A 62,102-nucleotide genomic window follows, 5' to 3' on the forward strand; every position below is an offset into this window, starting at 1 on the left:
CAGATGGGTAGAGCTAGACAGCCTTAAGGGTCATTGAATCTAGCCTTTATTTTATACACATGAGGAAACTGGCTTAGCAAGTCAGGCAACTAGTCCAAGACCATATTGCTATGTGGAGCTGAATAGAATTTTTCGTTTTCTTAACTTCACAAAGTTCAAAGGTCCTTCCCAGTGTTCTCTGACATTTGTTTTAGAAGCTCTTACCCACATAACACCTGTAGTGTTAGAGTTCTTCTTGAGAACATTCTGGAATATGTAATGGTGGGGTATAGGAGTGACAGGAATATGTATTGAGCCTTTTCCCACACAGATCTGGAATTTAAATTTAAGGCATTGATCTTAAGGTGGGCAACTATATAAAATAATTGTTTTATCTGTGGGACCAGTAAGGTGATTTCCCCATCTCGTTATGAGGGTACCATAAGCATAATGTTTTTCTGTTTAATTTTCCTTGTGCATTTCATAGCTGGAATGAATCATTAAGTTGTAGTCTTTGTGGCAAGGATCCATGTCTTCGGTGATTTTGGTACTTCTCCCCAGTGTAGGGTAGATAGTACATTCTCACATATCTCTCATATCTAGTGGTCATCTGAAAGTTGAGCAATAGATAAGAAACATTTGCATAATGAGAGCATTGTTCACTCTTGTTACTGGTAGATATTTCAGAGGAAGTAATCAGAAAGAATTTCCCAACATTGCCTTATCAGTCTTTTCCACCTGGATGATTATAGAAAGCAGAAACCTTGGAGACGGAAGAGGCTGGGGAAATGTTTTTATCAGAACACAGCAGCACTGTCTTTTCTCCCCTACCAGCGTGGCATAAAGGAAGGATCTAGTTGGCTCAGTTTTTCTAAGGAAAACAATATTCCTTTGTGATTGGATATGTTCCAGGAAAATAAAAATAAACTCAAGTCATTTAATGAAGAGTTACATCTTTTTTATTTTTTAAGATTGGCACCTGAGCCAACATCTGTTGCCAATCTTCTTTTTTATTTTTTTTCTTCTCCCCAAAGCCCCCCCAGTACACAGTTATATATTCTAGTTGTGAGTGCCTCTGGTTGTGCTATGTGGCACACCACCTCAGTGTGGCTTGATGAGTGGTGCCATGTCCATGCCCAGGGTCTGAACTGGGGAAACCCCGGGCCGCGGTAGCAGAGCGTGTGAACTCAACCACTCAACCATGGAGCTGACACCGTGAAGAGTTATATCTTAACGTGTATTCAGTTTAGCCCTTTGATAGATATTGCAATCAGCAGCCCTTAGAATGTGCCAAATTTCTAGCCCTTGTGTTGGAGATTAACATTTCAGAGAATAGACTTGGCAGCATACCTTAGTGGAAATAAGGGCTAGAGAGGGTGAAATACGTTTGTTTTAGTTTGTGGTAAAAAATAGACCACCCATGTGTGTAATGGTGCAGCACAACAGAACTTTATTACTTGTTTATCCAAGAGTTTTAGATGGATGTTCTTGGCTGGCAGGTGGGTTTCCTCTACAAAGTGAATTGGGGACCTAGGCTCCTTCCATCTAGTGGCTCTGCCACCCCCCAGGGCAACGCTGCATCCAGCTGGTGAGAGGGAGAGGGGCATGGTGGGGTGTACCCTCTTTTTTTAAAGTGTTAGCTTGGAAATGGAACACAGCATTTCTGCTTGTATTTCATTAACTAAACTCAGTCACATGGCCACATCTAATTGGTAGGGATGATGGGAAATATAAACTAGTCGTATAACCAGGAAGAAGAGGTAATAGATACTTTTCAGGATTTTCCTTCTCTCCTTCTCTCACTCTTCCCTCCCGCCTTTCCTCCCTCTCTCCCTTTCTCTCTTTATTTCTCTTTCTTCCTTTTTACTTTGTATTTTGAGTTAATTTTAGACTTTAGACTTTAGCGTTGCAAACATATTCCCTGAACACCTTTCTTCCAGCTTCTCCTTATATTAACATAGGACAATTTTCAAAACCTGGCCCAATACTATTAACTAGACTACAGACCTTATTCACATTTCACTAGCTTTTCCCATAATGTCATTTTTTTCTGTTCCAGGATCCAATCTACTTAGTTGTCATGTTTTGTTAGTCTCTTCCAATCTCTGACAGTCCCTGTCTTTCCTTGCCTTTTATAACCTTATCACTTTTGAGGAGTCCATAATTACTGGTCAGTAATTTTGTAAAATGTGACTCGGGTTTGTTTGAGGTTTTCTGATGATTAGATTGAAGTTGTGCAGTCTTGGGAAGGTTACCATAGACTGGAGGTGATCTCCCCTTCTTGGTGCATCGTATTGGAGGGTATGTGACGTCAGTATGTATTACGGGTGATGCTAACCGTGATCCCGTGGCTAGGGTGGTATTTGCCAGGATTCTCCACTATAAGGTACTGTTTCCCCTTTGTAATTGTCAAATATTTGGGAGAGGTACTTTAAGAATATGTAGATATTCTGTTTTCAGCTTAACCTTTCAACCAGTAATTTTAGCACCCCTCAGGGGCGCCTGCCTGCAGCAGTTATCACTGTGGTGTTCTAATGGCGACTTCCTGTTTCCCCCAGTAAAAAACAGATTTTTGATGGTTATCTGATGGCTACATAAGTATTAAGGATTCCTGCCCTCCTTCCAGTGCCTTCTATTTTGGAGATTAAAGTGACCATGGATTAAATGATGTTAAATGGTGAGAGGGTGGATTAGAAGAAGATGAAGGGGTTAAGGGCTATCCTGCCACAGTCTTACAGAACTTAGATATGGTCCCACTAGGAAGCTCCCTGGAATGGCAGTAAGAAAACCTGCATTTCAGTTACAATTTTGTTACCTTAATGTAAGTGGATCCTTTTACTTGAATTTTCTTATTTCTAAAATAAGGACAATTCTATAAACCATTCAAGGTCATGGGTGAGAATGTAGTACTCTGAATTACTAGAAGAGTTAAAAGGTGGTTTATAAATTCAGGGTATCTTTATTCCATATTAAAATGTAGGTGTTATTAAAGTAGCAAGTCTGCTTGTGCTTATTAGAAAGGATCAAGCCTAACGTCTATTGGACATTCACTATGTGCAGGCCCTGTGCCGAGTGCTTTGTGTATTTTCACTTTAGTCATCTTACACCTTTACGAGGGCAGCATTATCAGCCCCACTGTATAGATGAAGAAGTTGAGGCACAAGGGAGTTAAATAACGTGGCCCAGTCACACAGCTAATGAGGGTAGAGTTAGGATTCAAACCATGGTGGGCTGGCTCTGGAGTTTGCACTCCTAACCACTCTACTATCAATATGTGCCCTGGCTACAGCCACTGGCAGGGCTGAGAATCGTCAAGTACACACTGGTGTGGCCGCACCTACCGCTTCTGCTCTGACTGCTCGGTGCCTGTGCCCCATGGCTGCTTAAATATTTGGGGCATAAATCTGGCCCGTGATGATTAAAATTGTTGATATTTCCTAATTGTGTTTGAACTGAGCAAGTATTGTATTTGACAGCGTGAACGAACCCCAGGAAATACTTTCAGGTGTCTGTATTTATGATTGGAGGCTCAAACACTGAAATGAACAGAAGTATTGGTCATGTATTTGTTAATTATTCTTCCCAATTTTGAGGCATTAACACTTGTTTGTCTTTGGCCACAACATAAAAGTAGTATGGTTCTTGTTTAAAAGTGACTAGATGTGTGATTAGGTGTGTTACAAAGAAATGTAAACAGGTCGTCAATGTTCTTCTGTGAGTCTGAAACCTGCTTGGTGATTTGGCTGCTATTTGTGGAATCTGGTTCAGTTTACAGTTCTGCCTGTTTTCTTCCCAGCCTGCCAAGCATTTCTGGTCTAATAGAAACTACTCTATTTCTGAGGGTTATGTGAATGGATAGCGTATCCACTATTGGGGGACTCTGGACTGTAGCCCCGAATTACATTCACATGCCTTAAAATGATTTTGATAATATTCCTGCGTTCAGCTGTTCTGCCTCAACTCACCCTGAACTATTTATATGTATATCAAAGACCAGAGATTCTCCTGCAGCAAATAGAAGTCATAGGAAAAGCTCTGGCTGAAAGCAGGGGAGCTGGACCTCTGTTTTGGCTCTGCCGGTGACTTACTGTGTTACTTTGGGAGCAATACTTAGCCTCTCTGGCCCTCTGTTTTCTTACCTGCAAAGTCCAATAGGACCTGCTCCAGCTGCAGCATTCTTGATTCTGTGCTAAAGCGAGTTCTGGTATAGTTTGGTTGATGATTTGCTTGTCTTACCATTTAAATAATTGCTATTTGTGGTTCTTAGATAATGCTGGTGACAGAGGCCTGTGTTTTCAGACTTCCTAGAAAGAAGAATAGCAAAACATGAAATTATGTAAAACTTCCTTTGAAGTTTCATATGGTACCGTTTGCTGATAAGACCAAAGAAAAGTGGCATGCTGTCTTTCATCGAGTCTTAGAGACCACTCATTGTAAAACATATCCCATTTTCAGAGATACTAAAATGTAGAATTCATTCCAGCTAACAAATGCGCAAGGAAAACAGGAAAATTGTGTTTTATGGTACCTTGATAACAACATGAGGAAATCACCGTATTAGCCCCACAGATAAGCAATTATTTTTGAATACTTTATTACTTCAAAATCAGTGCCGTACATTTAAATCTCAGGTCTTTGTGGGAAAAGGCTCAATTGGTATGATGCACTGGTACTTCTTAGATTTGATGAGGTGTGGCGGGAAGGTCGCAACTTTCTATCACCTGAGCATAGGTTAACCTGCAGCCTTGTCGGAGCCTAAGCTGCCTGTCCCAGAGAGGGTCTAGGTTTTTACCACAGAGTCTGTTCCAGAGCTGCTTATAGACAAGCCACAGTTGGGAAATAGAATGTAATCGACTACGTGTGCCTACCTAGTAAAGCCACGATGGGACTCGAGTCTCAGCTCAAAGTGATAATTTCAGAGAAGCCTTGCCTTTTCTTCCCATCTCAGAGACAAACTCCTGTATCCTCTCAGGACCTTGTACATACTTCTCTCATAACACAGCACATTTTTTGGGTGGGGAGAGATGAGCCCTGAGCTAACATCTGCTGCCAATCCTCCTCTTTTTGCCGAGGAAGAGGGGCCCTGACCTAACATCGGGACCCATCTTCCTCCGTTTTATGTGTGGGACACCTGCCACAGCGTGGCTTGATAAGTGGTACATAGATGTGCGCCTGGGATCTGAACTGACAAACTCTGGGCCCCCAAAGCAGAGCACATGAACTTAACCACTACACCACTGGGCCGGCCCCACACAGCACATTTTTTTGGGTAATTATTTGCTTCTTTTCTGCTTTCCCTACTAGACTACAAGCTAATCAAAGGTCTCTTAATGCTGTACAGGAGTGGCATCCGGCCTGGAATCCACTAGGCAATCAACCATTGAAGGAATAAGGGTAGGAAGGTAGGAAGGGAAGAAGGATGGAGGACTGCTTTGTGGATTGTGATAGTTTTTAGATCACTCAGGCCACCACTCATCACCGGGAAAGATGATGCAAAATGAATTTTAATTGAAGGTCTAACTTTCAGGTAACAAAATTATTAATAAACCTTGGAGAAAAATGAGTCACATTATTTAGAGGCAGGGCTGATTTGGGTGAAAAAAGATTGTATTAGACTAAGCACCCACTGTTAAACTCTGTAGAGAACCAATGTGACGAAAGAATCTTTTGATAAAGAGTGCTTTGCTCCAACACTAAAATTAGCTGTGTGATTTTGGGCAATTACTGCACCTCTCTGTGCCTCAGTTTCCTAATCTACAAAATGGGAATAATCATAGTACCCGATAGGCTCACTGTCAAAATTAAACCCATAATCTATGTAAAGCACTTAGCACAGAGCCTGGCACACAGTGCAAGAAGGAAATAACTGATAGCTATTGTTGTTATCACCTGTGTATGTGTCATCAGTGTGCAGAGTTGAGGACCAACGCAAGTGTTTTATTGATCTGTAATTTGGGAATTCCTTCCAGGGGTTTTTCAAAAACCAAGATTATAGTTAAAGAGACAGCTTCCTCATTTCATTTCCTTAACCTCCAGCTCTATATAAGTACTCCCTTACTTAAGAACTGTCATTCTTCTCTCAAGGGTCTCCCCATTTGCCAAAGCTACATTCCCCTTCTTTTTCTTTTTCAGTGAATTGCTTGCTCCTCTTGCCAATGGACAACTCAGCATTTGAAATGCACGGAGATGCAACGCAGGGTGTTTTGTCTGTGGGGAAGATGAACACTGTCTCTGGAATGGTAAGCTGGGGTTTACATCTTGGGATTCGTTCCCCCAACACCTTTGTGCAGAGCTGAGGAAGAATTCCTCTTTAGACCAGCTCTCCTCAAGTGACCCTCTTCAGAAAGTTAGCATCTCCTGCTCTGAATATTTCCCCATTTGCCTCCTCTCTTGTAAACTCTTAATTCACACCTCCTTTAGCTCTTTAATGGCCCAACTCTCTGTGAGTTGTTGCTTGTTAATGGTATTAATGAGTTATTTATTGTTCAATATAATGCCCTCATACAATGTTAAACTGAAGATGTTGATAAGTGATTATGCTGTACAAAATATACCATTTAAGAATGTTAAAGTAGTAAGACTGTCTATGCTAGTTATGAGTGGTCAACGATATGCGTCTCAGAGGGAAAGCCAGGAACTCAGAGGGCAGTGGAACAGGAGACCTTGACGTCAGTGCTCACGAATGTCATTTTAGTGGTCAGAGGAATGAGGGTAAATTGATCCGAAGGTTGGGGCATGTATTCTCTTGGAAGCTTTCAATAATGTGGATTGTGACTCACAGAAGTAGTCCTGTTGTTCTGATATTTGTAGCATATATTTGTGATGTGAAACTGGGAAATATTAACAGAAATATGTGGAAATACTGTGCTCAGAGTTAGTAGTTAGATTAGTCGCTCACTTAGGTAATAGAGGGAAGGAGGGGGATTTAATGAAGCTGTTTCCATGAAGGAGGGAGGGAGAGAAAGACTGAGACCTGTCAGGCCGGTTGTTTATTCGTATGTACTTGTTTCCATGCACGGACTTGTACATGTAATGCATATGCACATTCTGGAACTAAAAAGTTCTTAGAAAATACACTTTATAGCCTCTTTAATTTTTAGGTGAAGAAACTGGTAAATAAGGGCTAATTGAATTGAGATGCATTTTATGTATAAACTTAACTGGCTACTTAATTTTGTAGTAATTTATTCTGTGCCCCAGCTCCTCATATTTTAATTTTTATCCTTATTTATTTGGATGTCAGAAAGGTATATGGTGGGGTGCGTGTGTGTTTATTTACACTCATATTTACATATGCATTATTTTACTGAGTGTATTTATCCCACAAGTGCATTTTTTTTTAAATAAAGGGGAAAATAAACCTAATTAAGAAAGAAGGCAATATTTCTTCTTCTTCTTCATCTTTTTTTTTTTTTGGTGAGGAAGATTGTCCCTGAGCTAACATCTGTGCCAATCTTCCTCTATTTTGTATGTGGGATGCCTCCACAGTACGGCTTGATGGGCAGTGTGTAGGTCCATGCCCAGGATTCAAACCCCTGAACTCTGGGGTCACCGAAGTGGAGCGCGTGAACTTAACCACTACGCCACCAGGCCAGCCCCAGGAGGCAATATTTCTAATGCATTAAGAGTAGGGAATAATGGCTTCCTAATTTCTCCTAGGAAAAGAAGAGGCAGTGGTCATTGATGAGTGTTTTCCTGGTGTGTCTCTTGGCCTGCACCATTACCACAGCAGTAGGAGTCCTGATTCTCTCCTTGGTCTATATTAACAACTCTCAGCCCCGTTCAGAAGTTCCTTTAGAACCTGAAGCCTGGCCTCTGCAAGCAACAACAATTCCCATTGTGCAAAAGGCTGTTGATCCAAAATTCCAGTTTCTTAATCATCTACCTAAATCCAAGGTATGACAAACATATTAGGAAAAAGAATCATCTATTCTAAATGGCAATTTCAAGACCAAATTTCCATTGCATGTTTACTAAGCTTTGATCTCTCTTCATTGGAAGGACCAGCTGTGGGCCATCTGGATGAAGGGAAGTGAGGGATAGAGAAGAGGGAAAGTTGGGTTGTTGTTGGCCCCAGACAGAAACTTCCTTTAGTAGATAGTTCTATACCTAGCTGGAGGAGAGACTTGAAGGTGGACAAATGGAAAGCCCTCTATTCTCTGGCCAAGACAGGTATATTTTTTATGTCTAACAGGAACTAGACTGATAATACTACAGGTGGCACTGTTGTCATTCTCGGAGTCTTGTAGACCCAGTCTTCCTTTCTTTTTACTGGACTCCAATGTATACCTCACTACTCTTGCCTTCCTCTTAACTCTGTAGGCCATGGTGGCCTCACGTTCCTCAGGAGGTGGCCTCCATTCTCATGGTTGCCTGCTTGTGACTTTTCAGGTGTTTGAGTTCCCTGGTGGTGCAATTCAGTGGGCCCGGTACAGGAGCAATGTCAAAGACTATCTCAGCCTTGAAGAAGAGGCCTTTGGCAGCAGTTTGAACAGTCAGCGATCACAGATGACTCTGGGGACCCTGAGAATAAAAAGCAATGGCCTCCGGGCCCCTCACTGGCACTTCAACGCTAACGAACATGGCTATCTTGTGCAGGTATAACCAATTTGCCCTCAGTCTGCACTTAAGCGTTTACGCTGGGTGTTGTCAGGCTGTTATTTTAGATATTGCAAAACCTACTTAACTAAGTGATAGACAACATCCAGGCTGTGGCTATGTATTCAATTCGATTAGTTAGCAGTGCCTCGAAGCATTAACCTGTTTGTTTTAATTATTCTTGGCATCGCTTTGAACTTCTTTCTTCAGTACGAAATCATTTTTCATACACGGTTGTTAAAATAAGATCACTCTTCCATCCTTTGAACCGAGGCTAAAACTGGCAGCTCTGATCTGATGATCAAAGAGATGGCAGCTTTCCTCTAAGGGAAAAGGCAGCGATCCGAATAACAACCAGTTTGCTCATGTTCAGCCTGGTGTTCCTAAGATCAGGCCGATGCGATGCTCTTTTGTGGTTCAGATTTTTCAGAATTTTCTGGAAGTCAGGTGAAAGAGAGAGAGAGAGCTGGAGGTGAAATGAGTGTACTTCATTGAATTTCAAGTAATTCGTTAATTCTAAAAAGTATTTGTTGGTTGCCTTCTGTATTAGACACTGGGGAAGCAGTAGTGGCTAAGCTTTCATAGAGCTTTCTGGTTTGGTCTTACCCTGGTGAGAGGTGAGGTCTTATCCTTATCTTGTTAAAGATCAGTCAATTTTAGGTGACATATTTTCAGTTGTTGTTAATAAAACTCCTTTTTTATACTGGACAACTCATTTATTTTAGAATTTACAATAGGAAGACAGATTAGCGTTTCTCTATATGAGACCAAACCCTTCTTATTTCTCATGAGAGAACAGAGGCTCAGAAAGATTAAGTGATTTTTCTAAAGATTAACTGTAGTTGTTGGGTGGACTGAGACAAAGTCCATGTTTTCTGACTTCTTTTCTACGTATTCAAAATATGTAAAAGAGAATAATCTCCAACACATCAGTTTTCATGGCCCTGGCTGAATAATGGCAAAGTGGTAGGAGGAAGGAAAGGCAATTAAGTGGACTTTCTTGGAGAGGGGCTTCTAAAAACAAGCTGTAAGCTAGAGAAATTAGTCTGGAACGTGTCGTGTTCTAGTAGATGACAGGCCTGGGGTCCAGCTCAGCCTCGGGAGGTTGTTCTGTAAGTCCAGAGAGAGTTTATAGTCTGAGCTTCTAAATGTGTGCTTGGATATTCTCTAGATCCCAGGAAAATGTCAGGACAGCTCACTCTCACAATGAGGGTAAGGAACCAAGCAGTAGGATGTGAAGGAAGTTCCTCCAGTGCACACTCAGCCGTGGAGATTGCTTTTGTGTCTGAGTGTCTTCATGAAAGCCTTGGAAAGAGTGGCCCTGAGAGGCCAGGGCAGCTGGGATGGCCAGTGTGCATGGCCCTGCAGTGAGTGTCCCACTGGGCACTGTGCTGTCTCTGCTCTGTGTCTGGAGTAGTTGGTGCCCTGGTGTGAAGAGACACACATCCCTGCTGTTCCCTGCATGTGAGCTGCAGAGAGCTCTTTAGAGGCTCCCCTTTCCCCTGCAGCTTTACTACCTGTCTGGATCCAAGTGTAGTTCTCAAAGACTTCTTTTTCATCTGCCTTTGCTGATGCTCCACCGTGTGACCATGAGTTTCTGGTAAAACAGAAGTAATGATACCTTCTCTACCTTCCTCACAGGATACTACTAAGGAAGAGATGAGAGAATGAGGGAAAGGATACAGTTCTGTCTAAGCAGAATCAAAGGATGGGGCAGGATGGGTTAAAAGCGTAGATTTCCCCCAGGTCCCTGGCGACCACCATTCTACTCTCTGCTTCTAGATAATTTGACCAGATAATGTGACTAGGCAATTTGACTAGATAATTAAGTTTTAGAGATCTTCTGTGTAACATTGTGCCTATAATTAACAATACTTTATTGTACACTTAAAAATTTGTTAAGAGGGTAGATATATTAAGTGTTCTTACCACAATTTAAAATAATATGTAGACTTTGGAGCGTGACTGCTTAGGTCCAAATCCCCACTTTGCCACTGATTAGCTGAGTAACCTTGGGGAAATGATATATTCTCTCTGGATTCAGTTTCTCCTCTGTAAAATGAGAAAAATAATAGTACTTGCTTCCTAGGGTTGATGCAAGGAATAATTGAGTTAAATCAAGTAAAGTGTTTAGAAGCATTCCTAGACACAAAGTAAAAGCACTAATTTATTCAAATTATATGCAGACTTTTTCTTATCTAGAAAATACTTATGCATCTGTGTGCATACACACACAAAGATGCACAAAGATGCACGTTTCTGCAACCACCTGTGAACACACACATGTGCCTGCAGTCTTTTCAAACTCTGGAGCATGAACTTAGAACTCTAAATTCTCAGTGCAGTAATATTGCCCCCAAGGGGGCAAAAACTGGTTCTTGAGGGGCAACAAACTCTTACTCTTTTAATGTATAAAGCATACATATACATAAGGACATAAGCAGTATGTGTATACAGATCTATAGTACATCTGTAGTGTTAAAATTTCATAAGGTAGAGATTAGAAAAAAAGTCTACAATGCTACTTTAGAAGGAGCTAATGAGAAAAGGATGAGAAGCATTGCTCTAAGGTGATGGCGGATGTGCTTTTCTGTTGATGTTTAGGGATCAGCGTGGATTGGAGTGGTTGATGATGGTGGTGTGGTTACCACGTACAATGTCACAGCTGGCCAAGTGATCTTCTTCCCTAAAAATACACTGCACTGGATAAAGAATGTGGGAAATGAAGACTGCTTTTTCTTACTCTTCTTTTCCACACACGATGAACTTCAGACCCTGGATGTTGATGATGTATTTTTTTCTACACCTGAGGACATTGCTTCCAGGTCACTTAAGGTCTGTACCACTGCTGAAAACAAATCCCGCCATGAGGGTATGCGCTACATAGGCACAAAGAGAGCATGTGTGTTTGTGTTTCTAGGGCAGCAGTCAACAGGGTGACAGTTGGGTAATGGACTCAAGAACATTTCTTGTGTTTCTACTAAAGACTTAAAACTTGTTGAAATGGAATTGCTTTTTATTTCCCTTTATGAAGGACTTCTATGGGAAACTGTAATGAATTGGTAGAAAGCTTCTGATATAGTTCATAAAAATTACTATAATTTACATCTCTGAAAAGCCATAAGCTCATCTAGGGAGAAGTTTGCTACAGGTAATGTAATTGTGTTTTCCCAATCTAATGCAGACAGTCCCACAGTTTTCCTGCAGGATAGCTACCTTTGATCTCTCTAAATAGTTATGGTATCGCTGGAGGGACTGCTGATCATTCTGGGTCTCTAGAGTCAGATGTGGATGCTGACAGTGCAAATGGGTGATCAGAAGAATTGGTGATGGCCCACGAGTGGCAACTGGAAGGGGTTCTGTGGCATATTTAGCAATCTATCTAGTATGGTTTTGAGATTTGTCTTGCAGCTGATCCTGGTTTAATGTTATAGAGAGGAGTTTATATTGACCATAAAAGACTAACACATTTAAAATGAAAATGCATTGAAAACGTCAAGGATTTTCATAATTATCACAAGTCTTAGGCTAACCAAGTTCAGCTTTTTTTTTTTTAGGAAGATTAGCCCTGAGCTAACTGCCGCCAATCCTCCTCTTTTTTCTGAGAAAGACTGGCCCTGAGCTAACATCCGTGCCCATCTTCCTCTACTTTATATGTGGGACGCCTACCACAGCATGGCGTGCCACGTGGTGCCATGTCTGCACCCGGGATCCAAACCGGTGAAGCTCGGGACGCTGAAGCGGAATGTGCGCACTTAACCACTGCGCCACGGGGCCGACGCCAGCTTTTTTTGTTTATTGAGGTCATAATAGTTTGTAACATTGTGAAATTTCAGTTGTACATTATTATTTGTCAGTACCATATAAATGTTCCCCTTGACCCCTTGTGCCCACCACCCAATCCTTTTCCCCTTTGGTAACCACTAAACTGTTCTCTTTGTCCATGTGTTAGTTTATCTTCCACATATAAGTGAAATCATACACTGTTTGTCTTTCTCTGTCTGGCTTATTTCGCTTAACATAATACCCTCAAGGTCCATCCATGTTGTTGTGAATGGAATGATTTTGTCTTTTTTTTATGGCTGAGTAGTACTTCATTGTAGATATATACCACATTTTCTTTATCCAGTCATCAGTCGATGGGCACTTGGGTTACTTCCATGTCTTGGCTATAGTGAATAATGCTGCAGTGAACATAGGGGTGCATAAGTCTCTTTGAATTGTTGATTTCAAGTTCTTTGGATAGATACCCAGTAGTGGGATAGCCGAGTCATATGGTATTTCTATTTTTTATCTTTTGAAAAATCTCCATACTGTTTTCCATAGTGGCTGCACCAGTTTGCATTCCCACCAGCAGTGTATGAGGGTTCCCTTTTCTCCACATCCTCTCCAACATTTGCTATTTTTTGTCTTGGTGATTACTGCCATTCCAACAGGTGTAAGGTGATATCTTAGTGTAGTTTTGATTTGCATTTCCCTGATGATTAGCGATGTTGAACATATTTTCATGTGCCTATTGGTTATCTGTATATCTTCTTTGGAAAAATGTCTGTTCATATCCTCTGCTCATTTTTTGATCGGGTTGTTTGTTTTTTTGTTGTTCAGTTGTGTGAGTTCTTTATGTATTTTGGAGATTAACCCCTTATCGGATAAATGATTTGTAAATATCTTCTCCCATTGGTGGGTTGTCTTTTTGTTTTGTTCCTAGTTTCCTTTGCCTTCCAGAAGCTCTTTAGTCTGATGAAGTCCCACTTGTTGATTTTTTCTTTTGTTTCCCACATCCAAGTAGACATGGTAATCAAAAAGATCCTTCTAAGAAGGTCAGCTCTTTTGACTGGGCCGCTGAAAACCACGCTGGTGCCGATGCTACCCTGTCCTCAGCTACCCACCCTTCTATTGCTAAAATTTGTAGAATGTTTCACAAATATCTTAGATGGTTTCTTATGTCTTTCAGCCTGAAGGTGGAATTAATTTCATTAGAACATTCCATAAGCAAGAAGAGGATCAGGCCGTCAACCTTCCTCCCCACCTGGCAGAACTGGTTATGAATGCTAGTTATGCACAGTCTCCAGACAGCCTTGTGTGGAGATACTTTTATGACCTTAAAGGTGCAGTATGTTATTTTGTGGAGCCTTTTTATTTAAGTATTTATATATGTGATTATGTAGGTATATTGGATTGAGAGAGAATGTGTTTTTTTTACGGTGAGTCACAGTCAAGAGAAGTTTGAAAAAACACATTTCTCAATAGAGTGGGAAATATGAGAAAAGCCCTGGAAGCAAAAGAGAATGTGGGAAAATATTTGAAAGTATGAGGGGTGTGTGCTGGGGCTGGGGGTGCTGCAGGAGAAGAGCAGAGGTCCAATCATGCAGGTTGTGGAAGCTGTGCTAGTGGGTTTCCACTTTAGCTTGATGGAAAAGGGAAGAAGTTAAGATGTCTTATATAGGAGAGTGACACAATTAGGTTTTTAGTTTATTATTTATTTTTTTGTTTGAGGTATAATTGATGTATTAGTTTCAAGTATACAATATAATGATTCAATATTTGTATATATTGCAAAGTGATCATCACAAGTCTAGTTAACATCTTCACCATACACAGTTACACAATTTTTTTTTCTTGTGATGAAAACTGGTAAAATCTGCTCTCTTAGCAACTTTGAAATATGCATACAGTATTATTAACTATAGTCACCATGCTGTACATTACATCCCCATGTCTTATTTATTTTATAACTAGAAGTTTGTACCTTTTGATCCCCTTCACCCATTTTACCCACCCCCTGCCTCTGGGGGAACCAATCTGTTCTCTGTATCTATGAGCTTGGTGTGTCTTTTTTTTGATGCTGTATGTAACTGAGGTCACATGGTATTTGTCTTTCTGTGTCTGACTTATTTCACTTAGCATAATGCCCTCAATGTCCATCCATGTTGTAACAAATGGCAAGATTTCATTCTTTTTTATGGCCAAATAATATTCCATTATATGTATATATACCAACATTTTCTTTATCCATTCTTCCACCAATGGACACTTAGGTTGTTTCCATATCTTGGCTATTGTAAATAATGCTGCAATGAATGTGGGGTTGCAGATATCTTTCCAAGTTAGTGTTAGCTTTGTTTTTTGAAGTGATGACCCAATCCATCTGAATCGTGGAGAATAGACTGAAAGAGGCCAGATGAGAGGCAGGAAGATGAGTTGGGGGCTCTTACAGTCCCTCAAGTAGGGGATGATGGTGGCCTGCACTATGACAGTTGTGAAGGGAAAGGATTGTTCAAAGGGAAGAGAATTTAAAGAGGTAGGACCGACAGGACTTAGTTGCCTGACTTAAGGGATGAGATTGGTTTTTAGGATGAGTCTCAAGTTTTCTAGCCAGATCCCCTGAGTTGAACAGTCTGTCTCAAAGAGGTCGCTCTCTATTAGAAATTTCAGGAGATCTTGGAAGGTAGGATAGTATCTGACACTATCAGGTCAATATCTGGGGGCACCTAGGATCTGGTGTTAGCAATTCCCACCATGGAAACTTTCTGTGACTATAGAAGAGCTACGTACTTTACTGGGACTACATTTGGCTCTCTTTTTGTGGTACCATTTTGAAGTATTTTTATCTTATTTTGTTTTTTAAACTTTCATCTGACTCAGGTTCAAAAGAATATCGATTTCCAGGAGGAATAATACAACGAGCGCAATATTGGAGAAATGGAAGTGAACTAAGCAACAATGAAAAAATTTTTAGTGAATTCCTGAATCAGGTAATTGAGAAAAATGTTTTGATGATCATTAAGATGCATGAAATATGAAATTTAGATTGGATTCAGTCTTCTTTTGAACAAAAGGAAAAGGAAAGATCTAATCAAGCACAGTTTATTTGATCAATGTAAACTTAATTGAAGTTTCAGTGTGGATTTGGGAATTTAACTTGTTGGCATGGATAGTAACATGAGAGAAAAGACTGAATTCTTGTGAGATTTCTCTTTTCATTTGTTTTAAATGCTTAAATGACTATATTGCATCATGAGTAAGAGCACAGCTTTGGCGTCAAATTGCCAGATTCAAATCCCAGTTCTGCCTCTTAGTTGTGTGACTGTAGGTAAATCAACCAACGTAGATTTTAATTTTATCACCTTTAAAATAAGGAGGATAATACTACCAACCTTATAAGATTGTTATAAGGAATAAGTGATATAATAAGTGTAAAAGACAAAAAAATTGCATGTTTTTAGTGAGGGTTGCATAAGTATTAGTTATTATGATTATATGAATTGTTAAGTTGCTGAGTAGGATGTTGGCTAAATAACTGGATTTCATTTTTCTTTTTCTTTTTCAAGCATCAAAATGCACTCACTTTGAGTACACTCAGAATTTATAACAACGGATTACGACAGCCACACTTTCATTTTAATGCAAATGAAATGGGATATGTAATAAGTGGATGTGCAAAGGTAATTTCTTTGTGAACAGTTTTTTGACCTTTCCTTTTTAGTACAGAAAGAAGCAAATGGGAAGTATTTCTGTGTTTTGGTCAGTTGTTAGTAATGTAAAAGGACTCGATACTCAGGGCTTTCTGGGCACAGTTTCCACAGAGGGTACCACGCAGGCCCTGCTAGATTGCTTCCAAGTGTGATCTGAGTGTGAGAAGAGGCTAAGAACATTTCAGAAGTGATAAAGAAGTTATCGTTTGTGGTGGAGGGTCTGGAACACCTGCTTAGGTTTTCAGTTTTGCCTTTCCAGTAATGCAAGGGTTGAATGTGCTGCCCTCGGGGAACAGGAAATCACTGTTTGCCTCTCAGTGTACTGTGAGTGGAGGTGGCTGGGGAGGTGTGGAGCATCAGGAGGGGGCCCATATATCCCCATGTATCCAGGATCCTCCTGACGTATACTTGTCGTGTTGGTGAAATTATTAACAGCGCCCTCTTTGCTCTTCAGGGAGTCCTGGTTTGGTTGATCGATGATGTGGTAACCAAAAGAAAAGCCAAACTGAGTACCATGTTACTGCAGTGATTTGACCATAGTTCTTTTGGACTTTCTAGGGCTCTCTGGGGAAATCTACAATGGTATAATGGTAAAATGGGCTTCTCTACCTTGTAGCCGTCTCAATCTTGACAGAAGGAACCAAACCAGACTGAAATTCACTTCTTATGTCATCCATAGCAAAAGTTTTGTTTTATGTTTTTAGAGGTGAAGGCTTCAATAAATTGGAAAAGGGCATTGTAATCTTCCACAAATTATATTTCAAGGATCAGGTTTTATTTTCGGTGTGCTCGTGTGCTTGCATCTGCGTACACATTTAGTCTCTAACCCTTTTAAGGAAGATTGTTAGGATGCTGCTCTCCCAGAAGGCTGAATTTCCCCAAGCAAATAAAAAGGAGGGCATGGGGGTTGTAAAACACTAAAATTTAAATCCTCTGCCTAATTAGGGAGTGTAATTTATAAGCTTTAGTTAGAAAATGGTGACTGATGCTCTGTTTGCGTCATGTTCTGCAGTATTAGACTCACTAATGCGTTTCGAGGAACATTCACTTAAAGAGAGTATCTGTTGGTTTGTGTGGGGCTGTGTCTCAGACTCAGGAGATTTTGTGGGAAGGACGGCCTCTGTCTTCTGCTGTTTACCCGCAGAAGTCCCTGTATAACCACGTGCTTTTATTCATCTGTTCTTCACTATTACTACTTATCCTTGATGAATATTTGATTTTATTTGCTTAACTTCAAAATACTTTTTTTCCCTCCTTAGGTGGGCATTATTAATACTCAGGGTACCATAGAGTTTGACATTCACATTGGAGATGTGGTATTTTTCCCCACTGGAACCCAGCATTACATTAAGAGCACATGTGATGAGGATTTACTTTTCATTCTTGCCTTCAGCACTGGAGACCAGGTGAGAATAAGCCAGCTTAAGAGAGATGCTGAGTGCCAATGATGTGCAGAATACTCTGCTATGCAATGTGTCTGGACGTCGGGGGGCCTCAGTAAATGTGTGCTGAGTGAATGAATAAATGAATGAACTGGCTGAACCAGTGTGTGAAAAGAAGGAGAATCACATAATCTTTTCATTTGGTTATAAAGGGATCGAATATGTTACATTTCTTCTTAATTCCCCCAGTTCTGAACCAACTGAGAAAAAAGACCAAGAATAGTATATAGAGATCCATGAAATCATTTTCATTACTAATAAAGCAGATATTAGAGAATGTGATTAGTATCTGTGGGCAGGTGGGTTTCCTATATTGATCCCCAGAATTGGGTAGGACTCCCTGTGTTGAGGCAGGCCCTTGTACACTTAATGGCATAAAGAAATAGAGCATGCACTTTGAAGACTTGCCATTTCCTAAACAGAGAGTGAGGAAAGTGAAGTGAGCATGCCTAGTTTGTTCTTCAGAATTCACTCTGGGGGCCTAGGAGTGGGGTAGGAGAAATGGAATCTCTTCTATATGGAAAGAAACTTTAGGAGTAGAGAAGTAGAATTCCTTTCTTTCACTCAGCCAGGGTTCCTTAATTCGGAGCAATAATGGGATTGAGGAATAGAGATACACAGTGGAATTTAGATTTTTAAAAATCCTTAGGACTAGGTTCCCTTCTGCGACTGTGTGAGAATTATATTCTAACAGTCTGACTGGGAACCCTGGAGCAAGTCAAGGAACAGACAGACATTTCTCGTGCCTGTGGTTCTACCTTCAAGGAGACCCAACAAGATCTCCAGGGGAGAGCACAGCATGAATTCGGCAGTATCAGCAACAGGACCTATGCCCAGAGGTGGGTTCAGTCCTGCTCGGTGATGCTCATTTCCCAAGATAACACCTACTTTCTTTGCGGGAGAGTGGAAAATTCCAGCATCTGCTTCCCTGGTTCTCCAAATCTTTCTGGGGGTACCTGGGATGAGGTTTGTGGAGAGCTTTGTGAGAAAGAGGTGGAGTCGAAAGCTAGCTGTAGACTTAGTTGGGGGTGGGGGAAGAAAGATTCCAGGGTTCCCCACTTTTGGGTCTCAAAAATAGGTGGATCTCATTGCTACTGCCACCCCCTTGGTCATGATTCTCTATAGCTCTTATAAAAACAAGTCAGAAAACAAAATCAAATCAAATATAAATAGGAAAAGAAGGAAAAAAACCTCATATTATAAATAGAAAGTTAGAGTTTAAAAAGTTAAGAATAAGAAAAGAACTTTAAAAGTGAGTAGAGTAAAAATGTTACTTAAGTGTAAAAATAGTCCAAAGGTAAAAAGTTAAGAATTAAAATAAATATGGGAGATAAAATAAATAAGATATAATGTGACATGAAAGGCTAATACCAACAAAATTAAAAAATTTGAAAGGATAAAAATGACAATTGAAAACCACATTAAATATAAGCCCAAAATTAAAGAATATAAATCTTTAAAAAAGAGAATAGAAATAGAGAGTTTTTTAATGAAAAGAAACAATTTAAGGGAGTGATTCATAATAGGAAAGAAAGAAATGAGTCAGAATTTGGGTAGGAGGAATTTTTTGACCTCTTCCCCCACCTTCTGGAATATCTGATCTGCACCTTGAGGAAGGATAGTCCCCTGCTACCCCATCCTAGTGGGTAATGGAAATGTTTCTGGTGGCGATGTGTTTTGCATAAGGAGTATGAAGGGAAAGAGGAGGGAGGGAGAAGGGAGAGAGAGGTGGGGGGTTGGGGGAGGTTACCCAGAGAGAAACAGAAAATGAGAGACAGAGACACAGAGAGAGACATACATGCCCAGAGACACACAGAGATAGGTACAAAGAGAGACACTCAGAGAGAAAAAGACATGCACAGAAATAGAGACAGAGAGCGAGAGAGAGAGATCTACAGAGTATACAAACAGAGAGAGAGAAACAACACAGAGACACACAAACAGAAGGAGACAGGCAGATGTACACACAAAGTGTATGGGACAGAGACCCACAGAGAGACAGACACACAGAAGGAGAGACACACAGACACATACATACCCACCCCTGGACAGACCTATACACAGAGGGGCACGGAAAGACAGACACATACACGTACACACACACGGAGACAGACGGACATAGAGACAAACACATACAGACAAGAAAGAGAGATTCGGAGACGGATAAGCACAGAGACACAGACATAGACACTGATAGACACAAAGAAACAGTGAGAGAGACACAGAGACACACACACAGGTGTACACATGCAAAAATTAAGAGAGGCTGACTGAGAAAGAGAGGTAGTGTCAGAGAGAGAAGGAGAGAGAGACAGAGGGAGAGAAAGACAGTGATAGAGAAAGGGGACAAGGACAAACAGTGAGTCAGACCCAGCTGACTAGACAACCAGGCCAGACAGGCAGAGATTATCGAACCAGCGGAGAGAGGCCAGTCTCTGGCTGTGGAGCACAAGGACCACTAACTTGGCAGCAATGTTTGGCCCACCCTGTGCCTCTGGGCATGGCACTCTCAGAAGCCCTTCTGTCACTAGTCCCTGCTCACAGGAAGAGAGAGGGTTCTGCTCCCTCCTCAAAAAGAACTACCTCCTGGTATGATAGAGGTCCCTTTTGAGGAAAACTTCGGATGCCTCAGCACCTCTGGTTATCAATCAGATTTGCCTTATTTTCAGAGTTGGAAAAGTGAGGTCCCCACAGCAAGGGAAGACTGGCACACAACATGACATTTGCAGGAATTCATTTCTGTGTAAAGTTGCACAGCCAAGTGCCCCGCAGTCTTTCAGGTGCCTTGATGGCTATTAGATCTTTGCAGGAACTGGGTGGTTTGGTGCTGATACATCTTCTTTTGGTTTCCACTGTCAGTTGCAAACCCTTGACATGGATGATTATCTGCAAGCCACGGCAGACCATATCCTGGCCCAGCTTTTCTTCAAGAAGCAAAGTGAATTTAAGAAGATCCCCAAATTCAAGGAGGACCAGGCAATCAACCTGCCTTAGATTCGTTGATGAGTTCATGTCTATTCTTCCTTCTTCATTTGTTACTGGTTTTGAAGGAGGATCACTTGGCTAATGAGCCTGGAGCTCTCCCCAGAGTGGAAGTGAGAAAGCAGGTGCAAAGCAGCTCCATGGGCTTATTTAGCTGATAGTAATTATGGGCAGTTCATGCTAAGGGAACATTTCAGTTTATAGTCATGCATCGCTCGACAATGGAGATACGTTCTGAGAAATGTCTTTAGGAGATTTCATCATTGTGTGAACATCATAGAGTGTACTTACACGAACCTAGATGGTATAGCCTGCTACACACCTAGGCTATATGGTACTAATATTATGGAATCACTGTCATATATGTGGTCCATCGTTGACCAAAATGTCATTATGCGGCGCATGACTGTATTCTGTGTAGATTAGTAGATTTATGGAGGAAACTCAATGACTTAATATATTTGTATGGATTTTAGTATATGTGTATATATTTGTTTATTTTCCTTTTCTTACTTCAAATTTATTATTTCAAATGAAAATCCATTCTTCTTATGTGCATCAGTAAAACTTAGCACCATGCATGTACTTTTGTTATTCATCGCTGTGAGAGGAAGTGAGGTGGTCAGCCTCTGAATGTACATATTGAGGCACTGGAACCCCGTTACATCAAACCTTGTCTGGAGAGTTTAGTTTGGAACCCTAGCCTGGCAATTCCCAACCCTTTCATTGGCATGGAGATAATTTTTATAGTGCCAAAATTTTCAAGGACTTACTTTTACGAGTAGTTTTATACTTATTGCGTATTAGCTGAGAATATACTTAATGATATAGTAACTATGAATTCAATACCGTCTTTGAATGTATTTGGATTTCATTAATCACATCAATTATTTACACTTGAGGAATAGTCATCCCTATATTTGAGAAATGTATGGTTTATTTAGTCTATTGGCAAGGCTCGTTGTGTATGTGAATTCGAGGACAGCGTATCATTGCTTGGAAGCTAATCAGGGACTCGTGGTGCCCAAATTGGGAGTCACTGTCTTAAAAGAAAGAATTTTGTATTTATTTAAGTAGAAAAGAATTTGTTCACATTGAATCTGTGCCTGATTTTTGTTTGCAGTTTATTTTAACAGATGTTTGGTACACCTGCCTTATGCTTGAGTACCAGCATCAGTTCGGGGGTATCCTGTATAAAATTCTAAAGTCAGTATGGCTGGGTTTTAATACTTTCATCCACCACACCATCCCTTTTCAATTATTCCCCTGACACCTAATGGGATTTTTAGATGTCTTAGGATGTTTGTTCTTAGGCTACAAAGAATCTGTATGTTCTCTCTCTCACTTGCTCTCTGTCTGTCTGGATAGCTAGCCCTGTTGAATACAAGTGCAGAATACAGTGAGAATCAGTAATGGCGCACTTTTAGCATGGGGAAGTACCCACTCACATAATGTACATCGTCAGATTATAAAAGGCCTGTTATCCCTTGGAACCAACTTACTGTGTATTTCCTTATTGCCCTTTTCTGGGAGAGCCAGCCAGGATCAGAGCTTGGTAGCCATGGAGTGTTGTGGTGGCGGTGGCGTTTCGAAGAGATTTTATAGGGAATCTATAAACCAGGGGATGGTGTTCCAGAGGAGCATGGTTAAGAAGATGCAGGGAACAGCACAGGACGATGGGTATATGGAAGAAGGATGTCCAGATAAGGGAAGATAGTCGTAAAAGGTAAATGGCAATGAGTATAGACAGATTTTGTTTTAATTTTGGAATTTTTTGTATAATATAGACCAGTTCATAATCCATTTTCTTGTATCAGGAAGTATTGTATCAGATTACTATGTGATCATTTAATGAAGATTTTGTGAATTTTTGTATATTACTTTGTCATTGTAATTTTAGATGAACTCTCTTCTTATGGTTTTGTATATTTGAAGTGTTATTGGATTCCCTTGGGTATCCTTGAAATACATCATCACCTAAAGAAAATATGTTATGATACTGGAACTTTCTGGGTTCCTTGATAATAATATACTTGAAGCCTGACTTAGGTTTTCAATCTACTATGTATTTAAAGAATAAAAATCTTAAAAATAAAAATAAACTCATGCAGATGATTCAGTTGGAATATTGTTGGTATGTTACTTTATGGGGGGATATGTTCTTAATTTTCACTTGATTGTTCTAATTTCTATCCTTTTTCCCTCCTTGGGATGCTGATTTTTAGTTTTAAGACCATTTTATTCTTTAGGGTAACTTTATCCATTAGCACTCAAGTACTTTTAGGCTTTTTGGTGTAGCTACTTTATTCATTACCAAATCAATAGATTGAAGAGTGAATTGCTCAATCAGACTGATTATTTGGCATCATTCAGGCAAAAGCCAGACATTTGATTGAAAACCTCCTTTAAAGCTGAATTCACTGTAACCATTTTATGCACTCAGTCTATAATGCAGCCACATTTAATTCATTTGAAATAGTATGAATTGTACATAAAATGTTCTTAAGTGTCAAGAAAAATCTTTGAAAAGAATGTTCTCTTTAACAGCAGTTTTGAAGAACTGAATGGAATGAATTACTCTGAATAGAGGAACTGCAGGTTAGGTAAACACCACTAAATGTTCCTTATTTCTTCTGAACAGTGGAAGGTGGTTATAGCTCGTTCCTTTGTTCATACGCTAATCCTTTCCTATTGAAGAGTAATCAGGCTGCTTTTCATCACCCAAATCATTTAGGAAAAGGAAAACAGTTACTGTTACTATATAACTTGATTCCCAAAGACTGTAATTTCTCAACAGTTGAAAATGATTCAACAGTATAATATTATTGCTTTAAAAAACTAAAAAAAGAAAGCAAAAAAAAAAAAGCCACGGCAATTTTGTTCTATAATTAGAAGTTACAAGTGGTGTCTCCTTCACACTCTGCACTCACCATAGCTCTATGAAACTGGTGTGTTCACTTTGGATCACTGTTCCGTTGAAAACAATAGGAAGATACTGGCGAGCCCAGAAAAGAATAGTGATGGCTGACAAGATGGGAAGATGTTTTCTTCATTGTGCTTAAGTTGGAATTGTTTGGAAAAAAGAGGTTAAGGGATGACTTAGAATCATGAAATTATAGAGCTGATAAAGACCACAAACCATTTGGTCTTGTAGCAGAGGAAGAACTATTCCTCCACCCTCTAGATCCTTCCAGCTGGTCTAAGAATTAAACTGGCATGAGATGGAATAACAGGAGAAAATCAAAGTTTAAGAACATGTATGTGTGAGAGAAACTCAGGAAATCTGAGTAACTCACCAAAATGGTGGAGGCTGCCACCTTAAATATCATCTTCGGCTAAAGACAAAGGTTGATGTTGGGGTTAGTGGTTTGGGACCTCAAAGGGGAGGAAGGCAATTTACATGGAGGAGGAAAAGCAAATGTTTGGTAAACAAGTGTTGACCATGCCTTGCAAAGACAATGAGAGAAGGAGAGACCTTTGCTTAAAAAGCCCTTGTTAGTTTCCTCCCTGTCTATCACATCCAGTTTATATTATACTATAGTTATTTTATGGTATTAACTCCTTCCTGGAACAGGCCTTCTATCTTAAGTTCTTTTAGGCAGTCAGGGGGAAGGTCAAAGTTTCTTTCAGAGTCTTTTGTTCTTAAAAATAATCAAGCCAAAGAGACACATTTTAGAGTGGCAAATTCTGATCCCCCCCAGTCTCATCACTTTAATTTACAGAAATGGAAACTGAGACCTGAGAAGGGTACTCTGCCCAGAATGTAAGTAAGATATTCAAGACCAAAGTCTAGCACTTTTGGGATGCCCCCTGTCATTAGCGTGTTTTTGATTACTGTCTTCAAGTGTTTGAAGGAGTTTTCCACATGAAGTAGATGTCTCTACTAAAAAATGCACCATCTTCAAGTGGGAGGGGTGGCTTCTATTACCTGCAAACATAGCACCCCTGTGCCAGCACTGCTTCTCCTTTGCTGTGCCTCCCACACTCCAGATGCCCAGGTCTCTGCTGCTTCTGCCAAGAGGTGATCAGAGACTCCTGAGATCACCCAGGTCACAGTTCCTATCTCGCCAAGTACTCCTTGCTTGTGCTTTATTTTCATTAAAATTTTTTCTACTGTGATAAAATAAACACAACATAAAATTTACCATTTTAATCATTTTTAAGTGCACAGTTCATTGGCATTAAGTACCTTCACATTGTTGTGCAATCATCACCATCATCCATTTCCAGATCATTTTCCATCATCCCAAGCAGAAACTCTGTACCCATTTAACAGGAACTCCTCATTCCCCTCTCCCCACAGCTCCCGGTGACCTCTATGCTACTTTCCGCCTCCATGATTATGTCTGTTCTAGGTGCCTCATATAAGTGGAATCATACAGTATTACTCAATGCTTATTTTTATGAGGTCTCTGCTCATTTTTAAAAATTGTGCCTTTACTATGTGCTCAGCATTGTGCTAGGATATACAAGAAACATAAGATGTGGAGAATTTGTAATTTAAATGTTTCTCATTCAGTTCTGTATTTCTCTTCCCTCCTCATTCCTTCCCTGGATGAACTCAGCTCTTATTATGAGTGTTCAAAAAAATGTTTATTCATTCAGATAATGTTAGGGAGTCCATAGTAACAGATATTAAAAATCTAAAGAGGGGCCGGCCTGGTGACATAGTGGTTAAGTTCACATGCTGCAGCTTCAATGGTCCAGGGTTCGCCGCCTCGGATCCCGGGTGTGGACATGGCACCACTTGTCAAACCATGCTGTGGCAGGCGTCCCATATATAAAGTAGAGGAAGGTGAGCACAGATGTTAGCTCAGGGCTAATCTTCCTCAAAAAAGAAAAAAAAAGTATAAAAAGAAATGCAAAGAAGTGAGTCTACATATGCCCTCATGTTTCCAGAGAAGGCAACACACAACTCTTTTGGTGACTCCCATTCCAGTGTCTTAACAGTCCTTGGTCCTCAAGTTTTTCATAACTCTCATAAAATGTCTTTTCCAGTACTTTTTTGGGAGTGGGGCTTCATTCTAGTCCCTGAACATCCAGATAAGAGTGTTTGGATTCTGTTTTTTTGAATATTAACAAGAAACCTCAAATGGCCTCCACAGATGTCTTTCATGTCTTATCTTGGTTCAGTAATGCCCAACTTCATCCTGATGATAATAAATTTATCATTTTGTTATTTTAGCCTGACATATTCAGATTCTTCTTTGGTTCAGTGTGAAGTAGCTAATGCTGAAAGGAAGTGAGCTGTCAAGTGTGGGCTAAATGGGATGTGGTACCATGCCAGCTATAACGAGGGGCATCCTGGTCTCAGGGAATCTCAGACAAGGCACTACCACACATCCAAAAAGCCCACTTGAAATGTCAGATCGACGAAAAGATTTTTCTTAAAGTTTGGCACCTGAGCAAACATCTGTTGCCAATGGTCTTTTTATTTTTTCTTCTTCTTCTCCCCAAAGCACCCCAGTACGTAGCTGTGTATTCTAGTTATAGGTCCTTCTGGCCCTGCTATGGGGACCCCGCCTCAGCACGGCTTGATGTGCTGTGCTAGATCCACACCCAGGATCCGAACCAGTGAAACCCCGGGCTGCTGAAGCAGAGCATGCGAACTTAACCACTTGGCCCAGGGTTGGCCCCCCATGAAAAGATATTAAAACTTTATTTATTTATTTAAAGTCTTCAAGTCTTTCTGAGGTATGAAAAAATGAAAAATTCTTACATTTTTAACCAAGAAACGACAACAGAAAAGTCAGTCAAGCAAAGTCTGTTCCATCTCTCACTTGCTGCATACAATTTCCCATAGAAAAAAATCCCAGGATAGCCTAGTGCTGCTTAAGCATGTCCACGACACAATTCATGTATCTTCTCAAAGTTTGTATATAACGTAAGGTTCCATCAACTTTAAATTTTCCTTTTTTCTGGGTTAGCAAGGTTATCTCAATTCTTTCTAGTTCCAGAAATCTACCTTTCTTTTTTTTTTTTATTGAGGTGATAATGGCTTATAACATTATATAAATTTCAGGTGTACATCATTGTATTTCGACTTCTGTATAGACTACCTTATGTTCACCACCAAAAGTCTAGTTTCTGCCCATCACCATACAAATGTCCCCCTTTACCCCTATTGCCCTCCCCCCACCCCCTTTTCCCCACCAGTCTGCTCTCTGTATCTCTGTGTTTGTTTGTTGTTTTTTACTCTTCTCCATGACTGAGATCGTATGGTATTTGTCTTTCTCTGCCTGACTTATTTCACTTAGCATAATACCCTCAAGGTCCATCCATGTGTCTCAAATGGCAAGATTTCATATTTTTTATGGCTGAGTAATATTCTGTTGCATATATATATATATACACACACTGTATTTTCTTTATCCATTCATCTGTCCATGGGCATCTCAGTTGTCCAAGTCTTGACTATTGTGAATAATGCTGCAGTGAACATAGGGGTGCATATATCTTTTCAAATTAGTGTTTTTGTGTTCTTTGGATAAATGCCCAGAAGTGGAATAGCTGGATTATATGGTAGTTCTATTTTTAATTTTTTGAGGACTCTCCATACTGTTTTCCATAGTGGCTGCACCAATTTACATTCCTACCAGCAGTGTATGAGAGTTCCCTTTACTCTGCATCCTCTCCAACACTTGATTTTTTTGTCTTTTTGATAACAGCCTTTCTGATGGGCATGAAGTGATATCTCATTGTGGTTTTGATTTGCATTTCCCTAATAATTATTGATGTTGGCCATCTTTATATCTTCTTTGGAAAAATGTCTGTTCAGATCCTCTGCCCATTTTTTAATTGAGTTGTTTGTTTTTTTGTTGTTGTGTTGTACGAGTTCTTTATATATTTTAGATATTAACCCCCTTATCAGGTATATGATTTGCAAATATCTTCTCCCAACTGGTAGGTTGTCTTTTTGTTTTGTTTGATGGTTTCCTTTGTCACGCAGAAGACTTTTATTTTGATGTAGTCCCATTTGTTTATTTTTTCTTTTGTTTCACTTGGCTTGAGGAGACATTTCCAAAAAGTTATTGCTAAGACTGATGTCGAAGAGTGCCCTGCCTATGTTTTCTTCTAGAAGTTTCATGGTTTCAGGTCCTACATTCAAGTCTTTAATCCATTTTGAGTTAGTTTTTGTGTATGGTGTAAGATAATGGTCTACTTTCATTCTTTTGCATGTGGCTGTCCAGTTTTCCCAACACCATTTCCTTTCTTCATTGTATGTTTTTGGCTCCTTTCTCAAAGATTAGCTGTCCATAAATGTGTGGGTTTATTTCTGGGCTTTCAATTCTGTTCCACTGATTTGTGCATCTGTTTTTCCACCAGTCCTATGCCGTTTTGGTTATTATAGCTTTGTACTATACTTTGAAATCAGGGAGTGTGATGCCTCCAGCTTTGTTCTTTTTTCTCAGGATTGCTTGTCTATTCAGGGTCTCTTGTTGTTCATGTGAATTTTAGGATTCTTTGTTCTATTTCCGTGAAAAGTTTCATTGGGACTTTGATAGGTATTTCATTGAATCTGTAGATTGCTTTAGGTAATATGGACTTTTTTTTAGTGAGAAAGGTTGGTCCCTAAGCTACCATCTATTGCCAATATTCCTCTTTTTGCTTGAGGAAAATTGTCACTGAGCTAACATCCATGGCGATCTTCCTCAGTTTATATGTGGGATGCTGCCACAGCATGGCTTGATGAGCAGTCTGTAGGTCTAAAGTCCAGGATCTGAACCTGAGAACCCCGGGCTATGGAAGCCAAGCGTGCAAACTTAACCACTACACCACTGGGCCGGACCCAATATGGACATTTTAACTATGTTAATTCTTCCAATTCATGAGGATGGAATATCTTTCCATTTCTTTGTGTCTTCTTCAATTCTTTCAAGAATGTCTTATAGTTTTCAGTATACAGGTCTTTCATCTCCTTTGTTAAATTGAATCCTAGTTATTTTATTCTTTTTGTTGCAATTGTAAATGGGATTATATTCTTGATTTCTATTTCTGTTATTTCATTGTTAATGTATAGAAATGCAACTGATTTTTTATGTTGATTTAAAAATTTAAATCATCCCTCAGAAAAAATTTGCAAAACAATTAGTAACCACTTTTTTTCTTTTTGGTACCTGCTTTCAGGGCATTGGGCAATTAAGAGGCAGTTTTTAATTTGTTTCTGTTTTGGGATTAAGGATGCAGTGTGCTGTAGGTGTCAGTAGTGTCAAGAAAAAATTAAATGAAAAATAGAACAATTACTAGTATTCCTGAGTATTAGCACTGCCCACACAATTCTTGTCTTTGGAGGTGATTTTTTTCTCTGTTCATAAGGAGTGATAGATAGTAAAATCCGAGAATAAAAAATTCCTCTCGGCCAGGATAGATTGTCCTTTCAAATACACTTTCTCCTGTCTTGTAAAATAAGCCATTGGAGATGGGTTTGCCAGTTTATAGCACTGAGTACCCGCCCGGCCTGGGTGCAGGAAGGAGTTTCTAAATATACAGACAGCTACAGGACAGAGCAGCAGGAACACACAAAAGAAAGAGAAAACTATGAGTTTAGTTTTTGTTTTAAAATTTCGTGACTTCATCAAAGGCTGGAGCAGAACTCTGGAACTTTCTTCCAATGAGATATCTTGAGTTTTCTCCACAAAATATTTGCTTTTTGATGGGATACTTTTCTCGTCAGTCATGGTCTACTTCAGCCCACATTTTCGGCTACCACTCCTTAGGTTTGTAACTTTTAACTTCTTATTTAAGTACAGGATACATGGAGAAAAGTGTACACATCGTAAGTTTACAGCTTGATGCATTTCTGCAAACTGAACCTGCCCATCCAACCAGCACCTTGATCAAGAAACTTCACAGCACCTCCACGTCCTCCTGTGGGGCCAGGTTCAGTCACCACCCCCAATATGATAAAATGGCTTGTGCCTGTTTTTCAACTTCATGTAAATTGAATCATACTTTATGTGCTTTTTGGTACCTGATTTCTTTTGCTCAGGATTTTGTTTGTGAAACTCATTCAGGTTGTGGCTCCTCCTTAATTTTTATGCTTCTTAGTTATTTTTTCCTTTCTCCTCAGATAAACAAACACTTGGCTTTTATGTGTCACCTCCTTGATTCAGTTTTGACAGCCCTGACACGTACATAGAATGACTCTAAGTCAGGTCCTCATGGTGGCCTTGATGGCTGAGGCTGTCGCTGCTCTTTTTTCTCTAGACAGTTATGTGGGAAGAACTGAGAGCTAAGGGGAGAGAGAAGAAAAAGTCAAGGCTGGGGCTCTCTGCCCAACAGCATCTTTTCCTTTAACACTCTCCTCCTCGCTCCAACCCCTGCCATCTCAGACTATCATGCGGAGCTTGGTAGCTGCTGGCTACATCAGGCAGGTTAAGTTCTGCGGTGATGCTTTCCCAAACAGGAGTCATTGTCCTTTCTAATTAGGGCGGGAGAAGTGGAGGGAGATGGTCCAAGAATCGATTACCAGCTTTCACAAAGGGAAGATTTGTGCGCCTGCTAATTTCTTCATGATTTTTTTTCCTCTTTTTGTACTCTTGAGAAATGAGTTAATACTTTATAAAATATATAAATGCACATATTTTATATATATGTAAATATATAAAAACTTTAACATCTTTTTCGAGAGAGAGAGATTTAAACTACATAAGCATAAGCACAAGCTCAGATGAAACAACCCAAGGGCTGTGATTTATTCAAGTTTGGGCAATTGATTTTATAAAGATTTTTTTTCCAGGTCTCTCTGTGGAATGAAATTTATGGTAGTATCTATAAATTTGTAGGTCATCTTTTTACTAAGTACTAGTCAAATTCATTCATTTTCATGCACTAGTCAGAAGTAAAGCCAATAGCTGTCTGAATTTGTCAACTTCAAATACTATTGCAGTATCAAGGAAATCAATAGGATGTCTCATCACTCTTCCAACTTATTCTTCTGGCCTCAAAGGTAGAAAATATTCACTGGAATGAAGTCAACTTAGATTTTTATGTTACAATGAAAGTGGTTATAAAACAAGGTATTTACCAGAGAATTGTGCATTTCTTTTCTGACACTTCTTTACATATTGCAATTGGCATGTGCAGCAATAGGAGAAATTTAGGAGGAAGTGGGAGGAAGCATAGTAATGGCTGTTGTGATTTTAGATGCTAAGGGAGACACAGGCCCTCCTGTAACTCTGCAGTGAATGCAGAAAGGGGAGTCAGGGTGGTGGAATATGAGGCAGGGGGTGGTGAATTTTTTTGTCAAGCCCCCTCTTACATTCCTTGACACTGACTGCCTGTTTGGAAAAGCCATTCTAGAGGCAAAAACTCATTTGGAGAGGCCCCTTCAATTCTCTTCTTCTTGGCACATGAGGACCATTTCAACTTGCAGCATGAAATATTGAAAATTCTGTATATGCAGGCACTAAACATTCCCCAAACCAAACACATAAAGGTCAAATGGAATAGAAGACTCACTTTTTGAGGCCTGAAGAGTGGAATATGGGTGGAAAATTTGAATTTAAGTATTTTGAGACAGACGCTGGTAAGGGCAGCTTGATCTGAATGATGAACTGGATGCAGGGCTGGGGCCCCAACTGTCAATCATGCATCCACAATAGGCATGTAGGAAATTAATATGAACTTGAATTAGTATATGAAGCTTTTCCCAAAAGTGTCTTCATTTAAAGGGGAGAAAAATCCCATCCATTAAGTGTCACATGCCAGATTACTCTGTCATGTGCTATGGCGTCTCTGTATCAGTCTGGAAGGCCACATGGCTTGTTACTCTGTTTTAGAGACTCCCTAGTTACAGTGACTCCAGTTCCTTCACCAAAGGCCCCCTCTGTGCTGCTGTACTCCCTGCCCTCCAGGTCTTCACATTGCTTGGTCTCACCTACCTCTATATGCAGAAAGGCTGTAAGAGAAAAAGGGACCCTCAGAGCTGGGAAGGGACCATATAAATCAGCTAGTCCGGGAAGTTCAAGCTGTGCTCCTCCAGGGCCCTAAGCAGCCTCCAGGGAGTTGGGACTTGGAGAAGGGCTGAGCCGAACTGGGGATGCTAATGCCCCTTCCAGCCTTCACCTTGCCCCGCTTCAAACAAAGCAGAAGAGAGTTTGAAACTCAGTGACCTAGTCCAATCCCTTTCCTTCCCAGAAAAGGAAATCGGGGCCTGAAGAGTTCATTTCCTAGATACAAACACATGTGAGTGGCAGTGATAAAACTGCTCTAGAAATTGATGGTGTCTAGGAACCCGAGCCCCAGCTCTCACTTATGGAGAGGGGAGCTAAAGGGCGATGTAACTCTGTGAAGCTTTGGCTTCATTGAGAGATTTTAACCTTCCAAAGGATGTGCTTGCCACCTTCTTTTGATTCTCTGCGTTTTTGGAACACAGCTTTGGAGAACTGTACATGCTGTTGCAGGAAAAAATTCAGTGGGAACTTTCAGCTAGTGCTTCTCATGGCAATGTGAGGCCAAAACGGGGTACTATGGTGAAGACGGTTTCTCTACTTTAGGCTCGTCTTTGGTCCATAGTTAGTTCCATCCCACCCTGTAGAGAAGACCATGATGAAATGATAATCCATGTCCCATAGTTCCTGGATGACCAGTTCTTAACTTGCGATGGTGCCGAGATCCTTGCTTTCACTCCTCCACCTGCCTAAACTCACCTCTCCTTTAGACCTGTCCCAAACTCTAGACTCTTATATGCAGTTGTCTACTTGATATTTCCACTTGCTTATCTGATAAACAGCTCAAATTCAACATGAATAAAAGTGAATTTCTGATTTTCTCTCCTAAATGCAACTCCACCTGAACATTTTTTATCTTGGTTGATAGCAACTCTATCCTTCTAATTATTCAGGCCAAAGCACTCAGAGTCATTCTTGTTTCCTCTCTGTCTCACATCTTCCAGTCACTCAGTCAGCAAGTCCTGGATCTGATCAGTTCTTACTGCCTCCCCTGCTACCACCTTGGTCTGAGCCACTGTCATGTCTCTCCTGTCTTGCTTCAGGAGCATCCTAATCTGGCTTTCTCTCTGTCTTTGCATCCCACTTTCAATCTATTCTTAACAAAGTAGTAAGAGTGATCTTTTTTTATAAGCAATTCAGATTATATCATCCTATCTTCAAAACACTCCAGTGGCTCCCCATTTCACTCAGAGAGAAGGGAAAAGATCTACCCCTCTCCATTCCTCATCCTCCTCCAAATCCCATGCTTCTAAGCCACACCCTCCAAGCCACACCCTCCAAGCCACACCCTTCCAAGCCACGCCCTTCCAAGCCAGGCCCCATACCTCTCTAAGCGCTTCCTCTTCCACGGTCATCCCATCCAAACCTCCCCCGCATCACTTCTCTGACCTCTCCTCTACTACTCTTGCTCTTGCTCACCCTACTCCAGTCACATCACCTCTGGGCTGAGCCTCAAACTCCATTGGCATGCTTCTGATTAGGGCATTTGACTGGTGGTTGCCTCTGCACGGATCACTCCACCCAGATTTCTAACCCCCTCACTCCTTCAGGATTTTGCTCAAATGTCACTTTCTCAATCATCCTAGCTAAAATAGAAAAATACCTGCCACCCTCCACGTGTCTCTCCTCATCCATTCTTGCGTGTGGATATGCATAGTAATGTTTCTGGATATAGAATAGCTGGGGAACGCTCGGAACTCTTGCAAGACCCCATGCCTGAATCATGTGTCTGCAAACCCCGTTGATGCCTTCGTCCTGGCACAACGCCTAGAGTTCTCGTAAAGGACAGGAACCAACAGGAGGTGGGCAGGGCTCCGGCCTCCTTCCTCAAAAAGCCTCGGAACATGAAAGGCACTGCATGAGTGGGCACTGTCAAGCTGGCCTGGCAGGCATACAGAACTTACTCCCCACCCTGAGACCTGGTTCTGAGTAGGAGCTGCGCCCGCAGTGCGCACCTGTCCCTCCGGGGACTCCCGGGGTCCGCTTGTGACCCAGATCCATGGGGAGGCCGGAGACATGGCATCCTGCCCAGCTCCCTTAGCCGAGGCTCCAGCAGTGTGGCTGCCAGTGCTCCAAGCCTTGAAGGGGCTGAAAATGGTGGAAAAGGACCAAGATGAGGGCCGCCAACTGACACCTCAGGGACAGAGAGGTCTGGACAGGATCGCCGGACAGGTAGCAGCTGCCCAACAAGACGCATTAGAACTAACGATGCTGAGTTAATAAATCGCCTCATTCGATCAAAAAAAAAAAAAAAAAAAAAAAAAGAACGGCTGTGTTCAAGGTATACAGACTTAAACTTTGCCAGCTATTGCCGAACTACCATCCAGAAGATTCTGCTAATTTACATTCTCACCAACAGACTGTAAATTCCTTGCTCCAGACTCTTGATATTAATGCATTATCATTAAAAAAAAATTCTTTGCTACTTCCATAAGCCAAGAATTATGTATTATTATTGTTTTAGTTGACATATCTTTGATTACTACTGAGGGTGAACATCTTTTTACATTTTTATTGCTAATTTGTGATTTTTACTTCTATGAATTGTCCTTTGTCTATTTTTTAAAAAATTGTCAAATTGCAGAGGCTTTTGTGATTTAACCATTCTCAGCATTGCACATTGCACCCAGCTTACTTTTTATTCTTTTTATGGTGTTTTTCTGGTCACGTGAACGTTTTAAATGTTTAGATAGTCCACTATGTCAACTTTTCTTTTCTTGGATTTAATTTTGTTGTCTCGCTTAGAAACGTGTCCCTCACCCCTCCTGATGTGAATATTGATTCCTATTTTCTTCTAATTTTCCTATGATTGTATCATTACATAGAAATATTTATGTAATATGGACTTTATTTAGGTTTAATATGTCTGATAGGTTGCAAAAATGGCTATAATTTCACTTATATGGTGACGAGCAAGAAATAATGTACAACTGAAATTTCACAATGATGTAAACTATTATGAACTCAATTAAAAAAGAAGGCTATATTCTCCACTCTTCTCAGTATGCACCCCTCTCTGAAATATGATGTTGCAGCTCTGCCATGAGGAGGTGGATTCTCTTTCCCTGCCTCTTAAGTCTGGGTTCGCTTTGTGACTTGCTTTGACCAATAAAATGGAGTGGGAGTGACAATGTGCCAGTTCCAAGACTAGACCTTAAGAGACTTCAAGATTCTGCTTACACTCTTGGAACCCTGCAGGGCCACCACGTGAACAAGCTTGCTGGGTGAGGAGATGCATGTGGCCTTTTTGCTCTCCATCACTCGAGCTGACAGCAAGCCAACTTCCAGAGACGTGGATGAGGTTGACTTAGACCAGCTGGTCCCCAGCCAAGATGTCAGGTGGGCGTTAGTTAGCTGACAACAGCAGATGCATGAATGAGCCCAGCCGAGACCAGAAGAGCTGCTCTGCTGTGTTCAGCCCAACTGCTGACCCACAGAAGAATGAATGAAATACATAGTTGTTTTAAGTTCCTAACGTTGGAGCTTGCCTGGCCGTATAGCAAAAGGTAGCTGATGTATGAAGTAGGGAATCCCATTTTATTTATCGGAGGGTTAGCATGTGGTCTAACATCAGTACTGAATAGTTCATCCTTTCTCTACTGATTTTAAATGTCACTTTTATTCCAAATATATTGTCTTGGTTCTACCTCTGGGTTCTCCATCATGTTCTGTTGGTTTGTCTGTCTTTTGTGGAACAGACCTGCTCAATGATGTGTTTCAGTATCTGGAAGGAGAGGGCTCACTTTGTTACTCTTCTCCTCCAATTCTTAGCTATTCTTGTATTTTTATTCTTCCAGATGAACTTGGTGTTATTTTTCCATATTCCAGAAAAATATATGTTGAACTTTTGATTAGGGTGATATTAAACATATAATTTGAAAAGTGCTGACAGTTAAAAAATATTGAGCTGTCTTATCTAGAAATTCAGTATTTTGAATCATTTATTGTCATATTTTATATATTTCAGAAGAATTTTATAGTTTTCCTTATGTAGCTTTCTCACATTTCTTATTAAATTGATGCTTGTGGATTTTATATTAAAAATGGGATGTTTTTTGTTATATTTTATAATGGACCATTTTTGATATTTAGGAAAACTGTCGATCCTGATATATTAATTTTATAACTGACCACTGTATTGAACTATTTTTAGAAAAATGTTTAAAGTCAGTTTTTCAGCTATACAAATCATATCATTGCAAATACTGATAACTTTTCCTCCTTCCCAATATTTTTTTTTCTCTATTTTTTTGTTGCATCTTATTGCTTTGGTTAGCATTTTCAGAGTAAAGTTAAAGAATAGTGGTGACAGGGCCACCCTTTTCTGAGTCTTGTCTGTATTTTTTTTTAAATAAGACAGTAACTCTTAGAGCAGGGTCCACGTCTTGTTCTTTTATTCTTTCTCCCTTGATTCTTAGCACAGTACCTTGCTTATACCTGGCAATAAATATTTAGTAACTTTAGCATCAAACACTGATTGTGGACCTTCTTTGTGACAGGCGTTTTTCTAGAAACTGGGCGTGCAGTGATTAAGGTGAGGTTCCCCAGCTTCCAATCCAATCATATTATTCGGGCTTTGGAGCTGGAAAGAACTAAGGCCTAACCCTGGCTTTGTCTCTTACCACTTGTGGACTTTGGAAAATTTACACATTTCTAAATTTTGGTTTTATCCCCCTGAAAATCTGAAACTTAATAGTAACCCTCTCATGAGTGTCTTGGGAGGATTGGCTATACATATGTACAAAAGCACATTGAAGGAGTTCTGAGTAAATGAACAGACAGAGGAAATACAGGGAGAGCAGGTATGGTGGAGAGAAACGGTGGGCTCCCCTTTGGACATGCTGAGTTGAAAGTGCTCATGGAACTCTAAATGGAGCTATATGTTGGGTAGTTGAGTATACAGGTCTGGAATTTGGAGAGATTTAAATTTATGAATGTGCCACTTAGATCTTTAATGTTTCAAGGCCCAGAAAATCACTCTGGTCACTATAAAATGGTGTTTTTTGGGGTTGGGTGGGCAGGAGAAGAAATACATATGAAGCTAAACTGAAGATGGAAAGCCACCAGAATGGAGGCGGCTCAAGGGTGAGAGAATTATCAGGAGAGTAAGTGCACTGAGCGGTCAAGTGAGCTGGGGATGAAAGAGTGCACTGGTGTGAGCATTCAGGTCACCCTCTCAGGGGCAGCTCCACTGGCCAGGTGGGAGTCGAACCCAGATTGCAGTGCAAGTGGGAGGTGAGAAAGGAGAGAGCAGCTCTGCGGGGATGATGGAGGTAAGTGTCATGCTGTCCACTGGCTTGGCAGGTGGATCATAGATCAAGCCCAAGCAGTATCCATTGCTGGGGTTCAGGTGTGTCTCGGGGAAAGTCTTCTGTGAGTGGCTATATCTGAAGCCTATTTCTTTCAGAGGCTGAGACACCCCTTTGACAGGCAGCTAACAGAGTATAACTCCCAACAAGAGAGGGGGTCTCCCCACTTGGTGATGGAATGCAACATGGCTTCGGCACAGAGGATTCTGGAGAATGCAGAGCACCTGTGGCTTTTCAAGGGTTCCAGAACATCAGCATGGTGGACAAGAGGTTATCAGCACCATAGGCTGTGGTACTTGGCAAATGGGTTGATAGCCGGCAGCAGGAGCATTGGTCCCAGGCATAATCGTGATGCTCAGTGACAGCAGCAGTGGCTGGAGGATGCAGAGGTACCCAGAAGAAGTGATACAGGCACTTTCTAGAGGAGGCAGTTCCCAATGAGTATGATTGTGTCTTACGACATGAGAGGAGATGGTGCTGGGAGACTCCACATGATATGGGACTGGGCGCGCCTGTGAGTACATATGAGGCCATCCTTGGGAATTCTCAGAAATACACAAGGGAACTTTGAGGGGTTTAGGGTCTTATATGGCAGGTGAGTCTAAGAACCAGCAAAATATGGGTAATGGGTATTCCTATGTTCCTTGTGTACTGGTGAGTTAGGGTGTACTTGAGGCAACAAGGCTTAGCAAGAGAAGGAATTGTTCCTAAGTAGACCGCAGGGGTCCAAGCTGAACAAGACCATTGGCTCCTCTCTCTGGGATTGTCTCTGCATTCCAAAGTCTTTTAGCAGGTCACACACACACACACACGTGGAGCTCTGGAGTGAAATAATCTGGAAAGCAGTGTGGCAAAGGATATTGAACAGCTGTTCTTAATAGACCCTTTCACTCAGGGCCTCTGGTATCCTGATCCATTCAAGTTATACTCCCTGAGCACCTACCAGGTGCACTTGGTCCAGTGGTGAATACCACAGCCGTGGTCTCGGCAGTCTGGAAGGCGAGGCAATGCTAATACAGACTGAATCTCTAGGAGGAAAGGTATTCAGCATTCCCCACGTTTATGCCATGAATCCTTTATTAGGTGTGTTTATGAATGAACAACAAATCCCAAATTGGAGTTGAGGTGAGAAGGAGATTCTGAATTGCCCCTAACCTCCAGAGCCTGGAGAAGGACTTCTGCACAAGAGCTGGGTGGTTCACACGCGGTTAGGGATTGAGAGCCCTGCAAGGCACAAAAGTCACCCAGCAGCTGGTCCAGGTTCAATGACTGAAAAATGACAGCCCAGACTTGGCTTAGGTAACTTTTCCTTTGGTTTACTAGCACAGTCATCTCTTTTTCTTTCTTTGTTTCTTTTTTTTTAGCGTGCATCACCTCCAAATGATTTGAAAACCTGTATCTCCCCTCTCATAATTATACTTGATATTTAAAAATTTTTTATCATAAGCTTAAATAGTTGTAAATGATGAAGTTACCAGATTATTGCATACTATACATGTGCCTCAAATATATTTTTGAAATTGCAGATTTAAGTTATCTATTCATAAAATATGCCCATCATGTAAGTAATTGACAAAACCATTCCTCACAGTTAATCCAAAGAGCCAAATCAGACTTTCTTTCTGGCAAGAAGTGGCTTTCGTCATCTTTTTCAATTCCATTCAAATACATACCTATATCAGCCATCCCACATCTGAATTCTCATCCTAAAGTGGAGGGAAGAAAAGAGAGCACAAGCCGTAGAGAAAAGACACAGCCTTGGAGACTGCCTGGAGTGTTTTGGATGAGGAAGTCTTGGCCTCCTTCAGCTTTCCGACCTTACTTACTTTGCTTTGCCCTCGCAGGATTCTCCCTCAGGGGAGATGCTTTCTCAAATTGTCTACGGGCTTAGTGACCTGGAGGTGTTTCCAACCTGGGGCAATGCTCCAGGGTCAGCCTGGATGAAGGCTGGATCCCTCTCCTCGTGAGGAGGGAAAGGAGGATTGTGAAAGAGGCGGTGGTAGGTGACCTGCCGCACATCAGAGGCCTTCTTAGGGCAGTCACTTTTAGGAAAAGACCTGGAAACTGAGGATCTGGTGTCCATGCTCCTGTGTCCCCTGAAAGCCATTCTGTGCCCCAGCATACTTCTACCCGGTTAAAAGACCACTGGTGAACTAGCCAGAAAGCAATGGAAAGAAGGCACCTCTAATTGAGTTCATGGTCAGCACAGAGGTTTGGGGCCTTTGTTCTTCCCCAGGGAGGCACTCCTAAATTCAGAGGCCAAGTCCACAGCCCACCAAAGGGAATGAATCTGCTGTGTGAGGAGCCCAGAGCTAGAGCTCAAGAAATTTGTGTCATTCTAAGCTTGGGTCAGGAGGGAGGGGGCCCACCGTCAGCACCTGGGGGTCTCTCCTACCACAGAAGAAGGAAATTCTTACTGTGCCTGAGTTGCATTCTTCTGCTTACCCTGCTGTCTCTGTTATTGAGTCCCCCTTGCTTTCCCCAGCCCCCGGTATCAGTGTAGCAGGCCGATCTATACCCACCGTGATCTTCTTGCTCAGCCCACCAGTCTGGAGAGGAATGCGCCCACCCCTCTCCCCTCAGAGCAGTAGTTGCCCCAAGCGATCTCATACCCACCTTCATAAAACCTCCCCAGTCCTCTCAGCTGTAAGAGACTGGGTCTTTTTCTGGATATTCTTCCAGCTTCCTTCAGTCCCCTTTTAAAACACTTGTAAGCTTGACTTTTTCCCCCTAAGTTAAGATATTTTATCTCCAGGGCAAGAGTAGAAATCCTTGGGGGCAGGTTTTCTTCCCCTCCTCATTCATTTTTGTTTCCTCTCAGTACCAAGAACTGGACGTCACTCACCATAGGTGCTCAATAAATATTAGTTGAATGAATGAAATTGGGGGCGACATGATTTAAATATAAATATATGAGCTATGCCTTGATAAAACTCAGGCCATAAGTATAAATGAAATTCAAATAAAGAGAAATATGAACATCAAATTTGCAGCTGAGGCTTTTAGCAGTTATAATGGATATTATTGGCTGAGCATTATTGAGAAGGAAATCCATGGACTGCGAGTGGGTGGCTCCGTATTTTGATGACATTTTGTGGTTAGGATGCCGAGGCTGAAACTGAAGCCACCCTGCCTCTGGGCGTCAGATGGCGCTCACACACCACCAGAGAAGTTTTTGCAAACTGTCCTGGTGCGAGGGTTCTGTTTTACCGGAGGGGATAGCTGTGGTTCTGTGGGAAATTCTGCAACAAATTGATTTCCCGCAGCCCTCTGGGCCACAGCTCTAGGCTCCAAAGAAGGGCTTAGTACACACACATGAAAACCTGATGGAAAAGCACCCAGCTCAGGCTGTATTAAAGACCAAATCCTTTTCTGTGAATGCAGTGACACTGTCTTTTCTCGCCTTTTAAACAGCTTCTTTACGGAGAAAGAAAAGATCAAAGGAAAAATCAGAGAAAGAAAGGGAGAGAGGCAGGGTATTACCTGAACTCAAGGATCACTGCTGACCTGCCCAGAAACCCAGGGCGGAAACACTTTGGGCAAATCCCTTGCCCTGAGCAAGTCTGGGTTTCTTCACAGGGGAATGAGGACACTGCCTCAATGCTTTCAGATCTTGGGGAGATGAACTTTTACCGTGTCCTGTCAACTCTCATCTCCTTACTCTGTTGGAACTAATGTGCCTTGATCTCTCTTCTCCTGTTTTCTCTCCTCCATTACTCCTGGGATTTCCATTATCAGCCTGCTGGGATGACGTGGTGAAAAAAAACACAACAGTCTCTGCCACTTGCTACCTGAGCTGGCATCCTCTTTGAGCCTCAGTTTACTTATCTGTAAAATGAGGTTAACAATACACACTTGGAAAGGTTGTTTTTATAAGAGTTGCAAAAATAGTAAATATATGGTGAATCATTTGCTTTTTTATACCTCTGAATAAACTACAAATGCAGACTAATGTTGTCCAAGAATTTGAGTCTAAAATCTTCGCTGATTCATTTTCAGTGTCTACTTCTAAGCCATCACATTGGTTTTTCTTCTGTTGGGCTGGCTCTTTATGACATGATTGCTTTACCACTCATTCTTTCATGGGACAGATGTTTACCAAGCACCTAATATGCTTCAGGCAGTGTACTAGGTCCTGCTGAGACTATGACAAGAAGAACATGGGGCCAGCCCGGTGGCGCAGCGGTTAAGTGTGCACGTTCTGCTTTGGCAGCCCGGGGTTGCTGGTTCGGATCCTGGGTTCGGACATGGCACTGCTTGGCATGGCATGCTGTGGCAGGCGTCCCACATATAAAGTAGAGGAAGATGGGCACGGATGTTAGCTCAGGGCCAGTCTTCCTCAGCAAAAAGAGGAGGATTGGCAGCAGATGTTAGCTCACGGCTAATCTTCCTCAAAAAAAAGAAGAACAAAATCCCCGACCTCCTGGAATGTATGTTTAGTGGCAGAAATAAATAATAAACAAGTAAACAAACACATAATTTGGAGTTACAAATATTTACTATGAAGGAAACAAACAAGTGCCATGGTTTTAAAAAAAATAACAATGAGGGGAAGGGTATCTTATGATGGTCAGGGAAGGCCTTTTTGAGGACGTGAAATCAAAATATGGAGGAAATGGAGACAAAGGTGAGTGCTTTCCTGTGGAGCAGCCTAGGAAGCAATCCATGAACATCTGCTGAAAGAATTTTGCTTTTATTATCCTTAAATAACAAATGCAATTATGCTTATAGTAATGGAATAATAGCATCCAGTTGATAAACATTTTGCAGTTTATATTAACATATGTCTTTGGGAGATTGCATCAAGTGTATCTTTTTACCCTAGTGCTTTACCTTCAGCCTGGTTGATAGCAGGTGCCCAATGAATGCTTGTTGAATGAATAAGTGATCACAACGATGCCCCAGTGTAGGCAAGGGAAGTGTTACTGCTCCATTTCAGGGACATTAAATGTCTCGTCTCTGGTTTTATGGCTCACAAGGGAGCGGAACTAGAACTAGAATCCTGATTTCTTTTTTGGCTTTTACTCCAGGGTTCTTTTCAGTATTTCACTCTTTGGAATTAAAACCTCATCCTTATGTTTATGGAAGTTCTCTTCCATCTATGAGAATGCTCAGATGAGATGCAGTCCATATATTTCACAGAAAACCAGTGCAATCTTGTGGGGCATAAGTTGTTTTTAGGCAACACTGGTGTTAATCCGAGTGGAATTATCCACACCACCTAGACTCTACTCAAAATTCTGGACAGGTTTACACCTGCCAATTGCTGGCTCTTGGGTGTGTTTCACAAACGAATGAATAGCCCCAACATTCTAATGCTTCTTTGACTTGTTATTAAAGAATGATTACCAAGCTCCAGGAAAGATGTGGTGTCAACGTCGCACGTATTGTAGAAAATCAGTCAATCTTTCAGGAGTGGGAGATGGATTCCTTCACATTCCATCTATATTCAGCCCTCCTCTGTAGGAGCTGAAGCTCACGTGTATCTCATGTGTTAGTGGATTAAGTAGGTAACTAAAGAGATACCTGAATAGGACTATTTGAAGGTAAGATCTCTGGCCAAAAACTCTCTTACGGGGATCTGCAATGCCGCCCCACCGGCTTTGTTTCCTCTTCTGAGGAAGAATCTTTACCTTGCAGCCTTTCTTTAAATACAAATCTCTTAATCAGTCACTGTGCTAGGTTCTGGGAGAGATGCAAAGAAGAACACAAGTCCTCCCTTCCCCTAGAAATTCATTCATTCATTCATTCATTCATTCATCATTCTACAAGTATTTCCTGAGCGCACACTATATGACGGAGACTGAGCCAGGCTCTGGAGGAATCAAATAGCTAACAGGTTTTGAATGCTCGCTACGGGCAGGCACTGACTGTTCATAGTGCTTTTCATGTGTTAACTCATAGGTTCACAATCTCTATTGATAAATCAGAAAGTGAGGTCCAGAGAGGTTAGGCGATTTGCCTGAGGTCACACTGCTAAGGAGTAGTAGTGACAGGATTCAAACTTGAGTAGTTTGGCTTCAGAATCTGAGCCTTAACAAGGTCCCTGTCCTTGAGGAGCTCACAGCCTGGTTGAGGGGACAGAAACGTAAAGAGATGAACTAGAGCCCAACAGGGCTGTGGTTGAGGGGTAACCAAGAGGCCTCCTGAACCCGCTGCCTGGAGGAGCTGGGAAGCCATCGCCGAACAGGAGACACTGACGCTACAGCCACAGCCTAGTCACAAAGAGTCTAAACATGAGCAAGGACCTCTTTTCTTCCTCACCGGCTTCTTTGCTTTGCTGTTGAGGTGTATCACGCCTCTGAGGTTACTTGGGTAAGGCAATTTTAAATTATTTTTAAAGTAATATAAATGAATAAATACTGATGGAAGCCATGAACAGCATTTGGGTTTGTAAGATACGGCAAGTGTACTATGCATAAAGAGTTTCATTCTATGCTCTTGAATTTCTCTCTCATCTTCTTTTGTTCTCTGGCTTGGTTGTGGGGGCTGAGCCAGAGTGGAAATTGCAAGACATTGGTAGCTCTGCCAGGACCACATGGACCTCACTACAACCACTAGAAATGACTTCAAGGGGAAAGTGCATGGATAATTCAGCCACACCAATGTGAGACTTTATTTGTTAATCCTCTTCTTGCTTATCGTCCCTCAAAATCTTGCATCCTTTGTCTCCTTTCCTTGAAGTACAATGTAATTGATTCTTCCTGCCTGTCTGTAGTCCTCAAGGACACAGCTCATGGCCCTCCTCTTTAAGGAAAACTCCCCAGGCCCTTACCCCAGCACGGATCCCCCTCCTGTCAAACTCCTATGGTGCTTAGGATCTACACCAGTCATCTCATTGTTAAATAGACATAGCTTTGAATAGCTGATGTTTTCATATTATGACTTCATATTTCATCTCTTCATACTCAACTCAGTACCCTTTTCCTCAAACAGAAGCTTCCAGTTGGCTCCACATCTAGGATAGGACTTCCTTTTAGAGCCAAGGAAATCTTAAATGTGCAGCTGTAAATTTCTCTCCTTTTCAGCTTGTAGGCCAGTCAATTTTCCTAATCCTATTTTGCTTAAAAATTAGTTCCCCTTGTCGTCAACTACTAACACTTTTATGTAAACTTCATTTACATTGAAATTACAAAAATTTATAGGTATCCGCATGGTTGTTGAACCTTTTGGGAATATTTGCATTGTTAGGTGTACCGTTTAAATTTTTTTTATCATGAAGTTCACATACCACACAATTTACCGTCTTAATCATTTGTGTATCCTTTTAAAATCTCCAAGCTTTTGAGCTAAATATTCTGAATACATTTCCTTATTTTTCTATTTCTAATATTGCATAAATCTATAAGGCTCCGTATATCACTCGTTAAGTGTATCTCATTGGAGCATTCTTGCCTTCTTTTTGCTGTTTTGCGATAAAAGTGAAAACACAGGATGGATAGCTACATCAGGAATACATTTACATAATAAATCCGTTACATTTTAATTTTTGTATTCCTAATTAACTCCAGATCATGACAGGCTAGCTGATAAGTTCCTAGTTATGGGCCACCACACCAAGCCCATCACCTTGTGCTTTTTACCTCCACTGTTTTCTAGGTTTCAAATGTTATGGATACTCATAGCTGGGGGTGAATTATTTTTGACGTTACATTGAATCTTGCAATTTAAAATCTAAATAACACTAATAATGTGAATACACTACTAGTAACTTGTCAAGTACTTATTATATTGCCAGGGGCTGTTCTAAGTGATTTAGATAGGTTTGACTTATGCAGGCAAATCATTAATTCCAGTCAGTTCCCATGTAGAGTAAAAGTTAGCCCTACAATGGATGCAGATGTCTCTTGTCCTCCACTGGGTTTGTTTTTGGGATATAAGGCACAGATATTAAAGCTCACCAAGAAGTAGGTGGGTAGAAAACTACACTAGATTGGAAATCTCTAGAACTATTCATTTTTGATGCCCCAAGTGTTATTTAACCCATAAATGTTTGACAAATAAATTAATGAATGCTACTTGATTAGAGCCCAACAAAATATAGCATCATGATGGCTTTGAAATGGCCTCTCTGTCCAGGGAGCTGAATTTGCAGCTAGAACTTACCTGCTGCTAGGGAGGGAAGTATTCTTGTCAAGGAAAAATTGAAAGTACACAGTGTTGGCTTCGTGCATAATTGCAAATGTCAAAATTCCATTAATTTGATTTTTAAAGTTTAAGGTATTCTGCCATTTGGTTACTCAGTATATGAATAGAATGACATTTATTCTACTTGGCTCTCCATAAGCTACACATGCACATTTGTTTGAAGGGTATCATTCATCCCTTTAATGAGAATTTTGGGAGCACAACACGTTGGGCTAAATAGGAGGTGTAATCTAAAGGAAAAGAACATACTCTGAAATTTAGACTCTCATGGAAAGCAGACCTAATATACGTGAGTCTTAAGTTATAATGGAAAACAGGGTGGGATTAAGTGGCAATGAATGATATAGACAAGACAATACATCTATAGAGTTCAGAGAAGGGAGAGAATGATCAGCTAAGGCCTTTGAAGGAAGTAAGGTTGTGTTCAGACTTTGACTGCAGGGAGGGGAAGATGAAGGGTCCTTTAGGAGTGATGACTCCCAGCGGGAATGAATAAGGTCTGTTTTCGAGGGAAGGTAAGGAAGGTTTCCTTCCTGGTTGGAGTGGGGACTCGTTTTTTTTAAGGTTACTTATTTAGCACTTACCACATCATTAACTTAATCCATAACATAGCCCTATGAAGTAGCTATTACTAACTCCATTTCCAGACAAGGAAACTCAGGCTAAGGGAGGTCAAGTCACTCGCCCAAGATCATACAGTTGGTCAGTGACACAGCAGATTCTTGATCTCAAGTCTCTCCCTCACAGAAGTTTGTGCACTAACCCATCTGCTCCCACCCCAGCTTGTCCAAACCTAAATATAACCCAAGTGTCAATCTCTCTCTTTGAGACTTCCTTTCCTTTGGTATGTTAGGAAAATGTGGGTTTATCTCGCCTTTCCCCTGGGTTATTTCTGTGTAGCACGTGTCCTTGTTCATTTCTCTCAGCTTGGCCCTGCGGCTCTGCTTCTTTCATATGCAGTTAGGGCCTGGATACTACAACTGTTGTCCTCATGATAAGATGCTGCTACCGTAGTGCTGGCCTCAGCAGAATGGTGATATGGAGAAGGACACAATATCTTTTACTGCTCTGTTACTTAATTCTTTACCATATCACCAACATGAAACATTACTGAAGAAATAAACTGGAGGTTATCTTAGTTTGGAGGTAGGTTTAGCTGTGGAAACAGAGACTCAATATTAATAATGGCTTAGCTCTGATGGGAGTTTGTTTCTCTACCATTTCAAAGTACGAGCTGTTATGGCGTCTCTCCTTCATGACGGGGACAGAGGCTTAGACTTCCTCTACTTTGTTGCTCTGCCATTATGAGGCAGCTGCATGTAAGGTCCAAGATGGTACACCATCATGTCTATATCCCTGTGGAGTCTTAAAGGAACACTTGGAAGTTGCACACGTCACATTCACAATCATTCTATTGTCCAAAACTTAGTCATATGGTTTTATCTAGCTGCACAGGATGCTGTGGAATGTCGTCTATATTCTGTGCTGCCAACTAACCAGCTTAAACTCAATTATTCTATTTCCATGAAAAGAGGAGAATGAATATTGAGGGACAGCAGCCTCTGCCTCAGAGGGAATTATAAAAAAGGAGAAAACTATGAAACTTAGATAATAAATATGGCTTTTTTCCAGAGTCCAATATAAAAGACAAAAGTATTAAAATCTCTTTTGGGATGCTGTCCTCTAACAGGTGTTGTCCAGTTGCAATATTTGCTTTCCTATTTCAAGTGTGCCTTCTTCTTTCAGAGAGAGGGTGAGACAGAGAGAGAGAGAGAGGAAGACACAGAGAGAGAGAGAGAGACAGAGAGAGAGAGAGAGATGCTAATGTACATCTCCATTCTTCTAAAGGAATTAAAGGAAACTATACTCCCTTCCACAGTAGTTCTCACCCCCAGATCCCTCCTCAGCACCATCCTTAGACACAACGTGCAGCCGCACCTTTGCCAAATTCTGAGTCATTCTCTCTAGAGTTACCCACAAGCAACATGAGCAGAAAACCCCAGGCTGGGCTTTCATTGAGGTGAAGTTTTATGCCTCTTCATCCTCCAGCAGGCCACTTGGGTGATTAATGGGTATATGTGCACTCACACACACACACACACTCATATCCCACTCACAGGGACAAAAATTATTCTTAGATTTGATGCAATTTAAATTCAAATTAATGAAGAAAAATGATTCTTAGGGGTCACAGTCTGCACAGACACCACAACCCACAGCATTGAGGGAGCCTTCTGCTGTACATGGAGCAGGGTGAATTTCTCCTCCTTCAGGGGAGACTCATTGCTCTTTTCAAACATCAAGGCCATCTATCCCTAAGGACTACTGTTTGGCTATTTAAAGAAGCTTTGAAATTACACCTTTCCCCTTGGGGTCAGATAAAAGCTTTACCCCAAGTGTGCTCCAGACTCCCCAGACTAACCTATGAAGGTCATAATAAAACAAAATAGAAATGTATGTTTGCTTATTTTCAGAGTAAGCCCTTCTCTGTGGATGTGGTATCTGGAGTTGTATTTCTAATTATATTTGGTGAAATATCGTCTTATTGTTTGAGGATTCGTGAGCTTGTGTGTCCTCCGGTGATGGTCGTCTTTCTGGTTTGACGCTGTTTTCCTTGGCGAGTCCTTTGCACTTCTCTCTGCTTTGCCACCTCTGATCCCACCTCTGCTCTCACAGAGGATGCATTGCATCCTTCCTCCCAGCTGCTAAAGAGTTACTTTTAATTAAAACCTTGTCTTGACTTTCCCCGACTGCTCTGCTCCTCAAAAGTCCCCCTCCAGAATCAGAGCGTGAATACCTAAGACAGAAATATTACACAGAAATATAGAGTTTCTAAGTGACCACCATTGAGGTGAATACCTTTTGTTTCTCTTTCCTTCCTTTTCTCTCCTTGCAGCTTCCTTTCTAAACAAATGAGACATTTAACTACAATGAAGCTTTCAGAATTTAGGGATAATTTGGGTCTAAAAGATTGCTTTATGTTATTAAAATTACAAGTTGAATAGACATAATAGAAGGGTGTTACAAATGCAGTCAAAGTGGTTTTTTGCTTCACATCGTGGGCTGTTTCCTCTTTAGAGCAAAGTAGAAGTGAATGTCTACCCTGCCTAGTCCCTGGCAGCAGGTCCTGCATCTCTGCACAGATGGGTAGTTCTTGAACTTGCCCATCCTTTAGAGTCACTGGGGGAATGTTAGACAATGCATGTCTGAGGCTCCCTCCCAGGACTTCTAAGTTAATTGCTCTTGAATGTGGCCTAGTCCTCAAGGTTTAATAGATATTTTAGGGTGCAGCCACCATTGGAAATTTGCTCTCAACCTTTTCATAGAGATATTTCCAGTAGGATGCAATTCTGAGTTAGTGACTTATTTAAAAATTGTTCTAAAGCACTTGTGCCTGGCTGATAGAGAGAACAACTGGTGAGCAGCTTTGAGGATTGGGTGAAATTAGAGATAAAGTTGAGAGTCCAAACCCTCTGGGTCTAAAGTGAAGTGACACACAGGTGCACTGAGGGGTGGGAGACAAGGTGACTGAGCCAGGCAAGCATGGAGTGAGGACGCAGCAGCTCAGTGAGGTGGATGCAGGAGGGAAAGGGTGAAGGGGTGGGCTCTGCCATTCCGGCCTTCTGAGGTAAAATTTTTACTGTAATGACTTAGATTTACTCTGTGTTTTGGAAAACTGCACAGGAAAGGAGGAATCCCTGGCGTGGGAGGAGTGTTAGAATTCCCTTCACTGAAGCATCATCCCCTTTCCAGAGCTGCTTGGCTGGCCCTGTGCACACTGAGGGGTTGCCATAAGGCAGCTTGGCCCCACCCTCCCTCTCCCCATCCTCTCTTCTTCTCTGACCTTCTCCTCCTGGGTACCATGGACAGTTCCTCCTCAGCCTAGGGGCATTAGATTTGACCTGGGCTTTTAAACTTTCCTAAATCACTTTTTATTGTTTTGCCCCTTGGTTCAGTTAATCTGTGCAATCCAGGGGTTTTAATGGGCGCTTTTTCAAAAGACAGTTAGAAGAAGTGGAGGAAAACAAGAGAAAACTCAAATGTTCACATTTGAAACTGTGGAGGCATGGAGCCAGCTGGTCGTGCCTGGGTGAACAGTCTTAGTACTGCTTCCGTTGACTCCCTGAAGGTATGTGTGTTCTTTGTAGGCATTTATTTGGTGTTTTTCTGCATCTACTTGCTCTTCAATAAGTGGTAAGATCTAATGTATGTACAGATAGAACAATTTTAAATGAGGATGTTCGGCTCATATTACATTTCTGCCTTAGACCAGTCTGTTTTAATAGACCATTCATTTTTCATTTAACTGCAGTACAAGCATTGAGCTTGGCCTTTCTCCAGTTTTTTTCTGTCAGCCACTGGAGGCATTGGTGTGTAGAATTTATACTCGCCTAGGAACCCTGTAGTTAAGGGCTCAGATCATTCTCTTTGAAAAATTACTTAATCTCTATTTTATAGGGTTGCCTTTTTTATTGCTATTTTTAAAATTATTATTTGGTTTTTTAAAAAGCCTATTATACAACACTGGAACAATTTGGGTAACAAAATAAATAAAATGATATTGGATTATAACTCAAAATATAAAATAAATATCAATACTGACATAAATGCTTGATTGACTGATAAATAGTTGGAGGGAGACTAAACCAATCTCCTATGGAGAGCCTTGCAAATAATTCCAAAGTCCAACCCATTTTTCAATTCCAAGTCAAAACCAAGTGTCTAATGGTCAACAAAACAAATCTCAATTTCAAAAAAACCCAGGACATGCTAAAGAAGTCTTAACACCTAGTGATGCCGAGTTAAACACTGGAGGGGTGAGGGGTGTTGGAAGGAGACATTCTCTCTTCAAAAAGCTATTAGAACAATGTCGATAACTTTCTCTTTGAAAATCGGAGCCCTTTAAGTTCTTCCACCTCTGTTTTAAGTGCTTTTTAAGCTTGTAATCCCGTAAGACAGTGTTTTGGCCGATTCTTTAGAGTCCTTTTATCTTCTTCCTCTCACTTAGAAAAACGAGGCTGGAGTAGTTAGTCATATTTTGCTGACGTCGAGGAAAGTCGGGTTTGACAATGTCATTTCACCTCTTTCTCTCCATCCTTACCCACCACCCCTCTGGAATATTCTTTTGTGGGTATTCAAAAACTATTCCTTTAGCTAAAGGACAAATATTTTTGGAAAAGTGAAAACTATGTTACTTATTCTCCAAAGGCTGTTTCTATTTCCCTTTGGCGAGCCCTGGAAAAGATGGATACATTTGAAGGTGTGAGAAGGATCAGGAGAGGATGTGGGAGAAAGAAGGTGCTGGGTGTGTCAGAGATTTCTGCTCTGTTGAGCAAGGCCTCAGTCGTCACCACCTCTCACCTGCTTCCCTCTCAGAACAAAGATTACGTTCAGCTTTCCACTGTGTCCGCAGGGCTTATTGAAGTTTATATTTGCATAATGCTTCTTAATGCGTGTTTTCAACTGTGCTCACCTTTATAGTTTCAAGGAGTCAGTCTTCTTAAATCTTGTTTCATGTGAAATGGTTTAGTATCAATGTTTTACTTATTTCTAAGACCTAGGAGCAAAAGTAGTGTGGCAGAAAAAATTACTGAAATATTAGCTGAGCGTTTTCTCCTGTTATTTCCCCTCTTTCTCTATTTGAGGAATATAGCCTGGGCTAGGTTTTCTTTTGGCTCAGAGATTTTTGGGGGATGGAAAGGAGAAGCATCCTTTCCTTCCTTCCCTCTTTTCTTCCTTCTTTCCCCCCTCCCTTCCTTCCTTCCTTCTTTCTTTGCTGCCTTGGAAAAGACTTGATGATTTTAAGAGCTGATAGGAATGTCCTATCAGAAGAAGGGAAGTAGATAAAGCCTTTGAGGTTCTGGAGAAATCAAGACAAAAGATTCTCCCCAAACTCATAAGAAAAGGTTTGAGGTCTCATGGGAGTGGGAATAAATGCATTGCTTCAGGGCAATGGCTGAAGAGGTGGGAAGACCCAAGAAAACTGGCACCTCGGGGAAGAGAAACATTAGGCATGAGGACTGCCAGTCCAGGAAAAGATTCCCTAATGCTCATTCATGGCAAGGAGAACAGGGCTCCTGCCCTTGCAGGACCACTGTGGGCATGGGAAGGGAGGATGTTCACCCAAGGCCCTTCCTGCCTTTTTGACATGTCATGTGACCTCATAGATTCTGGTGCAACCTGGGAATGGAAGGGGTGCTCATAATGATCCGGATGAAAATGGAGGCTTGGTGCCATATTAAGCTGATTAAAAAGCAATAAAACAGCAATATTTCTTGAACACCTGAGCTTGTGGATTGAGATTCATATCTGCTACACTAGAATTAACTCATGGCTAATTGATTTGAGGGGAAAATATTGATTTTCACACCAAAGGCAAATTGTGTAAGCCCCAACAAAAGCAGAAACCTCATATAGCTTCTTATATTATGGGAGAAGAAAAATAAAAAGTGTCAGTAAATATATAGGGTTTGGTTTTCTATATAACCTCAGGGTGCAAAGACCAAAGCCAGGGTTTCTTTCAGAGAAAATACACATTTTGAAATTCTAAGGGTTTGTGATTCATTCTGCGCAAAGTTTTGGGCATGAGTGGAGAGGGAATCATTGACTTTACTTTCTGGTTGTCTTTTCCCTTCCAAACCCAACTAACACACGTTCGCATCTGTGGAAAGAGCACTGGGCTGGGGATCAGGACCCTGGATTCCAAACCTTGGCTTTGGATAACCATTTTACTCCTGAACCCATCAACCGAGGGGCTCGGAATAACTGAGAGTCCACTAGCTGTGGGGGTTGAGGATGGGGAGCCAGTTGTGGGGAATGTGTAGTGTGAAGACCACTGGGCTTGCTCTCAGGACCATGATTCAAAGTTCGGCTTTTAATACTTACTAGCTTTTTTGACCTTTGGCTAATTATTTAATTTTCTAAACTGGAAAATGTTGACAATTTTTTTTGTGGGGATGAAATGCATTGGCATATGTGGGAGTGCTTTGTAAATTATAAAGGACTACACAAATTTAAGGCCTTATTAGCAATTGATCAACAGAGAATTTGAGACCTGAAATACGGTGCTTGGGTCTGGAGGAAAAATGCAGACAGGCTGACAGGACTTCAGGTCTCAGTGAAGTGTCGCATCAGATGAGGACAGGATTAATACACATGAAACAATTAGAAGACACTTAGCAAAAGAAAACTTTTTAAAAGGGTTATTGAGGCAGGATAAGGACCTGGGGCCAGATTTTGGTATGTTATTAAAAATTATGAAATTAAAGTAAATAAAAACCAGTTATTCGCCAAGTCTTCTAAAGTCTACCAAAACAAACCCAGATATATTTCCATTTTTTAATTTTAATTTTTTCCTGGAACTTTATATATCATGGTAGGAAACAATTCCCATCCTAATCAGAGGATGTGGGTAAGCTTCTCTGGGTGAGAATCCCCATGTCTGTTAAATCCCAGATCAGGAAAGAGTCTTACCTTTTCCATTTCATGAGTGTGGCTTGTCTGCCCTCAGTGTGGGTTTTAGGAAGAAATGACAGTAAGCGTCAGGCGTCATCATACTTTAAATAAATTAACTTGTTTATTCTTCACAACCGTCTTGTGAGTTAGGTGACATTATTATCGTCACTATCCTTGTTTTATAGAGAGGAAACTGAGGCACCGAGAAACGAAGTACAAGCATCCGCCACTGAACCTGATCCTGGGCAGCCTGGCTCCAGGGCCTCGCCCTTAACTAGGGTTCTATGTTGCCACCAAAACAGGACCAGCTCTGATTTCTTAACCTTTGCTAACAATGAACTTTAGACACCGTACAGTGTAGGACGCCAGAGTTCTCAAAAACAGGGTTTTCTGGGAAACATTGTTTTATTTCACTTAAAGTGAGAATATCTATGACAATCTGTTTGTTCACTGCTGGAGCAATCAGTGAAGACGATATCCCAGGAAGACCAGGACTTTCCTTTGTGCTAAGGATTCTCCAGAGTGATAATACTGGGATCGTGAGTCTAAACTCACGTACAAGTGACAATTAGAAGAGGAAAATTAAAAAAGAAGAGAGAAAAAGGAAACAGCAGAATGATTTCTTGAAAAGACAGAGTAGAAAACAGCACATGTCAGATTTATTTGGACGCAACTCACCTGAATTCAGTGCATATTGTGAACAGTTTTTACTGAGATATTTTAATTTCCAAAGAATTTTTGTCTTTCTATTATTCTATTTCTTTCTATTTTAATTTTAAGTCACGTATTGGCATGTCCACATACTTATCTTTAGGGCAAAAGTAACTACCTATGCACTTCAAAATAAATATTTATACAGCAAACGTTGAATAAAAAATATTAGGTCTTTGGGCAGAGGATTCTCTTCATGATTATTTCCTCTTTGTTAAACAAACTCACATGTAACTATAAATCATTTTGAAAAAATATAGACAGCTGTAGCAAAGCTGTTACATGAGCAAGAATAATAAGATTTTACAGTTGTGATGGCTGGGTGTTTTGTCTCTCCTTTAAGCCCTGCATACCTTCAAACATTTAGGGCACCTTTTGAGGAATGAGGGAGAAATTAGGGAACACCTAATGGCAATTATATTAAATTGCCAACACCTATTTGATTGTGATACTAAAAAAACATTACAGTACTAGGTGGCAGGTTTAGACAGAGAAACTGGAGCTTGCTTAAGGAGAACTAGGCAGACTTTCAGAAAATTTGAGAAGTCTGGCAGTAAAAATTCCCACTGTGTAATCACTTCCTAAATACATTTTAAAAACCAGTTTTATCTCCTTATCTTTCTCCCTTTTTCCTTTCTTCCTTCCTTCGTTCCTTCCTCCCCCCTCTCTACTTTTCTTCTTTTCCTCCTTCCTTCTCTTTCTCCTTCCCTCCCTTCCTTTTTCCCTCTGTTTCTTCCTTTAGCACATATTTGTTGTCTACTCTATTCCAGTCGTTTCAGGCACTCGGTGCAACAGGACACGTGTGATTAAGACAGATGGGGTTCCTGTCCTCCTGGGGTTTACATTCTAATCAATCTCTCCCCAATGCTGTTCCCATTTTCTCCATTTTTACTGCCATCCCTCATTAATAAATGTAGGCTATTGTAAGTAGATTCTAAATGCTTTCCTGGACTTTGGCTTTCTTCCTCTAGTCTGTTTAGCATACTGCTACCAAATAGATCTTTCTGGTATGTTGCTTAGCTGAATTCTCTATACAGTGAGGGTCAGAATACTATCCAAGCCACATGGTTAAATGAAACTTGCAGCTAAAGACTTAGCACAGTAAGTTCCCATCAAATATTGGTCTGTGTGCTTATTCCAGAGCCTCCACCGACTTCTCCCTCTGCCAGGGAAAGCTTAGCCTCTCATCCATCACTTGTGCTCCCCCAAGATTTTTTTTAGGTCTTGACATGTACCATGTTAGTGCAGTTCTGTTTGGTTTAGGGTTTATGATACACACATAAAAATGATTTGGTCCTCACAGCAATGATCCTTCATGGATAACTGGGAGATAGTATTTGTCTAGAGCAACTTTCAGTATTTCAGATTCTGTTCTGTCAATCTATCCTCAGGCTGTCCGGATATGGGATATTGTTATTTCTACTAACTTACGCTGATAATTTTTATATATTTAAAATGGAACTCACGGTTTCCCCTCCCTCACTTGCCTCGCTCCTCCCCCCTTTCGTGGTTCTTTCCACAGTGGTAAGTGGCACTGCCAGGCACCCACCTGCTTAGTCCAGAGACCTTGGAGTCAGTCATCCTTGACTTCTTTCTTTCTCTACTACCCATGCTGAGTCCCTAAATAAAGGCTGGTGGCTCTAATTTCCCACCCCAACCCCCCTCCCTTGCCCTGGTCCAAAGCTCTCCGCCTCGGCCTGGGTTCCCACACAACCTCCTACTTTGGCGTCTTGCTGCTACTCCTGCCCCTTAAGGTCTGTTCCCACATAGCAGCCAGAGTGATTCTTCTGAAACACTAAATTATGTTAAAAACCTGAGCTCCTTCTCCCCTAGTGACTTCTCACCACCCTTGGAATGAACGCAGATACCTTACAGAGGCCCTCCCTGACCGGCTCCCGCCCATGTCTTTAGTTTCATTCTCTACCTGTCACCTCTTGCTCACAGCCCTCCAGCCACACTGGCCTTTTTACTGTCCTCTGACTCACTGGGTATGCTGTCTCCTCAGGGACTTCACCTCCTGAAGCTTCAGTTTCCTTTGTACAAAGGGAATATTTATATCTTTGACAGTTTCTGTCTCATGATGCCTGGGGAGATTACAGCGGATTAGGCTTGTAAAGCGTGGGACACTGCCTAGCATACAGTAATTTCTCAATAAATTTTTACCTTTGTTCCTCTTTTAATACTAGTCTTAATTTTCCAACTGTCCTAGATATCTCACTGGCAAGTCAAATTCAGTATTTCCATCCTGAATTCACAAGTACTTCCCCACAAACCAGCACTTTTTCTTGGCATTCCTACTCAGGTTAAGGCCATCACCATTTTTCCAGATCCCTGTCCTCAAACCTCTGTCCCCACGGACTCCTCCCTCACCCTTGGTCAGATCCCACCTCTAACCAGTTACCAAGATCTGCTGATTCTTCTGAAAATTTCCATTTATTCTCCTCTTTTCTTTCTCAATGCCACCACACCAAAGTCTCATAGTAACTTCCTAATTCATCATCCAGCTTTTGGTCTCTCCTTTCTAAATGATCCTGCATGCCACTCTCAGATTCCTACAGCCCACTTAGCCCTGGTGGGCTCAGAAATCTTCAAAGTCTTCCCATCACTGTTATGGAAGGCCTCTGTATTTGCCAGGGTTCTCCAAAGAAACGGAACCAATGGGATGTGTACATCTATCTATATATATATATATGTGGAAGGAGATTTATTTTATGGAATTGGCTCACGTAATGACAGAGGCTGGCAAGTCTGAAACCTTCAGCATGGGCTAGCAGGCTGCCAATGCTGCAGTTCCAGTGGGGAGGCTGGCAGGCTGGAGACCCAGGAGGGCTAATGTTCTGGTTTAAGTCTGAAGGTATTCTGCTGTAGAACCAGGAAGACCATGTTTCAGGTGATGTCTGAAGGCAGTGTGCTGGAGAATTCTCTTTTGCTCAGGGGAGGCTGATCTTTTTAGTCTACTCAGGCCTTCAACTGATTGGATGAGACCCACCCACATTATGGAGGGCAATCTGCTTTACTCAAAGTTTGCTGATTTAAATGTTAATCTCTTCCTAAAATATCCTGACTGAAACTCCCAGAATAATGTTTGACCAAATATCTGGGCACCTTGTGGCCCAGCCAAGTTGATACATAAAATTGGAAGCTAGTATCTTAACCAGCCCCCTTTGTCCAGACCAGCACACACTCTTCACTTATGATTCCTACTTAGCTCATTTTGAAGTTTAAATCAGCAACCCTCTGAGCTTCTTGTTTTTTCTAATAAGTAAAACATAATTAAGGTAATTCATTGTGCATAGAGGAGTTTAGAACATCTGTTGGCCTCTGTCCTTTTCATTTCTGTTCCTAGGCAGCAGAGGCTGCTGGGTATACACTGCCCCATAGTCACCAAAAAACCCCTGGAAACCCTGAACCCAATAGCAATCCAGAAAATTTAAGAAAAAACGACCCCTCTCATTTATGAAGCTGAACTGCACACTAGGGCTACACCAAGCAGCCGTGAATGCTGGTTTCTATTCTTCCAATTTTGCAGCTGACAACACCAAGGCTCAGGGAGACTGAGAGGGTTTAAGTAACTTTCCTAAAGACAAACCATAAATGGCTAAACTGGGATTCATCCTGGGAAATTAAAAAAAACAAAAAACACCGAGATCTAGTCCCACCCCTGAGAGATTCTAGTTTAAGAAGTGGGGCCCGGGTCGGGGGAGGTCTGAATTTTTAATGAACTCCCCAGGAGATTCTGATATGTGGACTACTTTTTGAGAAACTCTGACCAATGGGAGAGAGCTGTGGACACGAAGAAATGAGCTCCCGGACACAGCCCTGCGGTGGGTTAGTGTTCGGTTCTCTCAAACCAGCCCTTTGGTATTTCGGGTAAATTGAAAGGACAATAAAATGCAGTTAATGGGGCTCACAGAAGAGTAGTTGACTGCACTGCAAGGAGCACACTTCTCAGTGGGCAGAGACGGGACAGCTCACAATAGAGAGGGCTTGAAATGGTTATAAAGGAAGGGGCTGAGCTGAAGACCGGTTGAGGACTGGCTTTAACGGGGTTACCTACACATGTCAGATGTCATGTTCCTGCAAAGAGAGAATCCAGTGTCAGCTCAGACCCCACCTGGAAGAGATCTGGGACAGACCGTTTCCTCTGTCCACAGATGAAAATATAGCACATACAGCGAGGACTCATCGTTTTCAGTTTAAGGAGAAAATAGCCCACTTTAGTTCTGAATAAGCAGTAGGAGGTATTTTGAGTATGATTTCTAGAGGATGCAAACTGTCACAAAAATATAAAGAGTAGGGGCTGGCCCTGTGGCAGAGTGGTTAAGTTCATGCGCTCTGCTGCAGGTGGCCCAGTGTTTCATTGGTTCGAATCCTGGGAGCGGACATGGCACCGCTCATCAGGCCATGCTGAGGCAGAGTCCCACATGCCACAACTAGGACCCACAACGAAGAATGTACAACTATGTACTGAGGGGCTTTGGGAAGAAAAAGGAAAAAAATAAAATCTTAAAAAAAAAACATATAAAGAGTGACCCAAAATGAGCTTCAAGAGAATTCATAATGCAAAGCTAAGTGTTTTGTGCCTCTTGCGATAAGGGTCCTAACGCAAGATCAAAACACCCTTGAGCCTTGCAGCAAGAAAACATGTACAGAATCCAGACAGGGAAGAGTCCAGAATGCTCCATAGCAAAGATATTGCCTTGGTTATTTCTCACCAGGAACGAGACGCTTTGATTCACATTCATGGTTTACATATATATTAGTTCGGTATAAGATAACTGCATTGTAAATGTATATATTTAACACTCTAGGATAGTGTATTTCCAATTATTCTATATAATCCATTTGTGGTCTTTGTAGAACTCTGAATTTGAGTCCGTCCAAGTATTGTGGTTGGACGACTGCACTGAGTGGGTCTAAACATTAAAAATGCTATAATACAAAAAATATAAAAAGTGAAAATGCCATATTAGTAATTGCTTAATTTCATTGAAAAAAGTGCAAAGAAAAAAAGGAATTGCAGAAAGTAGGCATTCCTTATCTCAAAGAACGAAAACAGAAAACCCAGATGGGGAATATAAATACAAAGCAAATTTCAAAGTTTACCAACAGCGATGACGTAAATTGCATTCCAAATAATCATATTTCCCACTTTACAAACAGTATATATTTGCAAGTTCTAAAGTGAATGTTACTTACTCCAAGTGACAAAATATGCGTTCAGCTTATTTAAAACGAAGATAGGATGACAGATTCTACACAGGAGAATTTTTAGCAATACCACAGAATTCTAATACTGCTTTTTGCATATCAGGGATTTTTTTTTTTTTTCTTTTTTGGCAACAAAGAGTGCCATGAAACAGGAGCGTATTAAGGAATTCATCTATAAACTGACTATAGTCTTGTAAATGCCAAATGCTTACTTAAGGTATTTGATATTTCACACAGCTGGTGAAGGATTTGCTCTCCTTCTTTCTCTAGTTTCTTTCATACTATTCCTGCACTAGGCCAGCTTCTCAGAGATCCAGACTTGCCAGGCTATATTATCTTTTATTTGTCTCTATTTCCAGAAATATTCTTCCTCCATTGGTAGTTAATGCTATCTCATCTTCTCATCTTTTTTTTCTTTGATAGAAGATGGATTAAAAAAATGCATTTGAAGAATGAGTCAGGATAATTGTGAAACTGTAGTCAAAGATATTTTCTTTTATTTGATTCCATGAGCCTATTAGAAGGATTGAAACTATGTTTGTTCTTCTTAAAAGGTAATATATGTGTTCCATCAAGCCGAGGGCCTGGAATAGAGAGGACACTAATTAAAGGTAGTAATTTTTTTTAAATCCCTTTTAAGACATTGTCATAAAAATGTTTGACTCTTCTAAGAAACTGTTTGCTTTTTTTTTTTAAAGATTGGCACCTGAGCTAACAACTGTTGCCAATCTTCTTCTTCTTCTTTTTTTTCGTCTTTCTGCTTTTTCTCCCCAAATTCCCCCTATACATAGTTGTATATTCTAGTTGTGGGATGCCACCTCAGCATGGCCTGATGAGCGGTGCCATGTCCGCGCCCAGGATCCGAACCAGCAAAACTCTGGACCACCGAAGCAGAGTGCGCAAACTTGACTACTTGGCCATGGGCCAGCCCCAAAACTGTTTGCTTTTTAATAAAATGAATAATGAGAATTATATAGTCTCACTTGTTTACCTATTTTATATAACTGATAGAAACTCAAAACTAAATTAAGTGCTTAACTTCAATAATTATTTTATTCTGGATACTTAACATGTACTTTGAGTCATTTTCAATATAAAAAATTAGCTGTCATATTTTATTTGGGTTTTAACATTCTGACCAGCTTCAACTGGTTTTTGGAAGGAGATGAAGACAATGAAAACAAAACAAGAGCAAGAAAGGATGCTGGAAGGCCTCCAGCTACTGACATTTTTCATAGACATTAGGATATAGCCAAGCAAAATATAGAATATTTATGTCTTAAAAATGAAATCAGCCTAGAGGCCAACGTCATGCATAATTCATTTTTCTTTTATTCTAGAGTTGAATGCTTAAAATATTTAAAATATCTCAGGCAGGTTGGCCCGGTGGCGCAGTGGTTAAGTGCACACATTCAACTTCTTGGTGGCCCGGCGTTGGCTAGTTGGGATCCTGGGTGTGGACACGGCACCGCTTGGCAAGCCATGCTGTCGTAGGCATCCCACATATAAAGTAGAGGAAGATGGGCACAGATGTGAGCTCAGGGCCAGTCTTCCTCAGCAAAAAGAGGAGGATTGGCAGCAGTTAGTTCAGGGCTAATCTTCCAAAAAAATAAAAATAAAAATAAAAAATCACAGGAAAAATAGTGTGGACAACTGATTTATGCTCCACTTAAAAACAAAACAAAGACCCAAAGTTTTACAAAATTAAGAACTTTTCTGTTTTCTAAAGAGAATTCTGAGAGAAGCAAAAATATGAATTTGTGCTGTGTTTTAGCTCTTCAAAGCATCGTACTTTATACATGGGTGTACAGACAGAATCTGACATACCCGCACTCTGATCCCCTTGCCACTGCTTCCTGCTGGGTGATCTTTACAGAGCTGATCAACCCCTAGGTGCCTGTTTCCCAATCTGTAAAATTTTAAAAAACAATTCCTATCATTCGTAGTTGTAAGGATTTATAGTAATTTATGCAGTCAGCCTAAGACAAAGCCTGGTACCCATTAAATATTCCATAATTGGTGGCTGTTGAATTAATAGTGAAACCAACAATGTATCTGCTACTTTAGAAGTGTGCAGAACACAGCCCTCAAAGGCCCTCCGATGGATTGAATTGAGCAAGCAGAGTAACACTGGAATCAAAACAAGCTGGTTCTTCCTTCTAAGGTGATTCTTCTTGACTGGCTTTCTCTGTGCTTGATGAAGCTGGGTGTGAAGATGGAGACTTCATTTTAATAGCAAGCTGCTTCCCAGATGTGAAGCCTATGGTTATTTCTTCCAGGGAAGGCTAAAGACACAAGTTTATTTAAAGAATATCAAAGGTGCAAACCATCTGAGGCAATCCACTGCAGATGTGTACGTGTACGTGTATGCAGGGATTAATAGAAAGGCTGCATTAATGCGTAACATACATTGCCATTTTGTAGATTGTAGTGAAATATGCATTGCTAATAAGGGACGATACATTGAACTTTCATATATGTCGTTGAGCGCTCCATGTATTTTCAATGCAATATCACCCAAGATATATATTTGTCTGTATTTCCAAAATGTATGGTCGCCTCATAGCTCTCTGATCCCTGAGTAGCATAGTGACTAGGGTGGCCAACTGTACTTGTTTGCCTGGGTCTGAGGAGTTTTTCAGGATCAGGACTTCTAGTTTTAAAATCAGGACAGTTCCGGAAAAGGCTGGGCCAGTTGGTCGCCCTAACTGTGACATACCAAGATGTAAAAAAGTTGGTCAGGGGCTGGCCCCGTGGCTGAGTGGTTAAATTCGCGGCCTCCGCTGCAGGCGGCCCAGTGTTTTGTTGGTTCACATCCTGAGCGCGGACATGGCACTGCTCATCAAACCACGCTGAGGCAGCGTCCCATATGCCACAACTAGAAGGACCCACAACGAAGAATATACAACTGTGTACCGGGGGGCTTTGGGGAGAAAAAGGAAAAAATAAAATCTTTAAAAAAAAAAAAAGTTGGTCAATATCTGCCACCTTGAATACTAGTATAGGAAGTGTGAAATCAATGTAACGTTAACTTCTAATGTTAATTTACAAGAGTGGTAGCCACGCTCTCCACTCTAGGACCTGTGGGTGCTCCAGGTCTCAGGAGTAGTTTCATCATTATCCCTTGCTTGGTGTTTGTAATAGACAACAGTGAATGATAACTACCAACCAAGAATTCATGGACCAACTCAGCTATGCACATCAAGTCCCAGCATGGAGCCAGAGAGGTGCAAGGCATAAACAAAAGCAGAATTAGTCAATCCTGCAAGGTTTGTAGACTTTTTCCTCAGACCTAGAGGGACCTTTGTAGGAAATATTAAACAGGATGGGCTGAAAGAAAGGGAGGTGTAATCCACTGCAAAGAATCTTCCTGGCTTGGTGACTGCCTCCTGCCTCTTATCTTATCCTATCGCTTATTTTAATGAGCCTGAGAGAACCATAAGGAAAGAACAGGGGCTCTGGAGTCAGGCAGAATTGGGATGGAATCCTACCTCCACAACTTCTTAGCTGTGTAAGCTTGATCAAGTTACTCAAACTCTCTGAGCTTCTGCAGCCTCATCTCTGAAATGAGAGATCCTTAGTCTAGATCAGCTTCCTCTGTCATATACTCTCAGAGAATTATGTTCATCTTCATTAGAGCACAGAGCTTAGAGGTGATTATTTGCTCAGTGTCAGTCTCCCTGTGAGCTCTGGAAGAGGAGGGGCATCTCTGTTTTTATTTTAAACTGTGTTGCCGTAGTGGGCACTCAATTATTTTCGCTGAATGGAGGAACAAAGGATTATTGTGATGGTTACATGGGATAACTTACACATAGACTTCCTGGAACCTTCTTTTCTTCC

The 62,102-nt window shown here is 41.1% G+C and overlaps 1 protein-coding gene and 1 pseudogene across 1 annotated transcript; both read left to right on the forward strand.

Moving 5' to 3' along the window:
- The first annotated feature begins 6,095 nt into the window (after window positions 1–6,095).
- CUPIN1 (cupin superfamily member 1) lies at window positions 6,096–22,596 on the forward strand. Its single transcript, NM_001375917.1, is given in 9 exon segments — window positions 6,096–6,218; window positions 7,639–7,875; window positions 8,371–8,577; window positions 11,182–11,412; window positions 13,532–13,685; window positions 15,223–15,332; window positions 15,909–16,022; window positions 17,312–17,458; window positions 20,354–22,596. Coding segments are annotated over 9 exon segments (1,419 nt in total). The 5' UTR covers window positions 6,096–6,134; the 3' UTR covers window positions 20,489–22,596.
- On the forward strand, window positions 22,153–33,648 carry LOC138915350 (small ribosomal subunit protein eS19 pseudogene; annotated as a pseudogene).
- The last annotated feature ends 28,454 nt before the right edge of the window (window positions 33,649–62,102 follow it).

Source organism: Equus caballus, chromosome 8 (assembly GCF_041296265.1).
Source record: "Equus caballus isolate H_3958 breed thoroughbred chromosome 8, TB-T2T, whole genome shotgun sequence".
In the NCBI taxonomy this organism is placed as follows: domain Eukaryota; kingdom Metazoa; phylum Chordata; class Mammalia; order Perissodactyla; family Equidae; genus Equus; species Equus caballus.